Consider the following 72,089-nt stretch of genomic DNA (forward strand, 5'->3'; position numbering starts at 1 on the left):
GAAAATTCATTTCCATCTAGGTTTGTAATCCTAACCGCACCCTCGAGAGTATGGACTTGACTAAGAAAGGCCGGCCTAGTTGGGTTTAAACTTTCCTCGTGGATCGACAGGCACGAGAGCTCTGACTGATTTTAGGACCAAGTCTCCTTCTTTGATGTTCCTGGGCCTAACGCGTTTATTGAAGGCTCGTTTGACACGTGTCTAATATGTTTGCAGATTATGTAATGCGCGCAACCTTCATTCATCCAAGGGGATGATTTCTTCATAACGATCCTTATTCCATTCAGCTTCTGGATTTGACTCTCGAGTAAAATGCACAAGGATGGGATTTCTAGTTCAACAGGTTGCACGGCTTCCATGCCATAGGTCAGAATGAAAAGAGTAGCCCCAGTGGGTGTCCTAATTGATGTGCGATAACCCCATAGCGCGAAAGGTATTTTACTAGGCCAATCTCGATAATTGCCGATCATTTTATTGAGGATCATGACGACGTTCTTGTTAGCAGCCTCCACCGCGCCATTAGTTTGAGTTCTATAAGGCGAGGAATGGTGGTGCTTGATTTTGTATTTGACTAGCAATTGTGCAGCTTCGGCATGGAAATGTGACCTATTGTCACTGATGATCTCATGTGGGCAACCGTATCGATAGATGATATTGGTTTGTATGAACTTTGCCACGTGTTTAGCAGTAAGAGTAGTATAGGATGTTGCTTCGACCCATTTGGTAAAATAGTCGATAGCTACCAAAATGAAGCGGTGACCTCCTGTTCCAGGTGGAGTGATCTTCCCAATGATGTCGATTCCCCAAGCAGAAAACGACCAACAGGAGGTCATGGTGTAAAGCAATGAGGGAGGAACATGTTGCACATTCCCGAAGATTTGGCAATTATGGCAATGTCTGACGTATTTGATACAATCTGACTCCATTGTCGTCCAGTAATATCCTAGACGTGTTCTTTTTTTTTTTTTGCCATCATTGGTCTACTCATGTGAGGACCGCATTCTCCATAGTGAACTTCTTTCATCACTTTTTGTGCATGTGAATGATCAAGGCAACACAAAACTACACCAAGAGGTGTTCTTTTGTATAATTCTCCTTGCATGAGGAGGTATTGAGAGGCTAGTAAACGTATGGCACGTTATCGCATGTTATCCATATCTGGTGGATATGTACCATTGAGCTTGAAGTTTAGAATGGCTTGAAACCAAGGTTCCCTGGGCTTTCTTCTTCGTCTGTGATTTGGTGTACATAGGCTGGTTTTGACCACCGTTCAATGCATAAAGGCATTTCTACCATGTTATCTAGCATATTAATCATAGATGCAAGTTTTGCAAGAGCGTCTTCAAATTGATTCTCTTCACGAGGTTGGTGTAGATAAGTGACTTGATCGAAGAATTGGACAACTTGATCTATCCTAGCCTGATAAGGTGCTAGACTTTCACTTCGAATTTTCCAAGATCCCGTAATTTGGTTGATGATCAAGGACGAGTCTCCGTGGACTCTAAGGTTCTTGATGCCTAAACATACTGCTGCTTGTAGACCAATGAGACAAGCCTCATATTCTGCTGCGTTATTTGTCACCTCGAAGTCAAGCTTGACAGAAAGTGGTGTATGCTCACCTTCAGGAGAAATGGGCAACACTCCTATTCCAAATCCTCTTAAGTTTGATGCTCCATCAAAATAAAGGTCCCAGGAGTCTACACTGTTTTGTAGGATGTCCTCGTCTGGGAATGACCACATGTCTATTGCTTGGTTGTCGTTGATAGGATTATCTGCGAAGAACTCGGCAACGGCGCATCCCTTGATGACCTTCATAGGTACATATTTGAGATCGAACTCTGAGAGCATTAAGGTCCATCTTGCCAAACGACGGTTGAGAACGGGTTTCTCGAAGAGGTATTTGACGGGATCCATTTTAGAATACACTTTGACAGAGTAGCTAAGCATGTAGTGGCGTAGCTTCTTTGTTGCCCACACAAGAGCTAGGCATGTCTTTTCGAGAGGTGTGTACCTACACTCGTATTCTATGAACTTCTTACTAAGGTAGTCGATAGCTCTTTCTTCTTTTCCAACAGTTTGTGCAAGCATAGCCCCCATGGCTGTTTTAGTGACCGTGAGATATAAACCAAGAGGTTGATCTCGTTGAGGAGGCATTAGCACTGGTGGTTTCACTAGTATCTCTTTGATTTTGTCAAATGCCTTCTGACAGTCGTCGTCCCTTAGGGTATGATCTGTTTTCTTGAGCTTTTTGAAAATAGGTTCACAAATCATAGTAAGCTTCGATATGAATCAGCTTATATACTGTACTTTGCCTAGAAATTCTCTAACATCTTTCTCTCTCTGGGGTTGTGGCATTTCGATTAAAGCTTTGATCTTGGATGGATCAATTTCTATTCCCCTTTGGCTAACAACATATCCCAGAAGCTTGCCTGACGTTACCCCGAATGCACATTTCTGAGGATTGAGCCTCATGTTATACTTTCGTAGTGTTAGGAAGAACTTGCGAAGGTTATTAATATTCCCCTTCCTATCCTTGGACTTAACAATCATATCATTGACGTACACTTCTACTTCTTATGCATCATGTCATGTAGTAATGTGGTCGCAATGCATTGATATGTAGCTCCACCATTAATTTGAAGGGTAATATCCGTATAAAACCCATAAATTGAAGGATTATAACGCAAATTTTATACGTGATTAATAGTCATAAACGAAAAACATAATGAAACGATAAAGATTAAGCAATAACCTCCGGTCCTAGTGCAATTCGGCAATGAGAGATCAAAGTAGATCTCCTCCTAATTGTTGCACCCAAGATTGTCCGAGAAATGCCCTTGTGCTAGAATTGAATCCTCTAATTGCCTTGCAATATTGAGAGGATTGTTTTGTGAGGTTTTGTTGGATGAGAGATCCGAATTTTGAGAGGCAATTTTCTCAAAACCCTAATGTATTTTTGCAAATGACAAATTAGGTTACAAAAGAAGAGAGACTCCCTCTTTGTATGGTTCGGCCGTGAGCTTTAGATGGGGAGAGTGGGCTTTCCACATTCTCTTATTTTTAACTCATGGTACGACCCGAAATGCGCTAAATGTATATGACACGGTTTTATCATAAATCGTCATCGGTTATCGGTTATTAAAGCATCAACTAATAATACGGATTAGTTGAAACATTAATACATGTCCGACAAAGACGATATTGTATAATTATATTTATTCAATATACATTAATCAAATATAAATCGTTTATATTCAATTTTACGAATTAACTGCTTAATTCGCTTTAGCCATTATTATTTAATCCGTATTAAATAAAATATCTCAACATCACATTTTTGACTAATTAATAGTCAAATAACTCAGACTAACTGGTTAGTCAAATTTGGCATCTACATGACTGTATTTTCATACCGTCACATCTCTCAAACGTATCCTATAGGTGTGACTTTTAGGGACCAGTTGATCACCGCCATCTGTATGACAATAACGTCAAACTTATCTAGCAAGCCAACCGTTATTGATAAACGTGGACCAACTGATTATGATACAAAAGTATACCCTTTGATCCTTTTAGAGATTTATAAGTCCTTGCACTAACTGTAAAGGACACCAGCCCCAACAAGCTCCCACTTGTCCGTACAAGTGTATGTGCAATGACGTTATCCGCACTAACTGGAGGACACCACCTCCAACAAACTCCCACTTGTCCGTACAAGTGTATGTGCGATAACCGATTCTCATATTCATTTAAAATTTCTCCCACTCAATGTAAAACAATTTGCAGATCCGGATCCGCAAAGGTCGTATTTTACAATCGATCCGTATCTAGAGTGGTTTCCCCGACTAGAGAGTAACTTAACCGATAAAACGAATCCGTATCCGAGCATGGCCATGCATTTCGGTTCCGGCTCCTCGAGTGGCCCTGAGAAATGTCGAGTACCTGATAAAGGCTGAATATCTCCTTCAACTCGAACTCCTTCCGATCTAAGCACATCATGAAATGACCCAGAAACAATCTACTTGGCCCCCTGTTACGGATGACCGTGAGAAAGAAACCAAAGTCACCCAAAATCTGCCTTAGTCTCAAGAGACAATCGATAGTCAAAAGAATCGACTCTTAGGATCACTATGGAGGTCCTATCTACGACCGGGCACCGAATGTTGTAAAACATTTAGGACTCCACGTTGATGTCACAATTGTGTCCTACGAGATATCCGTATAAATCGCCTCGTGATTGGTCACCAACTTTGTTGACTTATGGCTCGTTGAACCCACCATCAACCAACGTCACAAAATAATTACCTTGAGTTATCAGCTCACGTGGGTAATTAAGGACCAAAAATATAATGCTTGTTCATTCACTTTGTGGTGTTCAAAATTTGTCGTACAAATCCACATGAAAAACAAAATATATATAAAATATCAAAACGATGATGTCGTATAGAGTACAAAAGAGGATGAATCTAATCCATAAAAGAGTACTACAACTTAGGAACACGTTTAATTTCCATGGAATTAACGTGCCCTTCATGCTTATCTTGTCGTAATGGTTTAGTGAGAGGATCTGCTATGTTATCATCTGTAGCAATCTTTTCTATCACTACTTCCTTTTGCTCCACGTAATCCCGGATTAGATGAGCTTTCCGTTGTACATGTCTAGACTTGTTGCTAGACTTTGGCTCCTTAGCTTGGAAGATGGCACCTCTATTGTCACAATAGATGGTGATCGGGTCATTCGAACTAGGCACTACAGATAGTCCATGTAAGAATTGACGCATCCATATCGCTTCCTTTGTAGCTTCAGACGCGGCATAGTACTCGGACTCGGTCGTAGAATCTGCTTTATAACATTTGTTTGGAACTCTTCCAGTGATCTGCAGCGCCATTAAGAGTAAAAACGAATCCAGACTGAGATTTTGAGTCATCACGATCCGTTTGGAAGCTAGCATCTGCGTAACCGGTTGCGCATAGTTTTTGATCGCCTCCATAAGTCAATGCCCAATCTTTAGTCCTCCGTAGGTACTTAAGAATGTTCTTGACAGCCATCCAATGTGATTCACCTGGATGCTGTTGGAATCGACTTGTCATACTCAATGCATATGCCACGTCTGGACGTGTGCATATCATGGCATACATGATTGATCCTATAGCCGAGGCATAAGGAATCCGTGTCATGCGCTCTTTCTCTTCCGGTGTCTCGGTGACCGAGACTTGCTCAAATGCACCCCTGGAGCCATAGGAAGGAACCCCTTCTTGGAGTTAGTCATCTTTGAATCTCTCTAGGACTTTGTCTATGTAAGACTCCCGATCGAGAGATAGCATCCGTCGTGATCTATCTCGATAGATACGGATGCCTAGAATTCTTTGTGCCTCTCCCAGATCTTTCATCTGGAAATGGTTTTTCAACCATACTTTCACCGAAGTTAAGAGAGGTATGTCATTCCCAATCAGGAGTATGTCATCGACATACAATATTAGGAAGACAATCTTGCTCCCACTCGACTTAATATAAAGACATGGTTCCTCGACCGATCGAGTAAATCCATTTTCTTTAATCACTTGGTCGAAGCGATGATTCCAACTCCGAGATGCTTGCTTAAGTCCATAAATGGAACGCTTAAGTTTGCACACTTTCTTAGGATGTAAAGGATCGATGAAACCTTCGGGTTGTACCATGTACAACTCTTCCTCCAAAAAGCCGTTTAAGAAGGCGGTTTTCACATCCATTTGCCAAATTTCATAGTCATGAAAAGCGGCAATCGCTAAGATAATCCGAATGGAACGCAACATGACTACGGGTGCAAAAATTTCATCGTAGTGCAAACCTGGCACTTGGGTGAAATCTTTAGCAACTAGTCGTGCTTTATAGATATCTTGTTGACCTTCCACGAAATGCTTTATCTTGTAAAGCCATTTGCATTGAAGGGGACGAACCTTAGCGAGTAAGTCAACAAGATCCCATACGTTGTTCTCATACATAGAGTCCATCTCGGATTGCATGGCCTCAAGCCATAGCTTTGAGTCGGAACTAGTCATGGCACTTTTATAGGTTGCGGGTTCACTACTCGTTAGGAGTAGAACGTCATCTATGTCATGTTCCTCGACCATACCAATGTATCTGTCTGGAGGAATAGAGACTCTTCCCGACCTCCTAGGTTCCTCAGGAATATTCACCGCAGCCGGGATTGAAGGAATTGGTTCCCCCAATGGTTTCTTGGTATTTGGTTGGAATCTCCGACGGTCGAAGGTTCTATCACTCTTTGCATTCTCGAGAAATTCCTTCTCTAAGAATGTCGCACTAGCCGCAACAAAAACACGTTGTTCGGTTGGCGAATAGAAGTAATGACCAAGTGTTCCTTTAGGATAACCTATAAAGTATGTCTTGACCGATCGCGGGCCGAGCTTATCCTCGTGTCTCCACTTGACATAAGCCTCGCATCCCCAAACCCGTATAAAGGACAAGTTAGGGACCGTTCCCTTCCATAGTTCATATGGAGTCTTGTCAACAGCTTTAGACGGACGACTTGATTAAGTATTAGAGCGACTGATAAAAGAGCATAACCCCACAATGAGTCAGGCAACACGGTCTGACTCATCATGGATCGAACCATATCAAGTAGTGTTCGATTTCTCCTTTCGGACACACCATTCAATTGAGGTGTTCCAGGTGGAGTTAACTGTAGGGCAATCCCACAGTCCTTTAGGTGTTGATCAAACTCGTGAGAAAGATACTCGCCACCACGATCTGAACGTAGTGTTTTAATCTTTCTACCCAATAGGTTATGTACCCTATTCTGGTATTCTTTGAATTTCTCAAAGGATTCACTTTTATGTTTCATTAAATAGACATAGCCATATCTACTTAAATCATCCGTGAAAGTGATGAAATACCTATAGCCTTCTCGTGCGGTGATTGACATAGGACCACATACATCCGTGTGTATGAGTCCTAATAGGTCAGCAGCGCGTATTCCAACACCTTTGAAGGAAATCCGAGTCATCTTACCGATGAGACATGATTCACACGTGCCAAATGATTGAAAATCAAAGGCCGAGATAGCTCCATTCTTGATGAGCTGTTTAACGCGTTTCTCATTAATGTGTCCCATACGGCAGTGCCATAGATACGTTTGATCTTTGTCACCAACCTTTAACTTTTTATTCATTACGTGTAATATTTCGGTCGTCTGATCTAAAACATAAATTCCGTTCATGGAGACTGCCTTGCCATAAATCATATCGTGTAATGAGAAAATGCAAGTATTATTCTCTATTACAAATGAAAATCCAAGTTTGTCAAGTGCGAAATCAATAATGTTTTTCGAAAGACTGGGTACATAATAGCAGTTATATAAAAATAACTCAAATCCGCTAGGAAGCTGGATCACATATGTTCCCCTTGAGACGGCAGCCACTCGTGCTCCATTCCCAACACGCAGGTCCACCTCACCCTTTACGAGGGGTTCGATGTTTCGGAGCCAATGCACATGATTACACAGATGAGAACCACAACCAGTATCAAGTACCCAAGTTCCGTAACTTGCGTGGTTAATCTCAATCATATGAATAAAAGTAGAAGAAGAAGAAGACATACCAACAGGTTTAACACGACCTGCCTTTAAGTCCTCATGATAAACAGGACATGTACGCCTCCAATGCCCAGTCTTGTGGCAATGATGGCATTCCATGTTTTCATTCTTGCTCTTTGTCGCGCCTGGTGAGGTGCTCGACTCACCAGGCCCACTCTTACCTGAACCCGACTTCTTGAACTTCGGTTTACCTACTGCTAGGTTTGCCTGAGCTTTGCCCTTACCTTTCCCCTTGTTTGTCACAACGAGAACATCCTGTTTCAAGCTCCCACTGAACTTCATGTCCTTCTCGGTGCATACGAGAAGGGAGTGCAATTCATGGGGACTTTTCTTCAAATCATTCATATAGTAATTCGCTCTAAATTGCGAAAAACCATCGTGGAGTGAGTGAAGCATGCGGTCGATCACAATGTTCTCGTTGATCTTACAATCAAAGGTCTCCAGACTTCTCGACATTCTCAATCATGCTTTGAGAATGTGTGGGCTAACTTGTTGGCCCTTCGAGTCTCGCATCAAAGAAGCGAGTGGTATGCTCATAGGTCACGATTCTCGGTGCTTTCGAGAATTCCTTGGTGAGCGTGGTGAAAATCTTGTTCGCACCATGGGCTATGAAGCGTTTATGCAAATTGGGTTCCATTGCAAAAATGAGCACGTTTTTAATCGCACCCGCTTCCATACGAAATCGTTAAACTTGGTGATTTCAGACTCTAGCCGTGGGACCAGGGTTTGCCGGGATGGGCTCTAATAGATATTTGAGCTTCCGTCGCCAGCGGCGCGACATTCCGTAATGCCGCCTCCCGGTCCGCGAAGTTTGATCCATCATTCTTGATCGAGTAGACCGATTCATCGATTCATGAAGATCCGAAGCCAGGACTCACGGTCCAATGTGGCACTTAGCATTGGGTTGTCGTAGAACCAGACCATTTGTTTTTAGCGGCGTTTAAAAGTTCGTGATCTACACGGAAAAGAAAGAAAAACAAAAACGAAATAAGCAACTCATCGAGGTGATTTAAGTCTATTTAAAAATTCATTTTAACGTGTAGACTCGCGCACTTGCATAATTGATCTCCCTCAAGAATGATACAAGTGATCCCAAGACTCAATTTACGTAAATTGATAAGCCAACTGTTTAGCTAATTCTTCCGTAAGAACTCTTGGTCGATAGATTTCCGTAAATCCTATCTATAGTCCACCATAGTCACAGGATCGTACGAGTGACCATAGTGTTGAGATAAAATAGGTCAATCGGTTCCAACTTACCCGACGTAGAAGGGGTCATATTATGCCTACCGACGAAGAAGGGACTCATTGGAGTTTGACCTATAAAGACTATTCTCAATTTTTGTTTATACGAGGAAGATCCCATCAACTTAATTATAATTCATATTAAGTGAACGAATAACTAGCGTCTGCGTGAATGAATTAATTTAGGTGATGGCTTAAAATCATGTGACATAAGAATGTCAAAGAAAACTAACTCGTGACCTCTATATGTGTCAGTTTTCATGCAATAATTAGGTGGTTTGGTTTTTAGGCGGAATATGATGCATATTATCGTTACGAAAAATAAATAAAAGAATGCAATACGTAAATAAAAATTCCTAGTGTGGCCTATCCTAGTAAAAAAAAAAACATAAAACAACTTTGGAATCCACCGTTGGACCCGAGAAGCTTGTCTTGATGTTCCATCTTGATCCAAGTAGCGGGAGTGAGCATCCGGTCTCCGTCTTTAGTCTTCTCAAAATTACAATTAAAATTTACAAAATATAAACCTATTTACATTCTAAATAAAAACTGTAATTAAAAGAAATAAAAGGAGATACGAGATCTCAAAATACAACCAAGACCGTGTTCCATCATTACGGTAACACGTTCTACTAAGGCCACACTAAGTTACAACCGTTTGCAAAAATAAATAAATACGTAATTAAAAGCATTCAAAAATCAAAAACGATAAATAAAATGCATCAACTAAAATTTAAATTTATTCGTGACATAATTCCGTAATTATGTTAAATTTATCCAAACCACCAAAGACAATTAAAATTATATGACAAAACCGCTTTAGTCAAGTTAATTTTAATCCGAGATAATCCGTTACTATAAATCGTTTTAAAGTAACTTGATTTTACGTGGGTGAACCGTTTCACTATCAAGCGAGAGCATAAAACCGTTTTATGCAATAAAAGGCCGAAAAAAAAAACAAAACAAATTTTTTTTTTTTTTTTTTTCGTCACTGCTGGGCGTGAACAGTACCCAGAATTTTTTTTTTTTTTTTTTTTTTTTTTTTTTTTAAATGCTGTAAAGCCGAGAGCATCAAAAAACGAAAAAAAAATTTATACGGCTCAAAATCGTGAGCAACAAAAGATCAAAACAAAACGGTTTGATAAAACACAATTGCAATTTTAATCTAATCCGTATAGAAATCAAACTACAATTGTTACATTTTCAACATATTGCAATAATTATCGGTTAAAATTACAACATGTGAAGAACGATTGAAAACAAGAGATCGAACGATCTAACAAAATGTGTGGCACGCAAATCAATGCAAAAACAGAAAACAGGCCGTGACATAAGGCCACACGGTTTTCAAAAATTTTTCGAGACAAAAATTTGTGCCACACGAAATTTTATGCAATCACTTTGATAGATCTTTTACACATTGCAATGAATATCGATTACAATACAATATGCAAGGATCAAAATGAAAACAAAGAACAACCAACACCGTGTATACAAGACACGGTTCCCAAGGCACAAAACAAAAAAAAAAACGCAGCAATTAAAAAAAAAATGCCGAGGGCAAAAAAAATTGTGCCGAATGAAAATTAATCAATAATACATCGATTCAAAAATCGTTTGATGAAAATCACATAGAAAAATTTACGTGGCCTCGCTCTGATACCACTTGAAGGGTAATATCCGTATAAAACCCATAAATTGAAGGATTATAACGCAAATTTTATACGTGATTAATAGTCATAAACGAAAAACATAATGAAACGATAAAGATTAAGCAATAACCTCCGGTCCTAGTGCAATTCGGCAATGAGAGATCAAAGTAGATCTCCTCCTAATTGTTGCACCCAAGATTGTCCGAGAAATGCCCTTGTGCTAGAATTGAATCCTCTAATTGCCTTGCAATATTGAGAGGATTGTTTTGTGAGGTTTTGTTGGATGAGAGATCCGAATTTTGAGAGGCAATTTTCTCAAAACCCTAATGTATTTTTGCAAATGACAAATTAGGTTACAAAAGAAGAGAGACTCCCTCTTTGTATGGTTCGGCCGTGAGCTTTAGATGGGGAGAGTGGGCTTTCCACTTTCTCTTATTTTTAACTCATGGTACGACCCGAAATGCGCTAAATGTATATGACACGGTTTTATCATAAATCGTCATCGGTTATCGGTTATTAAAGCATCAACTAATAATACGGATTAGTTGAAACATTAATACATGTCCGACAAAGACGATATTGTATAATTATATTTATTCAATATACATTAATCAAATATAAATCGTTTATATTCAATTTTACGAATTAACTGCTTAATTCGCTTTAGCCATTATTATTTAATCCGTATTAAATAAAATATCTCAACATCACATTTTTGACTAATTAATAGTCAAATAACTCAGACTAACTGGTTAGTCAAATTTGGCATCTACATGACTGTATTTTCATACCGTCACATCTCTCAAACGTATCCTATAGGTGTGACTTTTAGGGACCAGTTGATCACCGCCATCTGTATGACAATAACGTCAAACTTATCTAGCAAGCCAACCGTTATTGATAAACGTGGACCAACTAATTATGATACAAAAGTATACCCTTTGATCCTTTTAGAGATTTATAAGTCCTTGCACTAACTGTAAAGGACACCAGCCCCAACATAATTAACCCGGATGACATAACAGTATAACAATATGTGCCCCATTGAGTAACGAAGGCTGTCTTATGCATGTCTTCTATGGCCATATTGATCCGATTATACCCTGCATACCCATCCATGAAAGATAACAACGCGTGATCTGCTGTATTATCTACCAATATGTCGATGTGTGGTAGAGGGAAGTCGTCTTTGGGACTTGCTTTGTTTAAGTCTCTGAAATCAACACAAACTCGGATCACGCATCCTTTTTGGGTACGGGGACTATGTTAGCCACCCAGTATGAATACTTGGAAACTTTGATGAACCCGGCTTTGAAATGTTTATCGACTTCTTCTTTAATTTTAAGAGCCCATTCGGTCCTCATTCGACGAAGCTTCTGTTTTACGGGTTTGAAACCTGGTTTGATTGGAATTTGATGTTCTGCAATATCCCTGTCGATTGCTAGCATGCCCTTTTAAGACCAAGCGAAAATGTCCTTGAACTCGTGTAGGATGTCGATGAAACTGGCTCTTTCAATTGGGTTTAAGGTCGTCCCTATCCTAAGTTCTTGGGATTCTAGTTCGGTTCCTACGTTGATGGGTTCAATGTTCTCTATAACTGGTGCCCCTTCCCCCACTTGCAATATTTCTTTAACTATGTAGGGAGGTAATTCGACTGAATCTGGGTCAGGATCATCCTTATTACCATCGTAAATAAAATTGCATTCAGAATAACACAAAGAGTAAGCAGAATCTGATTTATTCATATTATATTTTGATAAGAGTTGAAACAAAGAAGCCATCTGTTCAGTAGTCAGTGGCGGTAAAGGGACAGCTATTGGGACATTTCCCACTCTGACTCTGACTCCGACTCATATTCGTTGTCTCCAGGTTCTCCTTTGAACATCTCTCCTTCTCTAGTGGTGACTTTGAAGAGCTTTCTCTGGTTGTTAGTCCACTTGATCGACTTTCTCCATCCTTTCTGCTGATTTGGACTGGTTTCAGTAATTAGGGCTGTTGGTTTGAAATGGTCGTCTTGAAGTATCATGGTAATGATATCATCCTGTGCTGCCCTGACGAATCGGTCCTCTCCAAACAGGATGCTAACAGGCTGTTCGTCTAAACAAGGTGTTTGACGAGCTTTGACGGTAGGAACCGTTTCTGAAGGGATGAAGTAGCAATCGTGGAAGACCTCGATTCCAGCTAGTTGCAATCCTTTATAGTTCCAAGGTTCGGGAAACCCGTGAAAGTACTCCTGACTCCCTTCTCTAACGAAGTATCCATTTAGGGTAGGGAGGTAGGATTGCATTTGGATTCCTTTGTTCTTACGGCTTTGAAACTCAGTGAGCATCTCAAAAGCTTCTTCTTTCGTGGGTTTGTATCCCAATCCTAATGGTATCCTCTGACAGTTCCCTTCTTTGTAAGGTGCGAAGGTATTTTTCTTCGCAGTATTCAATGGCAATCCCGGGAAGTATCCCTGGGACTTGAGTATGTGGTTGACCACTAAATTGGAGTATGGGTTGAAGTATAGAGGTGCCAGCATGCTCTCTACAAGGTTTATGCTCTGAAATCCCCCAAGCTCATATACTGGATCTGTGACTACTTGGTTGCTTGACATTTTTTCTATTACGGCCTTGATAGGTGATGAAGTGATCGTAACTATTTTTCCATCTAGAAGAATCTTAATCTTCTGGTGCAAGGTGGATGTTACTGCTTTTAAAGTGTGAATCCAAGGCCTCCCCAGAAGTATATTGAATGATGCTTCGATATCCACTATTTGAAAATTAACCTTTCGCTCAATCGGTTATGTGGCTATAGTGAGGTTGATTAACCCTACTACTTTACGTCGAGTTCCATCATATGTTCGAATGCCTTGGTTGGTAGGAGTCCAATCTGATTCTTTCATGCCTAGCTTGTATGCTGTCTTTAGTGGTATGACGTTGAATATAGAGCCATCATCCACCGAAGTCATTAGTACGTTCTTCGATGCGTGTATTTTATATAAGGTTTTTACCTTATTTTTACACGCATTTCTTTGTTATTTAAGTGGCATCTAGCTACAAATGCCCCCGAATAGTCTACTTTGGTTTGTCTTGTATTAATTACAGGTATCAATCAGAAAGGAGCAGAATCACGCCTGAACTTGTCCTAATCTCATGCATTCTTAGAGAACGAGAAATCGGACCTTGGAATTTATCACTTAGAGATACGTGAAGTGGCCTCGGAAGGTGTCATGAAGTCTACCCGTGCTTATTTGCTCGATCGAGCAATTTTGCTTCTCATCATAGTCGATCGAATGTTTTATCACTCAAGATCTACTCGATCGAGCTTTGCTTTTACTCGATTGAGATAGATACCCTATAAAGTCTTCGATCGAACTCCAACTTTATTCGATCGAACGGATTGTCAAGATTTCTTCTCGATCGTGTGGTTTCATTTCACTCGATCAAGAGAATATGTGTTTTATGCGGGCCTTGAGTTAATTTTCGAGGTTTCCTTTTGTAATTAGGATAAATAAGTATGACGACAGTCAATAGAATCTCTTCTTTTCTTTTCCTCTCTTTTTCGGACTCTCTCTCTCTGTTTTTCTCGCTTAGAGCTTTGAACTCGGAACCCTAATTCTTAGATTACTTTCTTCCTTGTAATCGGTAATCTTTACTGTATTCGTAATCCTCAATTGATTACTTTGTTCTATTGCCTTCTTCCCTTTAATCTCTTTTATTGTTTTTCTCTTCTTCATTCTTTTATTATGTTCAATTTCTATAGTTTATGTATGGGTGTTGCAGTGTAAACCCTATGGATAGGCAAAAATTCACTGGACCTTGCAGGACACCTTAAAAATATCAAATGACCTTGAAAAACTCTGAAACTTTGTGATAATTTAAATTGGATATCAAACTAAAACTGAGCCAAATTTCATGAATTTTGAAGGACTCTAAGTAATTTTAATTCCAATTGAAACAGCCTGAAATCCTGAGATTGCAGACAGACTGACTCAACTGCTTATGTGACTTGTTTAAGTGACAAAAGGATATAGCTATGATCCTAAATTTAAATAGAAGGTTCACGGGAAATATAAGACTATAACTTAACAAATTTCAAGCTGAAATCCACAACTGAACACAGGATTAAAGTTGAACTTTGCTCAACACTATTAAAATGAACCACAGATGAACACAAGTTCAACTTAATGATGCCAAACTGACTTTGATCAATTAACCACAGAGATCACAGGTTAATTAACAGGCCAGGTTTCCAAACTACAGTTTAAACACAAGTTTGAAAGAAATGAGAGAAGTCTCAAGGCTATTTTTCATTCAAAAACAATCTGTCTGAAACAGATGAGACACGGGTCCTTATATAGGCCCTGTCTTTACATTACAATTCGAAACCCTAGCATCCAATGGTCCAGAATTAATCTAAGATGAATACAAACAAGATAAATTATCTTATAAGCTGGTAAGTAAAGTGATCAAGTGAAAACAAAAGCAAATGGGTAAAACATACTGAAATAAAGCATGGTTGCAGGCTGTCACTGTCAGTTGTCCTATTGTGCACAGTTTACTGTTCATTTGGTGGCTAGGTGAAGTCAAGGCTTCTTGTTGTTATCTATGGCAGGCTTTATGGAAAAAGTTGCAGTAACTCTTTTCAAGGAGCCTCAGAAATGCCTCACCAAATAAGGAAATCCTGCTTTATGCTTTAACTTCAACATGTGACTGCCTTGTTTTCCCTTTGCTGGAATTTATGCTGAATTACATTGCATTTTAGGATGACTGGTAGGATGCTTAGGGAGTTAGCTTGGACTTCCAATTGAGGCCTGCCCCAGATGGCCATATAGGCAGCTGAGAACTGGACCTAGTGAACCTCTTGACTAGTTGAGTTGGGGGTGGTTCCATGCGTGTTACTGGGACTTGGACTGTGGCCTGGTCAGGATTGGGAGCCCTTGATTCAGCTCCAGCTGCAGCCTCCCCTTCTTGAAAAGGGCTTGACCTCAAGCCTGATCCCTCTTCATCATCAGACTCACTATAGTAAGGACTCGGGTCTTCTATATTGAATGTGCCATGCACACCATACTCACCAGGAAGGTCTATCTTGTAAGCATTTGGAACAATTTTTTCAATGACCTCAAAAGGACCCTCTTTCCTAGGCATCATCTTGTTCTTCCTCTTAGCAGGGAACCTCTCCTTCCTTAAGTGGATCCATACAAGATCACCTGGTATGAATTCTTTCTTCTGCTTAGGACTCTTGGCCTACTTCTTATACCTGTCATTGGCTTTCTCAATTTGTTTCTTGACAGTTTCATGGAGCTTCAGTATCTGTTCCACCCTTTTCTTACCATCATAGTGCATTTCTTCCTTAGGTACACTAGAAAGATCTAAGGGCATCGGAGGATTGATCCCATAAACCATTTTAAATGGACTGTGACCAGTTGCAGATGCAGGAGCTATGTTGAAAGCAAACTCAGCTTGTGGCAGTTTTAAATCCCAGTCCTTCAAAGACATGCTAACAATGCATCTCAATATTCTTCCCAGGGTATTGTTAGTGACCTCAGTTTGGTCATCTGTCTGTGGGTGGTGTGTTGTACTTAACAGCAACCTGGTATTGAGCAGCTTATACAAGGTCATCCAGAAATAACTCATCAACTTGACATCTCTGTCTGAGACTATGGTCTTAGGAACCCCATGTATCTTGACAATATTGCTGAAATAAAGTTCAGCAACACTCATAGCATCCTCATTTTTCTTACAGGCTATGAAATGAGCCATTTTACCGAACCTGTCAACTTTAACCATCACTGAATCATTTCCCCTTGAAGTCCTTGGTAAGGTTATGATAAAATCCATGTTCAAATCCTCCCATGGTTTGTTTGGTACTGGTAATGGTGTATAGGGGCCTCCCTGAAAGGAGCTCTTAGCTTGCTGGCAGATGGAGCATCTCCTGAGCATCACCTGGACATCTCCCATCATTCTGGGCCAATAGAACTGTTCTTGCAAGATGTCCAGAGTCTTTTGGACCCCAAAATGACCTCTTAAACCACTGGAGTGGACTTCTTTGATTAGTTGTTCCATGTATGAAACTCTTGGAACACATAGCTTGTTTCAATGGAACACGAAACCCTTCTGCAGCAAGAAATTAGTTCCCTGAACCTTAGTCCCTTCTGTTTGAGCTAACGAATCTTCATAGAAATCAGGATCATCTTTGTATAGCTATTTCATGAAATCATACTCAAGAACCTTCTGTTCCATGACTGTCATCAATGAATATCTCCTAGACAGTGTATCAGCAACATTGTTTTGCTTACCCTCCTTGTACTTGCTAAATAATATGAAGGATTGTAAGAATTAAACCCATTTGGCATGCCTGTGATTTAGCTTATGCTGGCCATTGATGTATTTCAAAGCTTCATGATCTGAATGCAACACAAAAGGCTTTGGTTTTAGGTAATGGCTCCAATGAATAAGAGCCCTGACAATTGTATAGAACTCTTTATCATATGTGGAGTAGCTCAGCTTAGCTCCACTCAACTTATCACTAAAGTAAGCCACAAGCTTTCTTTCCTGGATCAACACAGCTCTTATGCCAACTCCACTAGCATCACATTCTACCTCAAACAAATAGCTGAAATTAGGTAGCCTGAGAACAGGTGCCTCACACAGCATTCTCTTGATCATGTTGAATGCTTGTTTAGCATTCTCAGTCCATTTTTACTCTCCTTTCTTCATACACTCTGTGATTGGGGCAGCAACAACACTGAAGTTCTTAATAAACCTTTTGTAAACGGAAGCAAGGCCATGGAAGCCTCTTACTTCAGTGATGCTCTTAGGGATTGGCCATGATTTTATGGCATCAATCTTATCTTGATCCACATAAATTCCCCTTCCAGAGATGATGTATCCTAGGAACTTGATCTCAGAAGCCAAGAAGGTACACTTTTCTACCTTTCCAAACAGCTTGCTGCCTCTTAGGATTTGGAACACTTCCTCAAGGTGGCTCAAATGTTCTCCTGTGGATTTGTTGTAGATGAGAATATCATCAAAGTACACCACAACAAACCTTCACAAACAAGGCGTCAACACTTTTGTCATCAATCTCATAAAAGTGCTGGGGGCATTTGATAACCCAAATGGCATAACCAACCATTCATAGAGCCCTTGCTTAGTCTTGAAGGCAGTCTTCAACTCATCACCCTCCTTGATTCTTACTTGGTGGTAACCTTGCCTAAGATCAATTTTTGAAAAGATCCTGGCACCACTTAACTCATCAACATGTCATCCAATCTATGTATAGGGAACCTATACTTGACTGTGATGTTGTTGATAGCTCTGCTATCAATACACATCCTCTAAGTGCCATCCTTCTTAGGTACCAACAGTGATGGGACAGCACAGGGACTCGGGGACTCTCTCACAAACCCCTTGTTCATCAACTCATCAATTTGCTTTTGCAATTCTCTAGTAGCATCCGGATCACACCTGTATGCATGTCTGTTAGGGAGTACAGATCCTGGCACAAGGTCAATCTGGTGCTCAATACCTCTTAGTGGGGGCAATCCACTAGGCAATTCAGCAGGAAAGACATCTTGGTACTGTTCCAGTAATGGTCTAATCTCTGCTGGCAATTGATGCTCCACATCCTCATGAATCTCTTTGGATAACAAGATAAGAACAGGTTGCTCTTGCTGCATTTCCTTGACCATTTCTGCTTCAGATAGAAATAAAACTCCATTGAGCCCATCAGTCACACTTGAACTCCCATAGTTCTTCTGATTATGTGGTAGAGGGGTCAATGTAATCTTCTTGCTACCTTGCTTAAAGGAATAGGTATTGCTCCTTCTTTTGTGGATAAAATTCTTGTCAAATTCCCACGGTCTACCCAACAATAGGTGGAAAGTATCCATAGGGACCACATCACACAAGATCTCATCTTTATAATCATTGCCGATTGAAAATGGAACCAGGCACTATTTATCCACCTAAACTTCTGCTCGCTTGTTCAACCATCTGAGCTTGTAAGGGTTGGGGTGCTCCTGAATGGTACACCTACACCTGAAAATGAGGGATCTCTAATCCTCCTCCAATGGTGCTTGTTGAGAGTGTATTACCCTCCACAAAACAAGACTATGGCCTATATCAGGGTGAGGCAAGACTTGTTCCTGGTTGGGTTCCTCCTCAAGAGTTGTCTCCTTATTCACTGGCTCCTCCTCATATTCAACTGAACCCTCTCTTTCCCACTCCTCTACTTCCATTACAGTTAATGCTCTCTTGGAAGGACAGTCCTTCCTGAAGTGACCATACCCTTGGCATTGAAAGCACTTAATCTTTTTTTTTTGGTCAAAGGTGGGTTGGACTTAGGGAACATGGGTGCTTTCCCCTTGTCTTCTCTAGTTTGGGACACTGGTTTAGGTGTCTCATAAATTTTAACACCAGTGTAGGGTCTAAAGACAGGTTTGGGTTTAGGTGTGGCGGGTTTAGACTTCCCCATTTTTTCCACTCTAAGTGCCAAGTTGACAACATCATCATAAGACCAAAGTGGTTGCATTCTAACCCTAGTAGGAATGTTCTTGTCAAGCCCTTCTAAGAACCTAGCAATCCTTTTCTCAGGCTTCTCATTTATCTCACATTGTAAGGTTAAGTGTTCAAACTCTCTCAAATAGGTCTCATGTGGTCTTTCATCTTGCCTAAGCTTAGACAACTTAATGAACAGATCCTGGGTATAATCATTGGTGACAAACTTGTCCAACATTTTCGTTTTAAGCTTGGACCAAGATCTAATGGGTTCTTTCCCTTCCATTAACCTCTGATGTCTAAGGTTGTCATACCATAGTGATGCATAACCTTGTAATTTTAACACAGCAACTTTACAAGCCTTAACATCATTGTAATTTTTGAACTCAAATATTTTTTCAACATCCCTAATCCATTCTAGTAAGTCATCAGGGTTAAGACTACCAGAAAAATCAGGAATTTTTACCTTTAGATGCTTGTCTGTTTGTTAAAGAGCCTCCTCTTGTGTTCTGATGCTTTCCTCATAATCTGACTCATGACCAGGTGGTGGTTGTCCTCTCCCTGCTCCCATAAAGAAACCTCTGCCTCTTGGAGGTGGTTGTCTTCTTGGATCATGGTTTGGAAACCTCTCCATCACTACATGAACAACATTGAGTAGTGTGTCTACATTTTCCTACAAGTGTTTCTATTCTGGTTTCAATACCAGCAAGTCTCTCTTCACTCATGGTTGTTTTTGTGTTTTAAATGTAGGTAGGGATAATGATCTCACAGCTTCCCTCAACCCAAGACTAACACAAAGGTGGAATTTTGTTAAGCCTGAGCTCTGATTACCAAAATTGCAGTGTAAACCCTATGGATAGGCACCAATGCACTGGATCTTGCAGGACACCATAAAAATATCAAATGACCTTGAAAAATTCCGAACCTTTGTGATAATTTAAATTAGATATCAAACTGAAACTGTGCCAAATTTTATGAATTTTGAAGGACTCTAAGTATTTTTAATGCCAATTGAAACAACCTAAAATACTGAGATTGCAGACAGACTGACTCAACTGCTTATGTGACTTGTTTAAGTGACAAAAGGATAAATCTATGATCCTAAATTTCCACAGAAGGTTCACAGGAAATATAAGACTATAACTTAACAAATTTGAAGCTCAAATCCACAGCTGAACACAGGATTAAAGTTGAACTTTGCTCAACACAATTAAACTGGACCATAGATGAACACAGGTTCAACTTAATGATGCAAACATGATTTAAACAATGAGTCACAATGACTAATGAAATAGAACAAATGATTTACAAGGACAAATGGTTCACAACGAGTCACAAGGACTAAATAACAAGGACAAGTGATTTACACAACGACTCAAAGGGACTAATAAACAAGGACAAATGATATAAACAACGAGTCACAATGATTAATGAACTAGAACAAATGACTTAAACAACGAGTTACAATGACTAATGAACTAGAACAGATGATTTACACAACGGGTGACAAGGACTAATGAACAAGGACAAATGATTCACATAACGAGTCACAAGGACTAATTAACAAGGACAAATGATTCACACAATGAGTCACAATGACTAATGAACTAGAACAAATGATTTAAACAACGGGTCACAATGACTAATGAACTAGAACAAATGATTTACACAACGAGTCAGAATGACTGATGAACAAGGACAAATGGTTCACAATGAGTCACAAGGACTAATTAACAAGGACAAATGATTTACAAAAGGAGTCAAAGGGACTAATGAACAAGGACAAATGATTCATACAACGAGTCACAATGACTAAAGAACTACAACAAATGATTTACACAACGAGTCACAAGCACTAATGAACAAGGACAAATGATTCACACAACGAGTCACAAGGACTAATTAACATGGAGAAATGATTCACACAACGAGTCACAATGACTAATGAACTAAAACAAATGATTTAAACAGCTAGTCACAATTACTAATAAACAATAACAAATGGTCACAATGACTAATGAACTAGAACAAATGATTTACACAAGGAGTCACAATTACTATTCACACAACGAGTCACAATGACTAATGAACTAGAACAAATGGTCCACTAATGAACATGGACAAATGATTCAAACTAAGTCACAAGGACTAATTAAAAGGGACAAATTATTCACAAGTCACAATGACTAGAACAAATAATTTACACAAGGAGTCACAATGACTAATGAACATGAACAAATTATTCACACTACGAGTCACAAGGACTAATGAACAAGGAATAATTACACTAGGACAAATGATTCACAAGGACAAATGATTCACACAACGAGTCACAATGACTAATGAACTAGAACAATTGATTTACACAACGAGTCACAAGGACTAATGAACATGGACAAATGATTCAAACTAAGAGTCACAAGGAATAATTAACAAGGACAAATGATTCACACAGCGAGTCACAATGACTAATGAACTAGAACAAATGATTTAAACAAGTCACAATGACTAATGAACTAGAACAAATGATTTAAACAACAAGTCACAATCACATAATTAACAAGACAAATGATAATGAACTAGAACAAATAATTTACACAAGGAGTCACAATGACTAATGAACAAGGACAAATGGTTCACACACAAACATACTAATGAGTCACAAGGACTAATTAACAAGGACTATTGATTCACAACAAATGATTTAAACAACGAGTCACAATGACTAATGAACATGGACAAATGATTCACACTAAGAGTCACAAGGAATAATTAACAAGGACAAATGATTTAAACAACGAGTCAAAAATGACTAATGAACTAGAATAGTTGATTTTACACAACGAGTCAAAGGGACAAATGAACAAGGAAAATGAAAACAAGGACAAATGATTCAACACAATGACTAATGAACTAGAGTCACGAGGAATAATAATAACAAGGACAAATGATTCACATAACGAGTCACAAGGACTAATTAACAAGGACAAATGATTCTAATGAACTAATGAACTAGAACAAATGATTTAAACAAGTCACAATGACTAATGAACTAGAACAAATGATTTACACAAGGAGTCACAATGACTAATGAACAAGGACAAAAGGTTCACACAACGAGTCACAAGGACTAATTAACAAGGACAAATGATTCACACGACGAGTCACAATGACTAATGAACTAGAATAAATGATTTAAACAACGGGTCACAATAACTAATGAACTGGAACAGATGAATTACAAAACGAGTCACAAGGACTAATGAACAAGGACAAATGATTTACACAACGAGTCAAACATACTAATGAACAAGGACAAATGGTTCACACAACGAGTCAGAAGAAATAATTAACAAGGACAAATGATCCACACAACGAGTCACAATGACTAATAAATTAGAACAAATGATTTAAACAACGAGTCACAATGACTAATGAAGTACAACAAATGATTTAAACAACGAGTCACAATGACTAATGAAATAGAACAAATGATTTACAAGGACAAATGGTTCACAACGAGTCACAAGGACTTAATAACAAGGACAAATGATTTACACAACGACTCAAAGAGACTAATAAACAAGGACAAATGATTTAAACAACGAGTCACAATGACAAATGAACTAAAACAAATGAATTATACAAGGAGTCACAATGACTAATATGAACAAGGACAAATGGTTCACACAACGAGTCACAAGGACTAATTAACAAGGACAAATGATTTACACAACGAGTCAAAGGGACAAATGAACAAGGACAAATGATTTAAACAACGAGTCACAATGACTAATGAACTAGAACAAATGATTTAAACAACGAGTTACAATGACTAATGAACTAGAACAGATGATTTACACAACGGGTGACAAGGACTAATGAACAAGGACAAATGATTCACATAACGAGTCACAAGGACTAATTAACAAGGACAAATGATTCATACAATGAGTCACAATGACTAATGAACTAGAACAAATGATTTAAACAACAAGTCACAATGAAATGATTTAATGAACAAATGATTTAAACAACGAACATATAAAACAAATGATTTACACAAGGAGTCACAATGACTAATGAACAAGGACAAATGGTTCACACAACGAGTCACAAGGACTAATTAACAAGGACAAATGATTTACACAACGAGTCAAAAGGACTAATGAACAAGGACAAATGATTTAAACAACGAGTCACAATGAATAATGAACTAGAACAAATGATTTAAACAACGAGTTAAATGACTAATGAACTAGAATAGTTGATTTACACAACGAGTCACAAGGAGTAATGAACAAGGACAAATGATTCACACTACGAGTCACGAGGAATAATTAACAAGGACAAATGATTCACACAACGAGTCACAATGACTAATGAACTAGAACAAATGATTTAAACAAGTCACAATGACTAATGAACTAGAACAAATGATTTACACAAGGAGTCACAATGACTAATGAACAAGGACAAATGGTTCACACAACGAGTCACAAAGACTAATTAACAAGGACAAATGATTCACACGACGAGTCACAATGACTAATGAACTAGAATAAATGATTTAAACAACGGGTCACAATAACTAATGAACTGGAACAGATGAATTAAAAACGAGTCACAAGGACTAATGAACAAGGACAAATGATTTACACAACGAGTCAAACAGACTAATGAACAAGGACAAATGGTTCACACAACGAGTCAGAAGAAATAATTAACAAGGACAAATGATCCACACAACGAGTCACAATGACTAATAAACTAGAACAAATGATTTAAAAAACGAGTCACAATGACTAATGAAATACAACAAATGATTTAAACACCGAGTAACAATGACTAATGAAATAGAACAAATGATTTACAAGGACAAATGGTTCACATCGAGTCACAAGGACTAAATAACAAGGACAAATGATTTACACAACGACTCAAAGGGACTAATAAACAAGGACAAATGATTTAAACAACGAGTCACAATGACTAATGAACTAAAACAAATGAATTATACAAGGAGTCACAATGACTAAAATGAACAAGGACAAATGGTTCACACAACGACTCACAAGGACTAATTAACAAGGACAAATGATTTACACAACGAGTCAAAGGGACAAATGAACAAGGACAAATGATTTAAACAACGAGTCACAATGACTAATGAACTAGAACAAATGATTTAAACAACGAGTTACAATGACTAATGAACTAGAACAGATGATTTACACAACGGGTGACAAGGACTAATGAACAAGGACAAATGATTCACATAACGAGTCACAAGGACTAATTAACAAGGACAAATGATTCACACAATGAGTCACAATGACTAATGAACTAGAACAAATGATTTACACAATGAGTCACAATGACTAATGAATAAGGAAAAATGGTTCACAACGAGTCACAAGGACTAATTAACAAGGACAAATGATTTACACAAGGAGTCAAAGAGACTAATGAACAAGGATAAATGATTTAAACAACGAGTCACAATAACTAATGAACTAAAACAAATGATTTAAACAGCTAGTCACAATGACTAAAGAACTAGAACAAATGATTTACACAAGGAGTCACAATTACTAATGAACAAGAACAAATGCTCCACACAACGAGTCGCAAGGACTAATTAACAGGGACAAATTATTCACACAACGAGTCACAAGGACTAATGATAATGGACAAATTATTCACACTACGAGTCACAAGGAATAATTAACAAGGACAAATGATTCACACAACGAGTCACAATGACTAATGAACTAGAACAATTGATTTACACAACGAGTCACAAGGACTAATGAACATGGACAAATGATTCACACTAAGAGTCACAAGGAATAATTAACAAGGACAAATGATTCACACAGCGAGTCACAATAACTAATGAACTAGAACAAATGATTTAAACAAGTCACAATGAGTAATGAACTAAAAAAAATAATTTACACAAGGAGTCACAATGACTAATGAACAAGGACAAATGGTTCACACAACGAGTCACAAGGACTAATGAACAAGGATAAATGATTCACACTACGAGTCACAAGTAATAATTAACAAGGACAAATGATTCACACAACGAGTCAAAATGACTAATGAACTAGAACAATTGATTTACACAACGAGTCACAAGGAGTAATGAACAAGGACAAATGATTCACACTACGAGTCACGAGGAATAATTAACAAGGACAAATGATTCACACAGCGAGTCACAATGACTAATGAACTAAAACAAATGATTTAAACAACAAGTCACAATGACTAATGAACTAGAACAAATGATTTACACAAGGAGTCACAATGACTAATGAACAAGGACAAATGGTTCACACAACGAGTAACAAGGACTAATTAACAAGGACAAATGATTCACACAACAAGTCACAATGACTAATGAACTAGAACAAATGATTTAAACAACGGGTCACAATGACTAATGAACTAGAACAGATGATTTACACAACGAGTCACAAGGAATAATGAACAAGGACAAATGATTTACACAACGAGTCAAACAGACTAATGGAAAAGGACAAATGGTTCACATAACGAGTCAGAAGAAATTATTAACAAGGACAAATGATCCACACAACGAGCACAATGACTAATAAATTAGAACAAATGATTTAAACAACGAGTCACAATGACTAATGAAGTACAACAAATGATTTAAACAACGAGTCACAATGACTAATGAACTAGAACAAATGATTTACAAGGACAAATGGTTCACAACGAGTCACAAGGACTAAATAACAAGGACAAATGATTTACACAACGACTCAAAGGGACTAATAAACAAGGACAAATAATTTAAACAACGAGTCACAATGACTAATGAACTAAAACAAATGAATTACACAAGGGGTCACAATGACTAAAATGAACAAGGACAAATGGTTCCCACAACGAGTCACAAGGACTAATTAACAAGGATAAATGATTAACACAACGAGTCAAAGGGACTAATGAACAAGGACAAATGATTTAAACAACGAGTCACAATGACTAATGAACTAGAACAAATGATTTAAACAACGAGTTATAATGACTAATGAACTAGAACAGATGATTTACACAACGGGTGACAAGGACTAATGAACAAGGACAAATGATTCACATAACGAGTCACAAGGACTAATTAACAAGGACAAATGATTCACACAACGAGTCACAATGACTAATGAACTAGAACAAATGAGTTAAACAACGGGTCACAATGACTAATGAACTAGAACAAATGATTTACACAACGAGTCAGAATGACTGATGAACAAGGACAAATGGTTCACAACGAGTCACAAGGACTAATTAACAAGGACAAATGATTTACAAAAGGAGTCAAAGGGACTAATGAACAAGGACAAATGATTCACACAACGAGTCACAATGACTAATGAACTAGAACAAATGATTTACACAATGAGTCACAATGACTAATGAATAAGGAAAAATGGTTCACAACGAGTCACAAGGACTAATTAACAAGGACTAATGATTTACACAAGGAGTCAAAGAGACTAATGAATAAGGACAAATTATTTACACAACGAGTCACAATGACTAATAAACTAGAACAAATAATTTACACAACGAGTCACAAGGACTAATGAAAAAGGACAAATGATTCACACAACGAGTCACAAGGACTAATTAACAAGGACAAATGATTCACACAACGAGTCACAATGACTAATGAACTAGAACAAATGAATTACACAACGAGTCACAAGCACTAATGAACAAGGACAAATGATTCACACAACGAGTCACAAGGACTAATTAACAAGGACAAATGATTCACATAACGAGTCACAATGGCTAATGAACTAGAACAAATGATTTAAACAACTAGTCACAATGACTAATGAACTAGAACAAATGATTTACACAAGTAGTCACAATTACTAATGAACAAGAACAAATGGTCCACACAACGAGTCGCAAGGACTAATTAACAGGGAAAAATTATTCACACAACGAGTCACAAGGACTAATGAACATGGACAAATGATTCACACTACGAGTCACAAGGAATAATTAACAAGGACAAATGATTCACACAACGAGTCACATTGACTAATGAACTAGAACAATTGATTTACACAACGAGTCACAAGGACTAATGAACAAGGACAAATGATTCACACAACGAGTCACAAGGAATAATTAACAAGGAAAAATGATTCACACAACGAGTCACAATGACTAATGAACTAGAACAAATGATTTACACAATGAGTCACAATGACTAATGAATAAGGACAAATGGTTCACCACGAGTCACAAGGACTAATTAACAAGGACAAATGATTTACACAAGGAGTCAAAGAGACTAATGAACAAGGACAAATGATTTAAACAACGAGTCACAATGATTAATGAACTAGAAATAATGATTTAAACAACGAGTCACAATGACTAATAAACTAGAACAAATTATTTACACAACGAGTCACAAGGACTAATGAAAAAGGACAAATGATTCACACAACGAGTCACAAGGACTAATTAACAAGGACAAATGATTCACACAACGAGTCACAATGACTAATGAACTAGAACAATTGATTTACACAACGAGTCACAAGGAATAATTAACAAGGACAAATGATTCACACAACGAGTCACAATGACTAATGAACTAGAACAAATGATTCACACAATGAGTCACAATGACTAATGAATAAGGACAAATGGTTCACAACGAGTCACAAGGACTAATTAACAAGGACAAATGATTTACACAAGGAGTCAAAGAGACTAATGAACAAGGACAAATGATTTAAACAACGAGTCACAATGACTGATGAACTAGAAATAATGATTTAAACAAGGGAAAATGCACGTCACAATGAAGTTTTGATTTTTGCCGATGAACTTTAGAAATAATGATTTAAACAAATCGATTTTCTTTTCGTCACAAAAAAAAAATGACTAATAAACTTTTTTTAGAACAAATTATTTCTTGCTCACAAACTCGACAATTTTTTTTTCAAGTCGTAGTTCTCGAAAAGATAATCAATTTGAAAAAAAAATCGTCACTTTTTGAGCTCGTAAACAATAGTCTCTTAAAGTTCTCGGATCAAAAATTGAAAAGGGCACCGGATTTTCCCTTTAAACAACGTGTCACAATGACTAATAAACTAGAACAAATTATTTACACAACGAGTCACAACGAGTCACAAGGACTAATTAACAAGGACAAATGATTCACACAACGAGTCACAATGACTAATGAACTAGAATAATTGATTTACACAACGTGTCACAAGGACTAATTTCAACAAAATTTGTTGCATTGTGATTCATTTTTAAGCCAAAAGAAACAGTCCAAGGAACGGTTCACAATTGAATGCATTTCATCGCTTTTTGAAGTGTCATTACATCAAGTCTAACTTCCAAGCTCTATATCTCAAGTTTTACTCATGCAAATACAATGATTCTTATGTCATTAGAAATCTTGGGATCTTAGAAAAACGATGGATTTTGAATCACCTCCATATCAGGTTTATAGCTTGAGATATGGCTGATGCAAACAGACTGCGCATTTCTGGACAGCCCATGACCTACGTGCACTAAAAGTTCAATAACTCGAGATTTACTCAACGTCTAAGATTGATTCTTTTTGGAGGTGAAATTTAGCTCCCTTAGATTTCAAATGAGCTATCATGGGCCCTGATATTCGTCCTGAGCTAAGAGATATGTCTCTTCCAAAATGCGTCTGATTTCCTAAGATGCTCTCCAAACCCGGTTTTGAACCGTCACCAACAATCGAGGTCCAACTTCAATTCCGTCTAAGAAGTCATGCCTCCAACCTCCCTATTTCACATCTTTGGTGAGTTTAGGATGTTTTTGTGTCGGATCTTTTATCTCCAAGGGTTACCATTCAGAAATTATTTGAAGAACTAAAGCAAAGGTACAAGGGGACCCGGTTTTGAACAATGAGCTAAATGTCGCTATCAATCTTTCCTCTTTTGATCCAACAAAGCTCAAGAGACTTTTTGGGAGCTGAATAGGAGTCATACACGGTTCCACATGCCTCCAATCAATCCATATAATCATAAATAAGAAGTTGAGCTTTAAACAAGGAAGATTGGACTATTAGTTTACTTTATCATTTCTTTGCTTTATGTCATTTTCAATTTCAGCATTGTAAGAGCCCTAGGCTGCTGTTTTTATGTCCTTTTAGCTGCTCATTTTGTGACCCTTAGATGTAACTTGTAATCAAGGGTCAAGATTGTAAGCCTTGGTCTATATAAACCAAGTTAGACATATGAGAAAATCAGATTGGAGTTAATGAAAATTATGAGTTTTATGAGGTTTCTCAAAACCCTTGATTAGTTATTTGCTTAGTGCTAGAGCAACTCCATTACTTAGTGTTTGGGGTCGTGTATCTTGGTTTGCTTTGTGATCTGACCAAGTGCATAAGGGGATTAGTTCTTGCTTTGTGATCTTGAACAACATCCCGAGTCTTGAGATTGCTTTGTGATCTTCTCAAGTCATATCCCGAGTCTTGTTATTGTTTTGTGTCAAAACTGTCCCAAAGTTTCTGTTTTGTTGCCTTAAGTTATTGTGGGAATTGTTATTTGAATGTTTAGTTCATAAGCATTTAAGTTACAATCTTATTTCCATTGCTTTCTTTCAAAGTTATCAAGCTATTTAGGATCTTATATTCGTCCAAAACAGGCTGTTTCGTGCCTTGCTTTGGTTGAATCGTTTATTAGCTTCTAAATGTGTCCTTATATAGCTTGTTGGTCCTTAAAACAATCCATCTAAGTGTCCAAATCGAGTCCTTTGTTGAGTCTAATTCTGTCCAAGTTAGTTCTTGTTTTCGAGTCTTATATGTCCAAAAATCAAGTCCTAAGAGTTTTACTCCAAATTGGTTATCAGAGCTTTGGTTGAGTGTTCATCTTTCCTAACTACATCTAAAACTACAAAAACAACCCAATGAGTGAAGAGAGGTTTTCAAAGCTTTGGTTTGTTTCTTGAAAATCAATTTTACTTAAGTTGTTGTGATTCTGATTTTTCATGGGAAAATCAGTAGCTATTGGTGTTGTATCCTATGTTCCATGCTCAAAGATGAAGCCTTGTGATCTTGGTTCCATTTCCAAGTCATTAGAAGCAGCTATGGTGAAGTTGCAAGCTCTAACAAAAGGGTATGAAGGTGATGTGCATACAAGGAGTGCAACAAGTACCCATGGGGTTCCAAGGGAACCAAAACCTCCTGATTTGTACCAAGGAGAACACCTCTCTACCCTTAGAAGCAAAGGTAACACACCATTACTTCCTTCCTTTAATGGTGAAAACAGTAGAGCATTTGTGTCTTGGTTGTTTGATGTTGAATGCTATTTCGAGAACAAGTGTTTTTCTGATAAAGAGAAGTGTAAACTGGTTGTGTCTTCTTTAAAGGGTGTTGCTTTGTTGTGGTATAATACTCTTACATTTTTAAGGAGGATGGAAGGGAAGGGTAGAATATGTTCTTGGTTTAAACTTGAAAGGAACATGAGATTAAAGTTTCTACCTTCTTCTACCATGGATAATTTGTTGGATGAACTTAAGACCCTTAAACAAAATTCCTTGAGTGTTCATGAGTATGCTAGATTATTTGAGGAATTATACTTTGTGTGTGACAATGAAGTAAGTTCTTTTCTAAAGGGAATCAGATTTTACAATGGCTTGAAATCTGAAATTGCTAGGAAGATTAAATTAGAAATGATGCATTCATATAGTGAATAGCTTGAGTTGGCTTTGTGTGTGGAGAAGAGCTTAGCAAGGCCTGAAAACCATAAGGCTTTAGCTAAAAGGGAATGTTTAGAGGTAACCAAAACAGTTGAGATAGAGGAGAGTTTAGACCAAGGAATTGTCATGCCATGCTTAAACATTGCTTGTCCTAAGTCTAAGTCCCTTGAGCCAAAGGTCATGAGCACTTATGCTAAAATGAATAGCTCATGTAGTGCTATCTTTGAGAACCCATGTCTTGAAACAAAAACCCCCTTCAACTCATTACATGAGCCTACTAGTGAGGAGAAGAGTAGCTATACCCTTACCCATGGAGCCATCAATGACCAAGCTACTGATTTGGGGCCTAGAGAAGTGATTGTTGACCAAGGACTACTTAGCCTTCAAACCATGGAGTTTGGACAGTCCATGATCATGTTCAATGGTGGGACTTGTTCGGATTCAAGCAAGGGTAAAGCAAGAGGAGAGTCTTGGGTTGTTCCATACTCGAGTGTACCAAATCCGACCTCCTACATCAGCCATGGTTCTTGCTTCAAAAGCTACATCTTGGGAGCATGCCAACCGAGTAAGGAGCAACCTCAAACATCCTTAGAGCCTGATTTGTCCAAGAACTTTGGTGACAAGAGAGTAACAACACCTCTCTTGCCATACACAATTCTGGTCTATGATCCGGGAGGAAGTCGTGATAATCCATCTCTTGAGGTGTGTGTGGTCTTATTGTGAAGAGGTTGAAGATGACAATGTCGATAATTTGAGGGCAAATTCTTTTGAAGAAAGGGAGTTTGCAACAAAATTTGTTGCATTGTGATTCATTTTTAAGCCAAAAGAAACAGTCCAAGGAACGGTTCACAATTGAATGCATTTCATCGCTTTTTGAAGTGTCATTACATCAAGTCTAACTTCCAAGCTCTATATCTCAAGTTTTACTCATGCAAATACAATTATTCTTATGTCATTAGAAAGCTTGGGATCTTAGAAAAACAATGGATTTTGAATCACCTCCATATCAGGTCTATAGCTTGAGATATGGATGATGCAAACAGACTGCGCATTTCTGGACAGCCCATGACCTACGTGCACTAAAAGTTCAATAACTCGAGATTTACTCAACGTCTAAGGTTGATTCTTTTTGGAGATGAAAGTTAGCTCCCTTAGCTTTCAAATGAGCTATCATGGGCCCTAATATTCGTCCTGAGCTAAGAGATATGCCTCTTCCAAAATGCATCTGATTTCCTAAGATGCTCTCCAAACCCGGTTTTGAACCGTCACCAACAATCGAGGTCCAACTTCAATTCCGTCTAAGAAGTCATGCCTCCAACCGCCCTATTTCACATCTTTGGTGAGTTTAGGATGTTTTTGTGTAGGATCTTTTATCTCCAAGGGTTACCATTCAGAAATTATTTGAAGAACTAAAGCAAAGGTACAAGGGGACCCGGTTTTGAACAATGAGCTAAATGTCGCTATCAATCTTTCCTCTTTTGATCCAACAAAGCTCAAGAGACTTTTTGGGAGATGAATAGGAGTTATACACGGTTCCATATGCCTCCAATCAGTCCATATAATCATAAATAAGAAGTTGAGCTACAAACAAGGAAGATTGGACTATTAGTTTACTTTATCATTTCTTTGCTTTATGTCATTTTCAATTTCAGCATTGTAAGAGCCCTAGGCTGCTGTTTTTATGTCCTTTTAGCTGCTCATTTTGTGGCCCTTAGATGTAACTTGTAATCAAGGGTCAAGATTATAAGCCTTGGTCTATATAAACCAAGTTAGACATATGAGAAAATCAGATTGGAGTTAATGAAAATTATGAGTTTTATGAGGTTTCTCAAAACCCTTGATTAGTTCTTTGCTTAGTGCTAGAACAACTCCATTACTTAGTGTTTGGGGTCATGTATCTTGGTTTGCTTTGTGATCTGACCAAGTGCATAAGGGGATTAGTTCTTGCTTTATGATCTTGAACAACATCCCGAGTCTTGAGATTGCTTTGTGATCTTCTCAAGTCATATCCCGAGTCTTGTAATTGTTTTGTGTCAAAACAGTCCCAAAGTTTCTGTTTTTTTGCCTTAAGTTATTGTGGGAATTGTTATTTGAAAGTTTAGTTCATAAGCATTTAAGTTACAATCTTATTTCCATTGCTTTCTTTCAAAGTTATCAAGCTATTTAGGATCTTATATTCATCCAAAACAGGCTGTTTCGTGCCTTGCTTTGGTTGAATCGTTTATTAGCTTCTAAATGTGTCCTTATATAGCTTGTTGGTCCTTAAAACAATCCATCTAAGTGTCCAAAACGAGTCCTTTGTTGAGTCTAATTCTGTCCAAGTTAGTTCTTGTTTTCGAGTCTTATATGTCCAAAAATCAAGTCCTAAGAGTTTTACTCCACTAATGAACAAGGACAAATGATTCACACAACGAGTCACAAGGAATAATTAACAAGGACAAATGATTCACACAACGAGTCACAATGACTAATGAACTAGAACCAATGATTTACACAATGAGTCAAAATGACTAATGAATAAGGACAAATGGTTCACAACGAGTCACAAGGACTAATTAACAAGGACAAATGATTTACACAAGGAGTCAAAGAGACTAATGAACAAGGACAAATGATTTAAACAACGAGTCACAATGACTAATGAACTAAAAATAATGATTTAAATAACGAGTCACAATGAATAAAAAACTAGAACAAATTATTTACACAACGAGTCACAAGGACTAATGAAAAAGGACAAATGATTCACACAACGAGTCACAAGGACTAATTAACAAGGACAAATGATTCACACAACGAGTCACAATAACTAATGAACTAGAACAAATGATTTAAACAACGGGTCATAATGACTAATGAACTAGAACAAATGATTTACACAACGAGTCAGAATGACTGATGAACAAGGACAAATGGTTCACAACGAGTCACAAGGACTAATTAACAAGGACAAATGATTTACAAAAGGAGTCATAGAGACTAATGAACAAGGACAAATGATTTAAACAACGAGTCACAATGACTAATGAAGTAGAAATAATGATTTAATCAACGAGTCACAATGACTAATGAACTAGAACAAATGATTTACACAACGAGTTTCAAGGACTAATGAACAAGGACAAATGATTCACACAACGAGTCACAAGGAATAATTAATAAGGATAAATGATTCACACAACGAGTCACAATGACTAATGAACTAGAACAAATGATTTTCACAATGAGTCACAATGACTAATGAATAAGGACAAATGGTTCACAACGAGTCACAAGGACTAATTAACAAGGACAAATGATTAACACAAGGAGTCAAAGAGACTAATGAACAAGGACAAATGATTTAAACAACGAGTCACAATGACTAGTGAACTAGAAATAATTATTTAAACAACGAGTCACAATGACTAATAAACTAGAACAAATTATTTACACAACGAGTCACAAGGACTAATGAAAAAGGACAAATGATTCACACAACGAGTTACAAGGACTAATTAACAAGGACAAATGATTCACACGAGTCACAATGACTAATGAACTAGAACAATTGATTTACACAACGAGTCACAAGGAATAATTAACAAGGACAAATGATTCACACAACGAGTCACAATGACTAATGAACTAGAACAAATGATTCAAACAATGAGTCACAATGACTATTGAATAAGGACAAATGGTTCACAACGAGTCACAAGGACTAATTTACAAGGACAAATGATTTACACAAGGAGTCAAAGAGACTAATGAACAAGGGCAAATGATTTAAACAACGAGTCACAATGACTGACGAACTAGAAATAATGATTTAAACAACGAGTCACAATGACTAATAAACTAGAACAAATTATTTACACAACGAGTCACAAGGACCAATGAAAAAGGACAAATGATTCACACAACGAGTCACAAGGACTAATTACCAAGGACAAATGATTCACACAACGAGTCACAATGACTAATGAACTAGAATAATTGATTTACACAACAAGTCACAAGGACTAATGAACAAGGACTAATGAACAAGGACAAATGATTCACACAACGAGTCACAAGGAATAATTAACAAGAACAAATGATTCACACAACGAGTCACAATGACTAATGAACTAGAACCAATGATTTACACAATGAGTCACAATGACTAATGAATAAGGACAAATGGTTCACAACGAGTCACAAGGACTAATTAACAAGGACAAATGATTTACACAAGGAGTCAACGAGACTAATGAACAAGGACAAATGATTTAAACAACGAGTGACAATAACTAATGAACTAGAAATAATGATTTAAACAGCGAGTCACAATGACTAATAAACTAGAACAAATTATTTACACAACGAGTCACAAGGACCAAAGAAAAAGAACAAATGATTCACACAGAGAGTCACAAGGACTAATTAACAAGGACAAATGATTCACACAACGAGTCACAATGACTAATGAACTAGAACAATTGATTTACACAACGAGTCACAAGGACTAATGAACAATGACAAATGATTCACACAACGAGTCACAAGAAATAATTAACAAGGACAAATGATTCACACAACGAGTCACAATGACTAATGAACTAGAACCAATGATTTACACAATGAGTCACAATGACTAATGAATAAAGACAAATGGTTCACAACGAGTCACAAGGACTAATTAACAAGGACAAATGATTTACACAAGGAGTCAAAGAGACTAATGAACAAGGACAAATGATTTAAACAACGAGTCACAATGACTAATGAACTAGAAATAATGATTTAAATAACGAGTCACAATGACTAATAAACTAGAAGAAATTATTTACACAACGAGTCTCAAGGACTAATGAAAAAGGACAAATGATTCACACAACGAGTCACAAGGACTAATTAACAAGGACAAATGATTCACACCACGAGTCACAATGACTAATGAACTAGAACAAATGATTTAAACAACGGGTCACAATGACTAATGAACAAGGACAAATGGTTCACAACGAGTCACAAGGACTAATTAACAAGGACAAATGATTTACAAAAGGAGTAAAAGGGACTAATAAACAAGGGCAAATGATTCACACAACGAGTCACAATGACTATTTAACTAGAACATATGATTTACATAATGAGTCACAATGACTAATGAACAAGGACATATGGTTCACAACGAGTCACAAGGATTAATTAACAAGAACAAATGATTTACACAAGGAGTCATAGAGACTAATGAACAAGGACAAATAATTTAAACAACGAGTCACAATGAATAATGAAGTAGAAATAATGATTTAATCAACGAGTCACAATGACTAATGAACTAGAACAAAAGATTTACACAACGAGTTTCAAGGACTAATGAACAAGGACAAATGATTCACACAACGAGTCACAAGGAATAATTAACAAGGATAAATGATTCACACAACGAGTCACAATGACTAATGAACTAGAACAAATGATTTACACAATGAGTCACAATGACTAATGAATAAGGACAAATGGTTCACAATGAGTCACAAGGACTAATTAACAAGGACAAATGATTTACACAAGGAGTCAACGAGACTAATGAACAAGGACAAATGATTTAAACAACGAGTCACAATGACTAATGAACTAGAAATAATGATTTAAACAACGAGTCACAATGACTAATAAACTAGAACAAATTATTTACACAACGAGTCACAAGGACCAATGAAAAAGGACAAATGATTCACACAGCGAGTCACAAGGACTAATTAACAAGGACAAATGATTCACACAACGAGTCACAATGACTAATGAACTAGAACAATTGATTTACACAACGAGTCACAAGGACTAATGAACAATGACAAATGATTCAGACAACGAGTCACAAGGAATAATTAAGAAGGACAAATGATTCACACAACGAGTCACAATGACTAATGAACTAGAACCAATGACTTACCAAATGAGTCACAATGAATAATGAATAAGGACAAATGGTTCACAACGAGTCACAAGGACTAATTAACAAGGACAAATGATTTACACAAGGAGTCAAAGAGACTAATGAACAAGGACAAATGATTTAAACAACGAGTCACAATGACTAATGAACTAGAAATAATGATTTAAATAACGAGTCACAATGACTAATAAACTAGAACAAATTATTTACACAACGAGTCACAAGGACTAATGAAAAAGGATAAATGATTCACACAACGAGTCACAAGGACTAATTAACAAGGACAAATGATTCACACAACGAGTCACAATGACTAATGAACTAGAATAAATGATTTAAACAACGAGTCACAATGACTAATGAACTAGAACAAATGATTTACACAACGAGTCAGAATGACTGATGAACAAGGACAAATGATTTAAACAACGAGTCACAATGAATAATGAAGTAGAAATAATGATTTAATCAACGAGTCACAATGACTAATGAATTAGAACAAATGATTTACACAACGAGTTTCAAGGACTAATGAACAAAGACAAATGATTCACACAACGAGTCACAAGGAATAATTAACAAAGATAACTGATTCACACAACGAGTCACAATGACTAATGAACGAGAACAAATGATTTACACAATGACTAATGAATAAGGACAAATGGTTCACAACGAGTCACAAGGTCTAATTAACAAGGACAAATGATTTACACAAGGAGTCAAAGAGACTAATGAACAAGGACAAATGATTTAAACAACGAGTCACAATGACTAATGAACTAGAAATAATGATTTAAATAACGAGTCACAATGACTAATGAACTAGAACAAATGATTCAAACAATGAGTCACAATGACTATTGAATAAGGACAAATGGTTCACAACGAGTCACAAGGACTAATTTACAAGGACAAATGATTTACACAAGGAGTCAAAGAGACTAATGAACAAGGACAAATGATTTAAACAACGAGTCACAATGACTAGTGAACTAGAAATAATGATTTAAACAACGAGTCACAATGACTAATAAACTAGAACAAATTATTTACACAACGAGTCACAAGGACTAATGAAAAAGGACAAATGATTCACACAACGAGTCACAAGGACTAATTAACAAGGACAAATGATTCACACGAGTCACAATGACTAATGAACTAGAACAATTGATTTACATAACGAGTCACAATGAATAATTAACAAGGACAAATGATTCACACAACGAGTCACAATGACTAATGAACTAGAACAAATGATTCAAACAATGAGTCACAATGACTATTGAATAAGGACAAATGGTTCACAACGAGTCACAAGGACTAATTTACAAGGACAAATGATTTACACAAGGAGTCAAAGAGACTAATGAACAAGGACAAATGATTTAAACAACGAGTCACAATGACTGATGAACTAGAAATAATGATTTAAACAACGAGTCACAATGACTAATAAACTAGAACAAATTATTTACACAACGAGTCACAAGGACTAATGAAAAAGGACAAATGATTCACACAACGAGTCACAAGGACTAATTAAGAAGGACAAATGATTCACACAACGAGTCACAATAACTAATGAACTAGAACAAATGATTTAAACAACGGGTCATAATGACTAATGAACTAGAACAAATGATTTACACAACGAGTCAGAATGACTGATGAACAAGGACAAATGGTTCACAACGAGTCACAAGGACTAATTAACAAGGACAAATGATTTACAAAAGGAGTCATAGAGACTAATGAACAAGGACAAATGATTTAAACAACGAGTCACAATGACTAATGAAGTAGAAATTATGATTTAATCAACGAGTCACAATGACTAATGAACTAGAACAAATGATTTACACAACGAGTTTCAAGGACTAATGAACAAGGACAAATGATTCACACAACGAGTCACAAGGAATAATTAACAAGGATAAATGATTCACACAACGAGTCACAATGACTAATGAACTAGAACAAATGATTTTCACAATGAGTCACAATGACTAATGAATAAGGACAAATGGTTCACAACGAGTCACAAGGACTAATTAACAAGGACAAATGATTTACACAAGGAGTCAAAGAGACTAATGAACAAGGACAAATGATTTAAACAACGAGTCACAATGACTAATGAACTAGAAAAAATTATTTACACAACGAGTCACAAGGACCAATTAAAAAGGACAAATGATTCACACAGCGAGTCACAAGGACTAATTAACAAGGACAAATGATTCACACAACGAGTCACAATGACTAATGAACTAGAACAATTGATTTACACAACGAGTCACAAGGACTAATGAACAATGACAAATGATTCAGACAACGAGTCACAAGGAATAATTAACAAGGACAAATGATTCACACAACGAGTCACAATGACTAATGAACTAGAACCAATGACTTACCCAATGAGTCACAATGAATAATGAATAAGGACAAATGGTTCACAACGAGTCACAAGGACTAATTAACAAGGACAAATGATTTACACAAGGAGTCAAAGAGACTAATGAACAAGGACAAATGATTTAAACAACGAGTCACAATGACTAATGAACTAGAAATAATGATTTAAATAACGAGTCACAATGACTAATAAACTAGAACAAATTATTTACACAACGAGTCACAAGGACTAATGAAAAAGGATAAATGATTCACACAACGAGTCACAAGGACTAATTAACAAGGACAAATGATTCACACAACGAGTCACAATGACTAATGAACTAGAATAAATGATTTAAACAACGAGTCACAATGACTAATGAACTAGAACAAATGATTTACACAACGAGTCAGAATGACTGATGAACAAGGACAAATGATTTAAACAACGAGTCACAATGAATAATGAAGTAGAAATAATGATTTAATCAACGAGTCACAATGACTAATGAATTAGAACAAATGATTTACACAACGAGTTTCAAGGACTAATGAACAAGGACAAATGATTCACACAACGAGTCACAAGGAATAATTAACAAGGATAACTGATTCACACAACGAGTCACAATGACTAATGAACTAGAACAAATGATTTACACAATGACTAATGAATAAGGACAAATGGTTCACAACGAGTCACAAGGACTAATTAACAAGGACAAATGATTTACACAAGGAGTCAAAGAGACTAATGAACAAGGACAAATGATTTAAACAACGAGTCACAATGACTAATGAACTAGAAATAATGATTTAAATAACGAGTCACAATGACTAATGAACTAGAACAAATGATTCAAACAATGAGTCACAATGACTATTGAATAAGGACAAATGGTTCACAACGAGTCACAAGGACTAATTTACAAGGACAAATGATTTACAAAAGGAGTCAAAGAGACTAATGAACAAGGACAAATGATTTAAACAACGAGTCACAATGACTAGTGAACTAGAAATAATGATTTAAACAACGAGTCACAATGACTAATAAACTAGAACAAATTATTTACACAACGAGTCACAAGGACTAATGAAAAAGGACAAATGATTCACACAACGAGTCACAAGGACTAATTAACAAGGACAAATGATTCACACGAGTCACAATGACTAATGAACTAGAACAATTGATTTACACAACGAGTCACAATGAATAATTAACAAGGACAAATGATTCACACAACGAGTCACAATGACTAATGAACTAGAACAAATGATTCAAACAATGAGTCACAATGACTATTGAATAAGGACAAATGGTTCACAACGAGTCACAAGGACTAATTTACAAGGACAAATGATTTACACAAGGAGTCAAAGAGACTAATGAACAAGGACAAATGATTTAAACAACGAGTCACAATGACTGATGAACTAGAAATAATGATTTAAACAACGAGTCACAATGACTAATAAACTAGAACAAATTATTTACACAACGAGTCACAAGGACTAATGAAAAAGGACAAATGATTCACACAACGAGTCACAAGGACTAATTAAGAAGGACAAATGATTCACACAACGAGTCACAATAACTAATGAACTAGAACAAATGATTTAAACAACGGGTCATAATGACTAATGAACTAGAACAAATGATTTACACAACGAGTCAGAATGACTGATGAACAAGGACAAATGGTTCACAACGAGTCACAAGGACTAATTAACAAGGACAAATGATTTACAAAAGGAGTCATAGAGACTAATGAACAAGGACAAATGATTTAAACAACGAGTCACAATGACTAATGAAGTAGAAATTATGATTTAATCAACGAGTCACAATGACTAATGAACTAGAACAAATGATTTACACAACGAGTTTCAAGGACTAATGAACAAGGACAAATGATTCACACAACGAGTCACAAGGAATAATTAACAAGGATAAATGATTCACACAACGAGTCACAATGACTAATGAACTAGAACAAATGATTTTCACAATGAGTCACAATGACTAATGAATAAGGACAAATGGTTCACAACGAGTCACAAGGACTAATTAACAAGGACAAATGATTTACACAAGGAGTCAAAGAGACTAATGAACAAGGACAAATGATTTAAACAACGAGTCACAATGATTAATGAACTAGAAATAATGATTTAAACAACGAGTCATAATGACTTATAAACTAGAACAAATAATTTACACAACGAGTCACAAGGACTAATGAAAAAGGACAAATGATTCACACAACGAGTCACAAGGACTAATTAACAAGGACAAATGATTCACACAACGAGTCACAATGACTAATGAACTAGAACAAATAATTCACACAATGAGTCACAATGACTAATGAATAAGGACAAATGGTTCACAACGAGTCACAAGGACTAATTAACAAGGACAAATGATTTACACAAGGAGTCAAAGAGACTAATGAACAAGGACAAATGATTTAAACAACGAGTCACAATGACTAATGAACTAGAAATAATGATTTAAACAACGAGTCACAATGACTAATAAACTAGAACAAATTATTTACACAACGAGTCACAAGAACTAATGAAAAAGGACAAATGATTCACACAACGAGTCACAAGGACTAATTAACAAGGACAAATGATTCACACAACGAGTCACAATGACTAATAAACTAGAACAATTGATTTACACAACGAGTCACAAGGAATAATTGACGCGGATATGGACCCAATGGAAGAAGTTGTGCTCGACATAGAGCACCAAACAAAACCAAGCCCAAATAATACATTTTTTATGCATGAAAATTGGATGGGTTTGCGTAAAAGAGAGGTATTATGTGCGGTTGAAGCTCGAGACCCGCACACCCCTTGATGCCGTGTGGGAACAAAATAAAAATCATATGGGAACAAGGGGAGAGGGCCGAATGTGGCGGCACCAAGGGAGAAGAACCTAATTTTATATTTTTGCATTTTTCAACATAGTTTGAATAAGATTTGACAAAAGAGTCTAAGTTGTAAGTTCTATGCACTCAATCATCCTAGAACTTACAAACTAGCATTTAATGTTTACTTGGAGGCCAAGGCTTTTGTCCTATATAAGGACCTAGCCTCCTCATTTGTAGATCATCCAAGTTGAAGTAAAAACCTTTTAGAGAGAGAAACTTGTTTGTTTCAATCTTTTTCAAAGAGTCGATGATTTCGAGTCTTGCCTTGAACTAAGGACGTGCTCCGCAGTTTAAGTTGAATTGCTTGATGCGTTTCGAGTAATTCCCCATTGTTATCACTATAGGTCTAGTGATACCAAATATCCCATTGTTTTCGATCTTTTCACAAGGAATCGAAACAAATATCCTTTATCTTTTGCACAACATAAACCCAAAAACAAAACAATTAAGTCTTCCGCTCCGTATACGCATCAAATGGTATCAGAGCTTCGGCTCTTGATCACCCCAAAAAAATCAAGACGGTCTTAAGGTGGTCCCAATCAGTTGATAGTTGAATATCCAACGCGCTTGGTATTCAAAGATTAAACTCGGCGAGGTAGTTGAGGTTTAATCGATTGGATCTTGAAGGCACGAATTGAACAAAAAAAAAAAAAAAAAACACAAAAATCACTGTTCACGGTACTGTTCACCTTCAAAAAAAAAAAAAAAAAGAGTTTCGAAATTTCAAAGAAAAAAAAAGAAACATCAAAATGAATTTCGACGATCCCAATTTTCTCAAGAATCTTCAAAAGGCTTTGAGGAACCTACAAGAAAACGATCCCAAGTGGGTGCCGAGACGAGAACGAGCCATTGAAGAATTCAAGTTCAGTGAACTACCCGAGTTCACGGGGGGCACGGACCCCGAGGTCTATCTTGAGTGGGAAAGACAAATGGATCGGATGTTTGAATTTAAAGATCTCGATGATGAACAATGTTGCGAATACGCTTTTTTTAAAGTTAAGGAATGGGGCTTCATTGTGGTACGACGCTTTAAGACCAGGAGAGTTCGAGCCGCAAAAAAAAAAATAACATCATGGCACGTGCTTAAACTAAAATTACGGAAGAGATATGTCCCCGCAACGCATAGGCTCACGACCTATCGTAAGATCACCGATCTTACCCAAGGAAGGCTAAGTGTCCTAGATTACATCAACGAATTTGAAAATCTAGCCTTAATGGGAGACTTGGTGGAAAATGAGGACATAAGGATGGCGCGATTCCTACGAGGTCTAAACCGTAACATCGCCCATGTTGTCGAGTTCTGACGAATTACTCGATTTCGATACCTTGTGTAGTATGTGTCTCAAAGTGGAGGCACAAGGAAAGACGAAGGTGGCAACCACCTATGGTGAGAATAGCCGGACTTGGAAAAATGAGAACAACTCGAGGACAAGCACAACGGGAAATACCACCGATCCCAAGACGACTCCTACCTCCAGTGCTGCTATCAAACCACCCGCCTCAAAGGAGAATAGCTACACGCAGATTCGGTGTTTCAAATGTCAAGGGTTTGGACATTTCAAAAATGCGTGCCCGAATCAACGAACCATCACACTAAGAGAGGCCGTGGAATGTCGTGATGAGCTGTTCGAAGAAGAAGAAAGAACCGAGGGCATCTTTAATCTAGAAATGGAAGAAGAAGAGGCACACGCCGAAAACACCGAGGATTACGTCGCTCCTAGTTATGACTGTGCTTTGGTTCTCCGAACCTTGCAAGTCCAAACTTCGCCCCTTGAAACGGAGCAGCGAAGTCAAATATTTCACACCAAGTGCCAAGTGAAAGACAAGTGGTGTAGCCTAATCATTGACGGAGGCAGTTGCACCAACGTCGCCTCAAAAGAAATGGTGGAGAAGTTAAAACTACCCACGACACCTCACCTAAAGCCTTACGCCCTGTATTGGCTGGATGACGGGAATAAGGTGAAAATCACTAAGCAAGTAAAGGTGGCACTAACCATGGGATCTTACAACGACGACATCCTATGCGACGTTGTACCAATGGATGCATGTCATGTTCTATTAGGACGACCTTGGCAGTATGACCGGGATGTGGTGCATCGCGGTAGAAGCAACGAAAACGAGTTGGTAAGTAAAGGAAAAAGAATTACCCTAAAACCAATGGCGCCAGGTGAAGTGCGTTCCATGAGTGCCAAGCGTGGAAAGACCACTAGCATGGCCATGCTTGCTAGTGAGAAAGAAGTGGACGAGGCCATTGTCAATGGCAACCAGGTTTACCTAATGGTGGTCAATGAGACTCCTAGTAATGGAAGCAAGGATGGACGATTAACCTCGCTCTTGGAGGAGTTCAAGGATGTTTTCCCCGAGGAACTACCCGCTGGGTTACCACCTATTCGTGGGATGGAACACCAAATCGACCTCCTGCCCGGAGCTCCTTTGCCAAACAAAGCCGCCTATCGGTGCAATTCGATGGAGACTAAGGAGTTACAGTGGCAAATCGAAGAACTAATGAAGCGAGGCTATGTGCGCGAAAGCATGAGCCCGTGTGCCGTCCCTACGCTACTTGTTCCAAAGAAGGATGGAACGTGGCGAATGTGCATCGATAGTCGAGCCGTGAACAACATCACTATCAAGTATCGGTTTCCAATTCCGAGGCTTGATGATATGCTCGATGAATTGCATGGGGCCGAGATCTTCTCTAAAGTTGATTTGAGGAGTGGTTATCACCAAATTCGGATGCGAGAAGGGGACGAGTGGAAAACTGCGTTTAAAACTAAGCATGGATTATACGAGTGGACGGTTATGCCATTCGGCTTGACAAACGCTCCAAGTACCTTTATGCGACTCATGAACGAAATACTCAAGCCTTTCCTAGGCAGATTCGTAGTCGTTTACTTGGACGACATCTTGATCTACAGTCGGAGCAAGGATGATCACTTCCAACATCTTCGTAAGGTGTTCAACACACTTCGGGAGCAACAACTCTATGGCAAGAAGGAGAAGTGCTCGTTCTTAGTCGAGAGCGTTATCTTTCTTGGATACAAGGTTTCTAAGGAAGGGGTTTCTGTCGATCAATCCAAGATTGAGGCAATCAAATCGTGGCCTATTCCCAAAACTGTCACGGAAGTCCGATCCTTTCACGGACTTGCTTCATTCTATCGGAGGTTCATTCGGGATTTTAGCACCATCGCTAGCCCTATCACTGAATGTACAAAGAAAGGAACTTTCGTATGGACTCCAGCTGCTCAAAGGGCATTCGAAACGATTATCCAAAAACTTTGTGAGGCACCATTGTTGGCACTCCCGGATTTCACCCGCCCGTTCAAAGTCGAATGTGACGCAAGCGGTGTTGGAATTGGAGCCGTGCTAGTGCAAGGAAAGCGACCCATCGCTTACTTCTCTGAGAAACTGACCGGGGCCATGCTCAATTACTCGACTTACGACAAGGAATTCTATGCGATCGTAAGGGCCCTACAACATTGGAGTCACTATCTCCGACCAAGTCATTTCATCCTGCATTCGGACCACGAATCGTTAAAACATATCAATGGGCAACAAAAGTTGAACTCAAGGCATGCCAAGTGGGTGGAATTTTTACAATCCTTCCATTTCTCCTCAAAATACAAAACTGGCAAAAGTAATGTGGTGGCCGATGCTCTCTCACGCCGATACTCATTATTGACGGTACTCGATATCCGATTACTGGGATTCGAGGCATTGAAGGAATCCTACGAGAACGACCCCGACTTTGGGGAAGTCTTCAAGATTTGCAAGAACGGGACTCATGATGAATTCATTACTCAAGATGGTTTCCTTTTCAAAGGTAACAGACTTTGTGTCCCAAAACTCCCGATCCGAGAACTCCTTATTCGAGAAGCCCACGGAGGTGGACTTGGGGGACATTTTGGAGTAAACAAAACTGTGGATATCCTCAAGGAACATTTTTATTGGCCAAAATTACAAGGAGACGTGCAAGCGATAGTACGAAAATGCATCACATGTCACATGGCCAAAAGCAAATTCCAACCTGGGGAGTATGTACCTTTGCCTACCCCGTGACGACCTTGGGAAGATATATCCATGGATTTCATTGTGGCGTTACCGCGAACACAGAGAGGCAAAGATGCGATCATGGTAGTAGTCGACCGATTCTCGAAGATGGCCCATTTTAACGCATCACAAGACCGACGACGCCAGCAATGTGGCGGACTTGTATTTTCGGGAAGTCTTACGACTCCACGGGATCCCAAGAACAATCGTCTCCGATCGAGATTCTAAGTTCCTAAGCTACTTCTGGAAAACGTTGTGGAGAAGGGTGGGGACCAAGCTTTTGTTCAGCACTTCTCATCATCCTCAGACGGACGGACAAACGGAGGTCACAAATCGCACTCTGGGAACAATGCTGCGAAGTCTGGTGAGCAAAACTCAGAAAGATTGGGATTTGAAACTCGCTCACGCTGAGTTCGCATACAACCGCTCCCCAACTTATGCAACAAAGCACTCCCCATTCGAGGTCGTGTATGGTATAAACCCATATTTGCCACTAGACCTCATTCCCCTACCCAAGGATGAAATCATGCACAAGGATGCGGAGTCCAAATTGAAATCAATGATCAAGCTGCATGATCAAGTCAGGGCAAGAATTGAGAAAATTAATGAAGTATACAAGCGCAAAGCAAACAAAACCCGCCAGCCAAGATCTTTCAGTGAAGGAGACCTCGTGTGGTTACAAGTTTGAAAGAAATGAGAGAAGTCTCAAGGCTATTTTTCATTCAAAAACAAACTGCCTAAAACAGATGAGACACAGGTCCTTATATAGGCCTTGTCTTTGCATTACAATTAGAAACCCTAACATCCAATGGTCCAGAATTAATATAAGATGAATACAAACAACATAAATTATCTTACAAGCTGGTAAATATAGTGAACAAGTGAAAACACAAGGAAATGGGTAAAACAGACTGAAATAAAGCATGGTTGCTGGAAGCCACTGGCAGTTGTCCTCTTGTGCACAGTTTGCTATTCATTTGGTGGCTAGCTGAAGTCAAGGCTTCTTTTTGTTATCTATAGCAGGCTTTATGGAAAAAGTTGCAGTAACTCTTTTCAAGGAGCCTCACAAATGCCTCACCAAATAAGGAAATGCTGCTTTATGCTTTAACTTCAACATGTGACTGCCTTGCTTTCCCTTTGCTGGAATTTCTGCTGAATTACATTGCATTTTAGGATGACTGGTAGGATGCTTAGGGAGCTAGCTTGGACTTTCAGTTGAGGCCTGCCCCAGCTGGCCATATAGGCAGCTGATAACTGGACCTAATGAACCTCTTGACTGGTTGAGTTGGGGGTGGTTCCATGGGTGTTACTGGGACTTGGATTGTGGCCTGGTCAGGATTGGGAGCCCTTGATTCACCTTCTGCTGCAGTTGTTGTTGGCTCAATAAGTATGTATAGCTAATATCCTTTGCTAAGACATAGGGGAGCCATGGTTTTAAGGAAATTATGAGTAGGTGATTAAAACTTGATGCGAATTAGATCTATGTTGTTAATCATTGCATATAATTGTTCTTGTCTACTTGAGTCGACGCAATTAGCTAATTAACTTCGCTAAACCTTGACATGGATCGGAAGATTGGAAAAGGTGAGACCTACAGTGAACATTAGAACATTCTAATGAGGGCGGAAGTTAAGTTAGAATTGTCTTAGAACGAATAGCGGACCGGAAGGACCTTTTCATTACCTTGTAGATCGAATTTGCATTGTCTGAGACCCTATGATTATGTTTCTTAAGAATTATGGTTAACCGACTGTCTTAGTTGTTTCTCCTACATGGCTTTCATAAAATTTTCTCCTTTTTTTCTCTTGCTTTAATTTTATTTCTTTGATCTCTTTAGATTGGAAAAATCATTAAAACCCCCAAGAAACAGTTACTCGGACGGACATAGTCTAGCAGACAGTTTCCCATCTCCCTGTGGAGATCTACCCTATTTATCGCTGACTTCTGTTAGTAGTACTTAGGTAATTATTTTATATACTAAAACGATGGTATCAAATTTTGGCGCAGTTGCCGGGGAGGTGGCGTAATTCTATTGCTTATATTAAGTTTGTCTCTCTTCTCAAGGAATTCATTCCTTGAGACTGATCTCATAATTTTCCGAGTGCTTTATTAGTATTGCCGGAAATCAGTTCTAGAAGAGAAAATTGTCATACCTGTCCTTCTGTAGACTCTACTTGCTGAGATGCCAAATATCGCCAGTCACTCAGAACCTACGGTGGATTCTTTGCCTAAAGGTTTCTTGCTACCTATTACAGATGCGGGCACCTTTTGGATCCACCCATCTTATATACAGCTGGTTGAGAGAAATCTCTTCAAGGGATTACCTGGTGAAGATCCATGTAAGCATATAGAGATGTTTATAGAATACTGCTCCACCATTCCTTTAGCTGATGGGGTAAAATAGGATAGGGTGAAGAGAGTTCTTTTTCCCTTTTCGTTGACTGATGAGGCCCGGGAATTGTTGAGAGATTTGGACAGGGAACCTGCCGGTGTTACTAACTGGAATTCCCTAGCTTTAGCTTTCTACAAACGGTATTTTCCACCATAGCGCACTAATTTGCTCAGAGGCCAAATCACTACTTTTACACAGTTGGCCACTGAAGAACTGAATGAAGCTTGGACTAGGTTCAAGAAATTGGTTCGCTCTGTACAACAAGATGATTCTTATGCACCCAATTCTATAATGGGTTGTATGATGATCAAAGAGCTGTGTTGGATAATGCAGCCAAAGGAAGATTCCAGAAAAATGTCGAAGATGATAAGGGATGGCGACTCATTGAGGAAATGGCCATTCATGTAGCTGAATATGGAAATCCTAGAGGAGGTAGACGAGTGAGCGAGTCTCTAGTGGCGGAAGTGGAAAGTTCCAGTGGAAGCTTAAACAATTCGGAGATTCTACAAACTTCAGGTGTGCATGAACAAGTTTATGCCATAACGGAGCAAGAGGTAATTTGTGGTAGATGTGGTACGGAGGGGCATGACCCAATTACTTGTATAGCGGATGTGGAACGAGTTCCTGATTATCAACAATTCAAGCAAGGAGTGCCGTTCTCTAAACTATATGAAGATTTAACCATGACAAGTGTTTCTAGCCGATCTAAGCCAATGCCACAACAAGTTGATTCACTCTCTACAATTGGAGAACTTGCAGAGCTTAAGTCCTTAGTGTTAAATTTAACACTCCAGCTTGGGAGGAAGTCTGACAAATACGACAACGTTATAGAAGTGCTGCAAGACCAAGTTGTGCGTCTTGAGTCCATTCAAAATCAAGTGAATCATCCACCTCAATATGACCCGATCAATGCCATAAATCTCCGCAGCGGACTTACCTATGATGGACCGAAAATGCCGGAAGATGACGCTGTAACTGTTGATGAAATCTCGGAAGTTGTTTTGGAGGAGTTAAGTAATGATGTCCCTGCTGAGCATCGTCAAGTGCCTCGATCGAGTGATATGCCTCCCCAAGTTACTCGATCAAACACTCCCATTCTTCGATCGAGAGAAGCCCAAGCTAATGATTTCGATCGAGGAGATTACCCTTCTCGATCGAGTACATTGCCCAAAAAAAGTGTTCGATCGAGTGATTCAGGCTCTCAATCGAACTGTGCCGAATTTGAAGAACTCGATCGAGAGGTATGCATTCCTCGATCGAGTACTGTTCCTGAATAAAGCATTCGATCGAGTGGAAACAATGCTCGATCGATTGTCAGTGCCAGTGGAAGTTCTATTTCAAAGCCTATTTCCTTTACCGTGTCGTCTTCCCCTACTGCGGAGATGTCACATTCTGTCAAAGGTAAAGATAAGGTCGCAGGCCCACTTATTGCTACCAGAGTTTCTTATCCGGGACGCCTGAAAGGTGCTAAGGTAGAGCGAAGTATGGTAAGTTCGTGGACGTTGTCAAAAACCTTCAGGTAACTGTCCCCTTTACTGAACTTATTACCCAGGTGCCTACTTACGCAAAGTTTATGAAAGGCATATTGACGCGTAAGAAAAAGCTTAGTGAATTCGAGACTGTTGCATTTATGGAAGAGTCTAGTAATTTACTTCTCAACAAAGCTCCACCAAAAATGAAAGACCCGGGTAGTTTCTCTATTACCTGTACCATAGGAAATAAAGTGATAGATAAGGCTCTCTATGATTTGGGAGCCAGTGTCAGTATCATGCCTCTTTCTGTCTACAAGAACCTTAATATGGGTTACCTTAAAATGACTAACATCACCTTACAGATGGCTAATAGATCTGTTAGACGAGCCATGGGTATCTTAGAGGACGTGCCTGTTAAAGTAGGCAAGTTCTTTATTCCAGTGGACTTCATTGTTTTACATATAGTTGAGGATACCCGAACCCCAATTATACTAGGAAGACCATTCTTATGTATAGCAAGAGCCATTATTAATGTCAAACAAGGGCGTTTGACTCTTGCAGTGGGGGATGATGCGATCACTTTTACTTTACCTAGTACGCTTGCTCGTCCAATGATAGAGGATACTTGCTATTCTCTTGATATTATTGACGAGTATGTTTTTGAATTCTGGTCGGATTCCTTTATAAAGGATCCACTAGAAGCTTTGATGCTTTTAGATGAGTGTGTAGATAACCCAGAGAACAATGATGCTGTGTTGGATTTGCTTGAAGCTGCATTAGATGAGCGTGAACTCACCGACGCTGAGGGAGAGAGAGTGGAATAAAAGATAAATACTCTTTGCGCCATAGAGGTAAAGGTACCTAAGCGTAAGCCTCTTCCTTCTCATCTTAAATATGCATTTTTAGATGATACAGAGCAATATCAAGTCATTGTTAGTGCTAAATTGGATGATGATCAGCTGACCGCTTTGTTAGTTGTTCTTAAGAAAAACAGGAAATCCATGGGTTATTCTTTGGATGACATTAAGAGCATCAGTCCTGATATTTTTATGCACAAAATTGAGCTTGAAGAAGATCACAAGCCTTGTAGACAGGGTCAGCGCCGTCTGAACCAGAAGATGCAGGATGTTGTGATGGCTGAGGTAATGAAGTTGCTCGACGGAGGTATTATCTATTCTGTTGGTCATTCTAAGTGGGTCAGTCCAGTTCAGGTAGTTCCTAAGAAAGGAGGGACTACTGTGGTCAAGAATGATAAGAACGAATTGATACCTACTAGAGTAGTGACTGGTTGGTGGATGTGCATAGACTATAGACAGCTAAATGTCGCCACAAAGAAAGATCACTTTCCCCTTCTTTTCATTGATCAGATGGTAGAAAGGTTAGCTTCTCATAAATTTTTCTGTTATCTAGATGGATACTCTGGGTTCTTTCAGATCCCTATTCATCCAGACGATCAGGAAAACACTACTTTTACTTGTCCACAGGGTGTTTTTGCCTATCGCAGGATGCCTTTTGGTTTATGTAATGCCCCTGCCACCTTTCAAAGGTGTATGATAGGGATATTTTCTGAGTATATAGAGTTTATTATAGAAGTCTTTATGAACGATTTTAGTGTCTATGGAAGTGATTTTGTTAATTGTCTGTCTAACCTTGATAAAGTGTTGCAGAGATGCATTGAGGTTAATCTTGTGCTTAATTGGGAGAAGTGCCACTTTATGGTCAACGAGGGAGTTGTCTTAGGATACTTAGTTTCTGACACGGGCATTGAGGTTGATAAAGCAAAGGTGCAAGTGATTCAGTAACTACCTCCTCATGTTAATGTTAAAGGAGTGAGAAGCTTCCTTGGTCATGCCGGTTTTTATCGGCGGTTCATCAAGGATTTTTCAAAAATTGTTAAACCAGATACACAACTGTTACTTAAGGATGGCCCCTTTGGATTTACCGATGAGTGTCTTTATGTTTTTAACAGGTTGAAGCAGGCCTTGATGTCAGCACCGATTATACAGCCTCCCAACTGGGACTTGTCGTTTGAGATTATGTGCAATGCTAGTGATTATGCACTAGGAGCGGTGTTAGGTCAGCGGAAAGACAAAGCCTTGAGTGCAATATACTATGTGAGCCGAACTCTGGATGAGGCTCAAGTGAAGTACACCACTACTGAGAAGGAGCTGTTAGCTGTGGTTTATGCGCTAGAGAAATTTCGTTCTTATCTGATAGGGTCAGAAGTTACTGTCTTTACTGACCATACAACACTGAGACACCTTCTTGCTAAGAAGGAAGCTAAACCACGGCTGTTGAGATGGATACTTCTTATCCAGGAATTTGATTTACAGAACAAAGATAAGAAGGGCGCAGAGAACGTAGTAGCTGATCATCTGCCGCGATTATCGCAGCATGAGGGATATGATTCTTTACCTATTGATGACTCTTTTTCCGATGATTCCTTATTTGCTGTTTTGTCTTCTAATACTAACCATGATCCGTGGTATGCAGATTTGGCTAACTATTTTGTCAGTTGCGAGCTACCACCTGATTTTTCTTATCAGCAGAAGAAGCGTTTTCTCTATAACGCTAAGCAATACTTCTGGGATGACCCTTATTTATTTAAGGAGTGTGCAGACGGTCTCTACAGACGGTGTACTCCGCAGTGGAAGACCAGAGAAATATTAGAGGGCTGTCATTCATCTTCTTATGGTGGTCACCACGGTCCGTTGCGCACCGTGGTTAAGGTACTTCAGTCTGGTTTTACTGGCCTACTTTATTTGTCGATGCTAAAATGTTCGTTTCAGCTTGTCGTGCTTGCCAACGCTATGAGAATATTTCTAAGAGAAATGAGATGCCAAAAAATGGCATCCTTGAGGTCGAGGTTTTCGATGTCTGGGGCATTGATTTCCAAGGACCCTTCCCGTCTAGCAAAGGTAACAGGTATATTTTGGTAGTCGTAGATTATGTGTCTAAGTGGGTGGAAGCGATTGATTCACCTAATTGTGATGTCAAGACTGTGATTAAAATGTTTAAAAAGATTATTTTTCCCCGATTTGGTGTCCCTAGGGTCGTTATTAGTGATGGGGGAATGGATTTTGAAGAAAAGAAACTAACCTCTATATTGTATAAAGTCGGTATTCAGCACCGTCGCGGTCTCGAGTATCACCCCCAAACTAGTGGGCAAGTTGAAGGTCTCTAACAGGAAAATAAAAGAGATTTTGGCTAAAGTAGTTTCTAAATCACGGAAGGATTGGAGTCTAAAATTGTATGGCACATTATGGGCTTATCGGACTGCCTTTAAAACACCGATTGGTGCATCACCATATCGGTTGGTTTATGGGAAGTCCTGTAATTTTCCTGTCGAGCTAGAATGTAAGGCTTAGTGGGCCATTCGTGAACTAAATTTTGATCCTAAGTTGTGTGGTCAGAACCGTTTATTGCAGATAGATGAACTAGAAGAGTTTAGGCTTAATGCCTATGATAGCTCACGCATCTACAAAGAGAAGACGGAGATATGGCACGACAAACGGATCATACCTCGCGAATTTCATGTCGGGCAGAAGGTGTTGCTGTTTAATACCCGACTGCACTTGTTTCCTAGTAAGCTGAAATCCAGGTGGAGTGGCCCCTATATAGTGACTTGTGTCACTAAATTTGGGTCCGTTGGACTAGAAAGCTCTGACAGGTTCAAAGTCAATGGCTAATATGTGAAGCATTACCATGAAGCAAATGATACGGATGGCAGAGTTAAAGTTCTGTACTTCGACAATCTTGATGCGCCAGCTAATTGAAGTTAGAAAGGTCGTGCGGGACCTCTTAAACCTGCGCTTTTTGGGAGGCAACTTGACTTGTTTTGTTGTAATTTTGTTTAAACTTGTTGCTTTCATTTTTGTGTGCTTACACTCTATATTTGCAAACAATTGCTGAACATCTGTACGTACTTTTGGTAGTCTCGTAGCTTCTTTTGATGCGTTTTGCAGGTTTCACGCGTAAACCATTCGATCGAGAGCTTTGGCTTCTTGATCGAACACTTATGCTGCCAATTCTCTTCGATCGAACACTTTCTCTACTCGATCGAAGACCTGCAACGTCCATCTTCTCGATTGAGTAGCCTTTTCCTCGATCGAGAGCTTCTGACATCCAATATACTCGATCAAACTCTACTACCTCTTCGATCGAGTCCTGCTGTTGTATCTCGCATGCTGCGACGATTTTGGACTATTTGCTACCTCTCATGTTCATGGCCGTTTTGGGGAGGTCCCCCCCCCCCCTTCACGTCATCTTGTAAGTTTTTCGACCTCCATTCCCTTTTCTCTTCAGTTTGCATTTCTTTCCCTGTTCTTGGTACAATGAGGGCATTGTACGGTTTGGTTTGGGGAGGTATGCAGCCATATCTGTGTCTGCATGTTGTTTTGATGCACGTTTATTTATTTTCGCATGCATTGTTGTTTTAATTCAAAAAAATCCATAAAATTCACGTTTATTTCTGCATTTAGGTTGAGTCAGAACGTTGAAATTTTATGCTACTTTGAGTCCTTTTTACCCTTGCCTTGCACATTCTTAACATTCTATTGGCATGGTAATGTGCATAATCTACGAGTTTTTGTTTCAAAATTTTCTGAACAAATAGACTTGACACTTATATTGGCAAGCTACATTTACATTCTAAGTTTTAGAGCTTGATAAACTGGTGACATTCATGACCAGTTTCATATAGGATGTGAGTAGTACTCTCTATAAGGCATGTAACATCAATTTGCATAAGTATGAATTCAGTCTATGTGGTACCTATGTGCATTCGGTCTGTGGTTGGTGACACGTGTTAGGAGAGGCAATTCCCTTTATTTCATTCTACCCATGAGCTCCACATAGCCAAATTACCTGTTTTCTCCCATATGGCTACAATCTATAATTCTGCCTATCCTAGCTGAGTTAGTAATAGTAGTTGTTGGGAATGTTTTATTGCAGTATGGTTATATATCTATTTTGAGAAGTTGGTGGAAATGTCGAAGGGAATGAGAAAAAAAAATGAAAAGACAAAAGAAAAGTTGTGAAAAAGTGAAAAAAGAGTACGAAAAAGAAAAGAGAGATTATGGAAAATCATGAGCCAAAAAATATATATTGTGATTTCCGCTCCCATGTAATATTTATATCTTATGGGGAGTTGACAATACTATGATGCTTGGTGAGTTTGTGTGCTACAAAATGGCACTGTTTTGCATTTTTATAATGAGTGTGAAGTTGGGATGTTTCAAAATTTGGATCCGTTGTTGCTAGCTTGGCTGTAAACTCCGCATCTCCAAATTCATTTTAGCCCCTTCTTACCCATTACCTCACTTACTCAATTGTAAGCCCTCGTCATGTGGTTTGGTCATTAGTTGGTTGGAATGCATATGTATGGTGGTGGAGACTTTGTTCATGTTTGACTGCATGAATGTTCTTATAGGTCGAGTTAGGTGACTGTCTTTACTTCTTTCTATCTCTTACTTATATACTCACCATATACTCAATTTATGTGATGAGCGACCCGTGAGAGTCCGATATTTATGAGTCTTGCAAGGTCGATGGTTCAATAGTTTGAAGCATTGATTTAACTCGTTTGCACTTGCTTATTGTCACTTTGTTAGTTGTCGCATTAAAGTGGTTTGGGAGGATGATTTGTAGCTGATGAGTTGATCTCGTTCCATTAGTTATCTTTAGTTGTATTCATAGTTTGCTTGGGGACAAGCAAAGGTTTGGTTTGGAGAGATTTGATGCGTGTATTTTATATAAGGTTTTTACCTTATTTTTACACGCATTTCTTTGTTAATTACGTGGCATCTAGCTACAAATGCCCCCGAATAGTCTACTTTGGTTTGTCTTGTATTAATTACAGGTATGAACCAGAAAGGAGCAGAATCAGGCCTGAACTTGTCCTAATCTCATGCATTCTTGGAGAACGAGAAATCGGAGCTTGGAATTTGTCACTTAGAGATACGTGAAGTGGCCTCGGAAGGTGTCATGAAGTCTACCCGTGCTTATTTGCTCGATCGACCCATTTTCTTTCATCACGGTCGATCGAATGCTTTATCACTCAAGATCCACTCTATCGAGCTCTGCTTTTACTCAATCGATATAGATACCCTCTGAAGTGTTCGATCGAACTCCAACTTTATTCGATCGAACGGATTGTCAAGATTTCTCCTCGATCGAGTGGTTTCATTTCACTCGATCGAGAGCCTATACGTTTTATGCGAGCCTTTAGTTAATTTTCGAGGTTTCCTTTTGTAATTAGGATAAATAAGTATGACGGCAGTCAATAGAATCTCTTCTTCTCTCTTCCTCTCTTTTTTGGAATCTCTCTCGGTTTTTCTCTCTTAGAGCTTTGAACTCGGAACCCTAATTCTTGGATTACTTTCTTCCTTTTAATCGGTATTACTCTATTCGTAATCCTCAATTGATTACTTTGTTCTATTGCCTCCTTCCCTTTAATCTCTTTTGTTGTTTTTCTCTTCTTCATTCTTTTATTATGTTGAATTTCTATAGTTTATGTATGGTGGTTTTGGCTCAATAAGTATGCATAGCTAATCTCCTTTGCTAAGACATAGGGGAGCCATGATTTTAAGAAAATTATGAGTAGGTGATTAGAACTTGATGCGAATTAGATCAATGTTGTTAATCATTGCATATAATTGTTCTTGTCTACTTGAGTCGACGCAATTAGCTAATTAACTTCGGTAAACCTTGACATGGATCGGAAGATTGGAAAAGGTAAAGCCTGCAGTAAACATTAGGGCATTCTAATGAGGGCGGAATTTAAGTTAGAATTGTCTTAGGGCGAATAGCGGACAGGAAGGACTTTTTCATTACCCTGTAGATCGAATTTGCATTGTCTGAGACCCTATGATTATGTTTCTTAAGAATCATGGTGAACCGACCGTCTTAGTTGTTTCTCCTACTTGGCTTTCATCGAATTTTATCCTTTATTTCTCTTGCTTTAATTCTATTTCTTTGATCTCTTTAGATTGGAACAATTATTAAAACCCCCAAGAAATAGTTACTCGGACGGTCTTAGTCTAGCAGACATTTTCCCATCTCCCAGTGGAGATCGACCCTACTTACCGCTGACTTCTGTTAGTAGTACTTAGGTAATTATTTTTGATAATAAAACGACGGTATCATTCTTCTTTAAGCATGTGACTGTGATTTATAGAGCAAGGTTATGACTGGCACCGAAAGGAGGCAAATCTTCATTTGAAAAAGTAACTGGGTTACTTAGTCTAACTGAATCTTGGAAGACCAAGTTGACTACATCGTTAGGCGTAGAGTTGTTCCTTACGTTCAATTTAGCGAATGCTTGTAGTAAAGCTTGACGATAGGGAAATGAACTCGAAACTAGTTGCCAGACTGAAATATCAGCCTTTGTCTTCTGTAGTTGTTTTAGCAAGTGATCAGTAGATGCATCTTCACCATCATTTGGTGTGATGACATTGGTGTTAGTAACTGGACAATTGGTCGTAGGACCGTTCTTAGAGACATTTTGATATGGACGCCCTGAACGAGTAAGGTGGTCTACATCTTGATCTTCACCAGCTTTGACTATATCCTCCCTAGCTTTGACTATGTAGTGTTCTGTGAGGTATTCATCTTCATCGTCAACGGCCCATATTACATTGACGTTACTAAGCTCTCTCAATTTGATGATTTCAGCTTCTAGACTGATTATTTGCTTAACTAGGTTGTCAACTACAGCGATCACCTCTTGCATGGTAGACTCTTGAGATAGACTTAGTGACACGTTTTCCCTAGGTATGGTGTCGAGATTACGTAGAGATGCTTCCACAGCTTCCAACTCTACAACTTGCCTACTCACACTCCTCGCCCATGCGATGAAATCGGCAATGGTAGGAGAATTGGTGGAATATCTCTCTTCTTCTTCTAGAGCATAAATCTCATCTTCGATTGGAGAAATGAGTGTGAAGAATCCAAGGTGGATTCTTCATCTGTAATCATCAGAACTCCAAGAGGATCCTGAGTATTGTTAGGCTTACCTCCGAGAGGTATAGGTAAACGACCATCTCCGATCATGTCCTGAAGGACATGTTTCAGTTTAAAACCTTTCTTTGTATCATGTCCCTTGCCTCTATGATATTCGCAGTATGCATTCTCATCCCAGAATTTAGATCTCTTTTCTGGGTCAGGTGTAGGTCCTATGGGTTGAAGCTTAACTTGTTTCATCAACCTTTTCAGAGCGTTGGAGTATGAATCACCAATGTTTGTGAACTTCCTCTGTTGGAGTAGAACCATAATAACGACTCGTCGAGCCTTGATATCCACGACCTACCATTTTGGACAAGAGTCCTTTATGGATGTCATCTTCAATCCTTGTCCCTAGCACAGTCAGATCCTTGAAAGACTTTATGTTTTGGTATCTAAAGTGGTTTGCATAAATGGGCCTCAGATTATCCACGAACCTTCCACAAGAGTGGCCTCGTCTCGGCGTTCAACAAGTTGTGTGCTAGTCTTCCTCCACCTACTTAGGAAGTCGGTGAAGCTTTCTTTTTCATTTTGGGTAAGAACCTCTAAAGTGCGCATGTTGACTTCGATCTCAGTATTATCTGCATATTGTTTAGTGAATTTAATTGCGGCATCATCCCAAGTTGCAATTTTCTTGTGTTCCAGAGAGTAAAACCATTCCTTAGGAATGGTGTCAAGAGATGAAAGAAAGATCCTTAAGAACATCTCAGGTTTGATGCCTTTGATAGACATTTAATCTTTGAAAGCCCGAATGTGGTTCAACGGGTTTTCATGCCCCTTGAAATTTGGGATGTCAGTCATGTTGAAGTTGGTTGGCAATTGAGCATTTACCGCCTCATACTTGCGATTATTCTCTCTATAGATGTCATCTCCCTTAAGGTATATTAGTTGCTCCTCCAAGTATTGGAGTCCCTTTTCACCTTCAGTAGGACCTAGTGGAGGGTTGGTTTCTTTTTATCCAACAAAGGGTGGAAGGTTATCATGCACGATCTCGTTAGGAATATCATTCTCTGCAGGAGGAAGCCTAGTTTCTACAGCAACAATTCGGCCTTCAATAGCGTTGAGGGAAGCATAAGCTTGGTCTTGGCTTGTTTGGAGACGGATGAGCGCAGCTAGGATTAGATCATTACTGTTTCCGGGTTGGGATTGACCATTAACACTTGCGTGACTAGTTCCAGGCATCTTGAAAACTGGATAAGAGATCGACGACGAATCAAAACACGATCGACCATTCTACCACACTTACTCAAAAAGACTAACTTGTGAAGTGGGAGTGTGCCACTGTGTTAAGTGAGGTTTGAAAATGACAAAGTTTTGAAATGTTTGTCCTAAGCAATTGTAGTGTAGTTGTAGGAGTGCTGACTCGAAGTGAGGTTTTGAAATGGGTTTTGAGGCCCGAATTTTTGACTGGAGATTTGGACAGAGTTTCGACTCATTTTGCGCTAATTTTGGCTATTTTTGAAAATGTTTACATTTTGTAAAGGATTTTTATTTTACAAAATTTCGTCATGGTTTTATTTAAAAAATTCATACAGGCATTATAACGGTATGTTGAGTGCATTTATAAGGGTTTTGGCTTTAAAAGGTGGGTTGCCATACCGAGCAATCAAACCCTGGTCTGTGGAGAGGTCTGTGCCAAACATGAGTAAGGTCGGTTCCTAGTCCATTTTCTCGAGTAGTGAAAGCCCTTGATACAAACAAGAGTATGCATCACGGTATGGTTGACGTCAGTCGCTATCTATCTTTAGGCCCAGATAAGAATTTGGACAGTCCAGACGGGACGATTGGTCGATTGGGTTGGGTTGGGCCTAGGAAGGCCGAATAAAACAACCTAAGAAGGTCGAGTAATGAAAGTCGACAACTGTCTCACATAAACTATTCCCTAACCTTGTTCAAGTTTTACCCTGGGTGACACGTAAGTGTATGATCCCCAGCAGAGTCGCCAAACTGTGGACATGGGCCACGGGGGCGCTTGGGACAAGCATTTGCATTTGTGGAGTCGCCACCAATTTTTATGGGAAATTGGAACCGTTCAAATACCTCGTGTCATGCCAAGACACAAAGTAATGACATTAACAATAAGAATTCGTTACCCTTAGCATTTTATGTCTAGAATGACTCTTGTGGATGCCGATGAACACGGATGTTCATAGAGATCTGGAGTAAGGGGTGAGGGTACGTATTAGGAAGTCCTTTTACTGAACACCTAATCCCGCCCGCCTCGATAGCGGCCTCTACTAATGATTAGTGAAATCGTTCGTATTTGATATGTTGGCGATTATATGCATGCAATGCAACATCCAATGTTTTAATCCTAACATGTGAATTAACTAGGTCGGTGAACAAGTAATTAGCACTTTATTAACGTCGAATTAGGGTTTAGAATTGATTACATGTGAAAAATAAATATTCTCAATAAATACAATAAATAAATAACGATAATGAAAATTACAATAAATTACAATGGATTAAATTGATTTACGTCAAAAATATACTTAAGACGACAATTTGGAGAAAAGAAAGAAAAATAAATAAGGGTGGAAAATATGGACAGAATAAGGGTGGTATTACGGATAATAGTCAATTAATTACGTAATTAAGGATTAAGTCAAAGCAAGAACGAAAATCAGGGACAACACTCATCCCGGAACAGGCGCAGCATTGCTTCGTCTCTTGGAAGAGGCGCATCCTTCACTACGTCTGTTCCTGAGGTGAGTTCTGGCTGTGAAGTCAGAACTGCGAGTTGTTAATGTTCATTAGCATGTTTAAAGGTTGATTATTGATATTTGACACGGATGAAAGTGATTTAGCATATTATTAACATATAAGACCGTCATAAAAATGATAAAAATGATTTAAAATAGAATAAAATGGATTACGAATGAATTAAAAACAAATTATAACAAACTAGGCTAAATTTGAAGACGGAAACGAACTGGAAAGACGTGGTAAACTTGAATTAAACAATGAAAATATGTACAAAAGACGAATTCCAGAAATTTGATATGAACGAATCGAGTCTCTAAAATCCGGGTTTGATTTAATGACGAAAATCCGTAAATATTGATTATAAGGGATTTAGGCCGTGATAAATATTAAGAAAGCATTAGAAAATTCTATTATGTACGAAAAAAGGGAACAAAATAAGAAAAGAAAGCAAAAGAAACTAAAATAGCAGAGAACCGAGGAAGAAAAAGAAGAAGAGCAGGAACAGCGACAACCTCTGGAAAAGGCGCAGCAGATGCTGCGGCTCTTCAAAAAGGCGCAACAGTTGCTGCGTTTCGTCTCGACCTCCGGTTACTGCTAGTCCGTAAAAACGGTTTAATAAAAGGGTTTTAGAAATCGGTTTTAAGCATGCTTTTGACGTAAATTTTACAATAATTGGTACAATAATAAAAAATACAATAAAAAGATGGGATTTACACCTTCAGACTTACATGTTTGACGAAACGAGATTAACTAATTTAACGTTTAGTGATTGCTCGACTCGAATGTATGTAGAAAGTGCCCTCGTTAGAGGATTTAGATTAAATTGATTTATGTGTAGTGGTCAAATTGGTCGGTCATGCAACGTGACTGGAACTCAGAATGATCTGAGCTTATGTGGTCGATTAATCAAGCACGTAGGCGTCGAATGCTTAGAGCACGGTCTTAGAATGCAAAGGGAGAAGAGAAGGGAGGACACTCGCGTGAAAAATATGTGGAACGAAGGTCCCTATTTATACTAAAAAATATGGAGAGTTATGGAATGACCCAAACTTTGGAAACAAATCACGGAAAAATCTGAAAACTGGTAGAAAAGAGTTGGGGAAGAGGCGCAGTAGCTGCTGCGATCCTTTGAAGAGGCGCAGCATCTGCTGCGTCATTTCCCCAGAGGTTTCCTCTGCGGAAGAAAGAATTCTGCGTTTCTTTTGATGGAATATGTGTCCTCAACAATAGTGCGATCACATGTTTAAATCTCATATTAAGAATACGTAAGGGATGATTCATTATATAGTCAACTGATCATCATTAATCGGTAATGATTGGCTATCTAGTGTTTGACATTACTGTTGTTTGACGGTGGTGGTCAGTTGATCCCTTAAGGTCACACCTAAAGGACAATTCCCATAATAGACAAATTGATTAATTGTATGACGATACATGTTAATGAATTCCTTAAAATTGAACAATTCATTTATGAGAGAGAATATTGATATCTTATTGTAATGAGATTAAATAAGATTTATTTTAGTAATTGAAATACTTTATTACTAAAATTGATTATTGTTTGTGAAACAATTGAGATAAGAATGAATGATTAATTATAATTACAAGATGTTGTGAATTATAATTATATGACCCATTTTATTTATGTGATCAAGTATCATTGGTCAATTTGTTGTATGTGGTTTAATTAATTTATAAAATGATATTTATTTTATAAATATTCATTAAATTAATTAATAACATGTAACATACTACATGTGACATATTGTGTGACAAATGACAAATTGACAAAATAAAATGGTAGTCCATTTTACGAAATGGACCGAATGGAGGGAGTAGTAGTGGTGTGAGGATCATGTTATTTTATGAGATAAAGTGCACATCATCATAGCTATTTTTTTACTAGCCTTGCACCTACTATAATTCTCTTACACACCTAAGATATACACACCTAAGATATTGATAAGAGTAAAATAAAAAGCAAAGATGCCTTCCTTGGCCTTATGCTAGCCGGCCATGCTACTCCTATATGAGTAGTTTTGGTTCTTTTATTTGCTCTTACACACTACTATTCAAGCTACATGCAAAATTCTCTCTACTCTCCAACTTCTCTCTAAAATGTTTTAGAAGATTAAAAGATTTTTCTGCACAAGTTCTAATATAAAATAAAGTTACTAGTGTAGTAATAAACATAATATTGGAATCATTTTTAAGGATACCAGTGTATTAATCAAGTTAATTAGTATACTAGTTTAGGTATTAGTCTTGGGTGCAATCAAAGGAGGATCTCTACATTAGGATTTTTGGAGGATCATCCAACATATTAAGCTCAAGATCAAATAAGGAAGGTGGCCTTATTTGGGCCCATTATTTCGAACCTCTATACAATGTAAGGGACATTGTTTTTCTTTATTAATCTCTTATTTTGTTATTCATGCACTAGATCTAAAGAACAAATATTAATAAGTTAATTAGTTCACTATTAGAAGAGTCTAATGATAGGTATATGAACCTAACAAGTGGTATCAGAGCATAGGATGTTGCATGCATAATCGGTTTGGTTTTTCCGAGTTAAAATGTTAACATATAAAACTAAAAATTTGTGATTTATAAGTGTAAGTCACGAAATCATGATGCATGTTATATATTATGGTCCTAAAATGTTTTTGGTTCATTTTTATGATTTATGGTAATTTATTGCTCATTTTAATGATTTTTAGTGAAATAATTACATTTTATGAGTAAAATGAACTTTTATTCACTAAAATAAGTTAACCTTCATTACTGGCCGTAATATTTTAGCATGACCTCACATGAATATTTTATGTATTGTATCTAAAATTTTATATTAATGTGATTAATATTTCATGATTTATGATTTTTATGTGATAAAAATGGCATAAATGGAGGTTAAATGACTAAAAAGGGTTAAACTTGGTCTCTGACCTTGAAAATATTATATGACCTCAAATGCATAGTTTAAAAATTGAGTGTAAAATCTCGTATTAATGTGATTAATATTGCATGATTTATGATTTTTATGAGATAAAAATGGATTAAAAGAGGTAAAATAGTTAAATATAGTTAAAATTCGAACCAGGCCATGAGATTTTAATATGTTGTCACATGAATGATTTACAAACTTTATGTAAATTTTGAGATGATATGATTTCATTTTGCATGATTTATGAATTTTTAGAGTAAAAATGGCATAAATAGTGACTATTTTAGCATAAATAGCTAAATTGAATTACATTGGATGAGAAAATTATTTTAGGTTGCATAAATATCCCAATTATAAGATATAAAGTTGTCAAATTGATTGGATTAATTTTTGGATACTTTAGATGTTTTATGAGATAAAACCGATAAATTGCAACTATATTTTCTTGAAATAAATTCGAAAATTTTATCCATCATTTTTGACATTATGAGTGTCATGGAATTATTCCAGAATGTTTAAAAATTTAAAATTCGAAATTTTAAATTATTGTAATTTAAATTTGGATTTATTTCATAAATGTTATGATTTTAAGGTAAAAAATGAGCATATAATTAAATCAAGTTGAATTATTGTAAAAAATTGAGTGATGACTAAATTTTGAGTCCTAAGAGTATTAGGATAATTAACTTGAGCTTAAATTGATTTTAGTTATTGATTTGTGATTTTAAGAAGTTATTATCACGCATGTCCATAAAACCGGCTTATATATACGATATAAGTTAAATATAAATTTGTTAATACATATTATAATGCTGCATATTTCAATTGTTGAATGTCTTTTTATTTATATAATTTTGAATTATGTAATTTTAATTTGGCATGATAGATAATATATTATTTATAAACTGACCTATAGCTTGATATTTCAATTGTTGAATGTCTTTTTATTTATATAATTTTGAATTAAACTAACGTAGCAATTTTATCTTATTTTGTAATACATGGTTACAAGGTTTTAATTCAAGACTATTGTTAATTAAATAAAACTACAAATGAAAAGTCACTATTAAAGATTCATTTAACGGGAATTGATTAATTGATCCTTAGAGTAATTAAATGGAGATGGCATTTAAATGTGATATCGTATCACTTTTATTTTTACTAGTTTTTCATATTACAAATGTATAATAGGAATAGCTTTGTATTTTTATTATTATTGGTAATTATGGAGCATCTTCAAGGTGGTGCCATTTGGGAAGGCGTTTCGACAAAGACGTTGTTCTTGAGAGGCGTGCCACTTGATGATTCAAGGGACCAAAGGAGTTGGTTTCCGAATATGTAATAGATTATTTGATTTTCTATTTTAGGAAGGCCATACTAGGAATTTATTATTGCTTTGCATTTATTTTAATATGTTGCATGCATTGCCAAATCTCCATAACAACACATTCATATCATATTGAGTCATCAACCGTGTCAATTAAAATTATCGTAGTTCACCGCTTTAGTTCACTTAAAATGTGATAGATAATAAATTGACAAGACCTCTCACTAAATAATAATTGAGAATTAGCCTTACCAAATAGTAGAAACCATGAGTCCCAATTTCATGAGGAAGTAGGCTCGTAATTTAATGTGATATCTCACTAGTTTTTCATATTACAAATGTATAATAGTGCTAAACTTTTGGGACGTTGTGTAAGTGGGTAGTAAAATGTTATTACATCGAAATTTGGATTGAGCTCAACGGAAGTATTTGTGACCGTAGTCTCATGTGTTCCGGGCTTAAGATAAATATTAATGTAATTTTATCGACCGAGAGTTCTAGAAGTAGAATCGATTAAGAGGTTAATCCACCGAGTTATATTGATAAGGGATGAATCAGCTCACCGTGCCCGAATTAATATGGATTTGGATCTCGGGATAATTTATAATAGTTGGGTAGAGGTCACTATATAAATGCTTAAAACTTGTTTAAAATGTTTACAAGTATTATTAAAAACGATAAATGTTTATTAATTCCTTCACTTCCTATTTTTGTAGTCGAAATCATTTTCACAATTGCAATGGCAACTCCAATTTCATCCACAACCACTAGCTCCAACACGCTCACCAATGTTTCATGGCTCCGATCCTACATGGATCGTTGTAAGTTAAAAAAGAATGGGTCCAATTTCGCCGATTGGGACGCGCAACTTCGCTTGGCCGCGGAGGGTGACGACAAGCTTCGTTACCTTACCGAGGCATCTCCCACCGAACCTAATGCTAGGTCTACCACCGCCGCTAGGCAAGCCTATGAGGTTTACCAAAAGGAGTCGGCCGAGATCAAAAATGTGTTGATCTTCGCCATGGAGGCCGAACTCCAAAGAAGTGCTATAAAGATTAGCACCGCTCATGAGATCTATACAAAACTTGTGACCATGTTTTCACGAGCTCCAAAGATCATACAGTATGAAGTGGCATCCGCATTCTTTGATCTCAACATTAAGGAGGGCCAAAAAGTTAGCCCTCATGTGCTCAAGTTGATGGAGCATGTTGAGACTCTAAAAATGCATAAGGTAGAGATTCCCATGGAACTCGTCATTGATCGAATTCTTCACTCCTTAAGCAAGATTAAGGCATATTTTTAATTGAGGGTAAATTTTAATATGCAAAACTTTAAAGTTTCCCTTGATGAATTGCATAAAATGCTTGTGCAAGCCGAAAGGGACATGGGGCTAAGTGTTAGCACCACCAAGGATGTGCTCAATGTTAATCATAAGAGCAAAGGAAATTTTAAGAAAAGTGGCAATAAGGGAAAGAAGAAAAGTTCATACAAGAACAAAGCAAAGACTTGTGAAGCTAGTTCCTCCTAGCCCAAGTACAGTGCCCCATCCAGGGACAAGTGCTACTATTGTAGTGGTGTTGGGCATTGGAAGAGAAATTGTTCAAAATATGTTGGCGATATTAAAACTGGAAAGGTTATTCCAGTAGGTAAATAACTATCCCTATCTTTTATCTTTTGATCTCAACTTTGGTATTTTGATACAATTTGTGATGATTACCCTTTTTATTGTAATTAGGGCATCCTAGCAAGGATAAAGGCAAGGAAAAGCAAGCCTAGAAGATCTTGAGAGAAGCTAGATGTAGCCGACCATGATGCTAGATCTATGGAAGCTTGGCTTTATGTTGCTTTGTCTTTATTTTCATGTTGTATTTTGAGATTTTAGAACTATTTTGATTTCCTTGTTCGACTTGGAAATTTGTTTGTATCATTTAAACAAGGGTTATATTTTGGATATTGGTGACTTGGTTTGCAACCCAAATCACTTACTTTATCGTATTGGTTGTTCTAAAATTTATCTTCATACACTACTTGCATAGAGAAACGTAATATTATTAACTTAAATTGATCAAAATAGACAATTATGATGATTGGATCGTTATAAGTCCATAAGCTATGAATTTGATTCTCCTTATGCTATTGTTACTAAAAGTGATAACTTAATTATGTAAGATCAATTATAAAGTCATGATGAGCTATTGAACTCTATATATAGGATGATTTAATTTAACAATTGGTACACCATTTATAAGACTCCATACGAGTTATGGGAGGGCTTAAGACTTCTAGTTTGTTCATTACATGGACATGAGTCGGTATGAGTTGTCGAACTCGGTTTTGGAATTGGCAATCCAAAATGGACACGTTATTTTTGAAAACCACACAGGAGATACCTAATATAGAGAGTCTATTCAGCATATGACATGGATAAGACTCGCATATCACATGAATCAAGCTACCATGACAGGGCTGGTCTTTTATGAGCTAATGTGGCAGTCTAAGTAACTTCTAGTACTCCACCACATATATGTTTGTAATTCACAAAGCTATCTCTTAAGATGATAGAGATATTTCTAAGAGATAGAGTGGGAGTAGATTAGATCGTCACAAACATGTCTTATAGTTAATGTTTTACTTTGTGAAAGTAATGAAACTATAATCTATAAAGATAGAGTGGGAGTATAGTTCAGTGGGAGTTTAGCACATATGTCTTGTTGTTAAAATATTGCTTTGCGAAAGTAATGGTATTGTCCTAAATCGACTTTGTTACATACGAGCCATAACATTACAATCCAAAGATTGTTACTCAAAGACTAGATTTACTTAAAGGCGAGGCTCTCCTTAAAGTGAATAGAGATTTAAAGTACTTAAAAGAATAGATTGACATGAAGATGTTGATCAAGATAAATCATGTTAGGAATTGTCACATTTCATTTGATAATGATTGACAAATGATAATTAAAATTCGCTTTTCTAAAATGGGAATTTAGAAAAGGAATGTGTTTGGAACACAAAACCTTAGATAAAGATCTAAGAATCCTAACATATTATGCGTAGCTTTCTTAAGTGATCCCAGAATGGGCTTAAGTAAGCATTAAAGGATTATACTTTTCGTTCATGTGATAATTGAGAATGGGTACATATACATGATTGAAGAATCATGATTATATGTTGATAACATATTACTTATTGAGAATAATGTGCCAATGCTCTCTTCTGTGAAAGAGTGATTGGGAGACTAGGAAAAGGTGCGATATATTCTAAGATTTCTGAATCTATGTGAGAGAATATTGGCACATAGTTAAGTGTCTTATGATGATAAGATCCTTCAAATTTGTTTAAAATAAACAAGGTTGAATAGGTTATTCATGGTGATGAAAGTGGAATTACTATGATGGAGTCATGGTCGTTCACTGAACCTATTAAGTTGTTGATCACATGAAATCATTGTGGATGATTCCGCCATTAGAATGATCATGTATGCCAACAGACGCACACGCCATGATGAAGTATATGCTAGGAGCATAATAAGTCAATAATAGGTTAATTCATAAGATGGTCTTGTGAAAGCCTTAAAGTACAATTGAAGATTTGTTCGATTGTTTGAATGATAAACTAGGTTATGTGTTGAAGGGTTGCACTGACTTTAGTTTCTAAACTGAAAAGGGAATTGTCGAAATCCGAGGCTGATTTTATTGACTAAGGAGTGAGAAACTAGAAAGGTGTTTTAGTTTCGTACATTGCAAATTCTACAAAAGGAATCTAAGTAAATTGTGATAAAATGGTCAACGTAGGGAATGAGAGTAGATTCCTCTACTAATGACTTTATCACCAGTTATGTAAAAACAGTGGGAGCATCTTTCAAGTTAAAGAGCCCAAGTATAGTAAGAAGACTAGACATACTTAGATAAATTCATTTCATTAGAAATGACATTGAATAGAAGGAAATATCAATTTATAAAGTTGGAGTGTTTGGATATATGATATATCCACTTGCCAAACTTTTATTGCATTTCAACTAGTGTAAAAGGTACACTAAAGATTATAAGATATGAAGTAGTAATAGTGTATTGACTATTCATATATAATAATCGCATTTATCGTTTGAGTTTCTTTAAACTCACCCTTTACTTTGTTATATCCAAATGGGTTGTAGAGACAAATTGAACCCCATTAAAGTGAACTGGATTGACATAGTACTTGCCCCAAGTCACTTAGAAGAGGTGACGTCTCGAAGTGACTAGAGTGTGATGCGATTGATGGCAAGTTCAAGTGCCATAGAGTCATATGGGATGACTAGTCGATCACATAGGCAGACTGTATGGGACACTCAGTGCAAACCGCTTATAGAGTTCTGGTAATTCATAAAGCCTGGTCGTGGCAAGAGCTACTATAGTATTCTTATGAGTCAATTCTTTTGACTAAAGACTATTCGCCCAAGTTGGCACAATTTTCTGACTGGCTTTGATTTATGCTCTACGGCTGTCGTAACTGAGGTCAAATGGGTATATTTTGGGTTATGATGAACTGTGGCTAAATAAAGGGAATAGTGCGATAGGAATTGTCCACCTCCTTGTCAGGGTTGTTTGAAATCTCAAGGCCACTCGAGGAGTAGTGAACTGGAAATGCGTGGCCACGCTCGGAAAGTATCTATGGTAGATAATTCCGGTCAGACAGTTACACTCCAGATCGAGAAAACCACTCAAGATATGATCAAATGCAAGTACGACCTACGAGACACCTTGCATTGAGTGGGAGATTGTAATAGGAAAAGAAAATTGGTGACGCACACTTGTCTCGGACAAATGGGAGATTGTTGGAATATGTGTCCTCAACAATAGTGCGATCACATGTTTAAATCTCATATTAAGAATACGTAATGAACGATTCATTATATAGTCAACTGATCGTCATTAATCGGTAATGATTGGCTAACTAGAGTTTGACATTACTGTCGTTTGACGGTGGTGGTCAGGTGATCCCTTAAGGTCACACCTAAAGGACAATTCCCTTAATAAATAAATTGATTAATTGTTTGACGATACAAGTTAATCAATTCCTTAAATTGAACAATTCATTTATGAGAGAGAATATTGATATCTTATTTTAAAGAGATTAAATAAGATTTATTTTAGTAATTGAAATACTTTATTACTAAAATTGATTATTGTTTGGGAAACAATTGAGATAACAATGAATGGTTAATTATAATTACTAGATTTTATGAATTATAATTATATGACCCATTTTATTTATGTGATCAAGTATCATTGGTCAATTTGTTGTATGTGGTTTAATTAATTTATAAAATGATATTTATTTTATAAATATGCATTAAATTAATTAATAACATGTAACATACTATATGTGACATATTGTGTGACAAATGACAAATTGACAAAATAAAATGGTAGTCCATTTTATGAAATGGACCGAATGGAGGGAGTAGTAGTGATGTGACCATTATTTGAGCATATTTAGTCCCCGAATTAGCCTCGTTCCTATGATTTTTAGTGCATATTTGGGCCATTTACTTTCTTTAGTCCTTTGTTTTGCATATTCTTTGAGGTTTTGTTTCCTTGGTAGGAGAGGAGTGCAAACCTTGCATTTTCATGGCAAAATAGAGCTAAATTGATCGAATCTAATGACCAAGCATCAAAGAGAAGACAAGACTAGAAGGGCTTTGTACATATTATAGTAGATGGGCAATGATAAAGAAATCCTTGCATCCCCGACTAAATCCCGGAGGATTATTGGAAGAAGAAAAGAAGAAAAGAAAGCTGTGACGAAATCCGCCCGTCTAAGACGTGAGGAATCCGAGCGTCTTTTCCATCAAGACGCCCGTCCAACCACCCACAATCCGCTCGTCCAGCATAACAATCCGCCCATCCATCCACCAGGAAATCCGCCCGTCCCGACACCTTGGACGCTCGGATTCCCTTACAGTCCCATATGTCCTTTTCTTCCCTCCATGAAAGATGCGCATATTTATGAAAGACCGGCAAAAAGGGGACTCGCATCTTTTCTGAGAGGAGCGATTCCTCAAGGACTTAATCGTTATTTAAGCCCTTAGTAAACCCAAATTTGTGTATCTAATCCCCACTATAAATACCCCATTAGTCTAATTAGATGAATCATGTTCTTCTTATCAATCCTTAGTGTAGTTTATATCATTCTAATCTCTTCTTAATCTTGTAATCAACTTCTAATCAAATATTAATACAAATCTCATTTCTTTAATCTCTCTTTTGTTCATCTTTTATTTTGGGTAATTGAAGATTATTTGGGTTATTGTTGGGAGATTGACAACCTCCCAATCATTCATCAAGTACTTCTATTATTCTTTGCTTTATTTTGGAATCATTAGTAGGTATAATCGTCTTAATCCCTTTTTAATTATTGTTAATCATCTTCATTTATTCATCATGTTTTGCTTTGTTAATGTGATTGACAACCTTGTTAACATGTTAAACTTGATAATGAGTGAGTAGTTTCCTTAACTAGTATTAATGGGTAATTAGGGGAAACCAACATGGGGAATGATTCATGCTTAATTTAATATGTTTTCATAGTTTATTTGCTTGCTTGTTGTGATCTCAACTTATGCACATGTTATGTTTGATGAAATGCGAGCCTATGAATCCTTGCATTTTTTACCCATCACCTAACTTTTCAATGAGACTTGTAAGACATAAACCAACTCGAGTCTCATTAGACCATGCATATAGTTGAGTAGGGAGGATTAAGTCGACTTGTAGGTGTTGTAAAATCTAATCGATTCGGCTCCGGGACCCAAACCTTCCTAGGATTGTAAGATATAAACCAACTCGATCCATCACAATAATAATTGCTTGCTTATAATTTGAGAATATGTTTGTATGATCAATTCCCATGAATCCCCTATGACCCCATGACACCCAAGTGCTTTTAATCAATTGTTTACATCTCTTTTTAATCATCTTGCTTGTTTACTTTTATTGCTATTTAGTTTAGTGACCTTCTCATCTCAACCCCAAATCGTGACATCCCTAGACACCCCTACTTGCAATCGAAAATCCTACATCAATACCCGTCCCTTGGGATCCGACCTTTACTTGCCTCTTTGCTAATAGTAAAGTTGTTTGTGAAGTTATAAATATTGTTTTGGTCTAGGTGCTCTTAACGACAAGTAACCGAAAA

This window comes from Silene latifolia, unplaced genomic scaffold (genome assembly GCF_048544455.1).
Source record: "Silene latifolia isolate original U9 population unplaced genomic scaffold, ASM4854445v1 scaffold_62:4597612-6569265, whole genome shotgun sequence".
In the NCBI taxonomy this organism is placed as follows: Eukaryota; Viridiplantae; Streptophyta; class Magnoliopsida; order Caryophyllales; family Caryophyllaceae; genus Silene; species Silene latifolia.